The sequence below is a fragment of the Phyllostomus hastatus genome, unplaced genomic scaffold (genome assembly GCF_019186645.2).
Source record: "Phyllostomus hastatus isolate PE091 unplaced genomic scaffold, TTU_PhHast_1.1 phas_contig_150, whole genome shotgun sequence".
NCBI lineage: Eukaryota > Metazoa > Chordata > Mammalia > Chiroptera > Phyllostomidae > Phyllostomus > Phyllostomus hastatus.
In genome coordinates, this window is record NW_025333611.1 from 27,668,993 (window position 1) to 27,729,940 (window position 60,948).

The following is a 60,948-nucleotide window of genomic DNA, read 5'->3' on the forward strand; positions in this document are numbered from 1 at the left end:
CAAGAACAGTACGGGAAATGTAGAAGCTAAAGAACTTATGACACATGCACATGAACTAAAGGGCAGAAATGTGGGTGGGAGAGGGTGTGCAGGGTGGAAGGGAATGAAGGGGGGAAATGGGACAACTGTAATAACATAATCAATAAAATATATTTTAAAAATAGCTCTTTGGGTCTTTAGTAATTTTTAAGAATCTACAGATGCTTTGAGACCAAAAAGTTTCAGAACTAGTGCAGTAATGTGTAGCAGTTCTAACGGAGGCAGAAGAACGGAGGAGATGACCTATGGAAACCGCTGGATTTTCCGTCTTTTTCCACTCAGCCCCTCTCATCTTTAGCCTAGCAGTCAGAGCTTGGGAGCAAGAGCTCTGAACTGTGCTCTGGATGTCTGGTGAATCTATGAAAGGGAAAAGGCACTCATTTCCCTCCTCCTCCTTCTCTAAGTCTCCAGACAGGAATTGGGGGCAGTGGTGTGCTGGGTGAAGAGAGAGACTAGGAAAGGGCAGGTGAGAGTGAGGTCAGATGGTAAAAACCATTTGTCAGGGGCCACAGCAGGTCTTCTCCGGCAGAGGAGCAAGGGGCATCCCCTAAAACAGCAACACCCATATTCCCTTCCAGCTGCTCTGGCCCATTTCTTTAAATGGACTAAACCCTACAATGACCTTTAAGAACCAACAAGCTCTTCTATGCCACAGAACCACCTGGTTAACAAGAAAAGGCCGTCATGGAAAGAAATCAAGCTTAAAGAGACAAAAATGTAAACCAAAATGGTAACAACTTCTACTTTACCACATACCTCCCCTTCTACCTCCCAACTCCACCTACCCTTCCCCTTGCCTTCCTACCATCCATCCCCTCCCCCTGGCCTGAGCCCTGTCCTTCTTTAGGCTATTACTAAGTCATTAGGATTATAGTCACTAGCACAGGCAATTTACAGTAATGATTTGAGTCCCCTCTATGCTATTTACTGGCTGTGATTGAACAGGTAACCCTCCTTTTCTGGACCCTTAGTTTCTGCTTCTTACAGATAAGGTGATCTTCCAGCTCTGTGAGCCTATGGTTATTAATAAACAGGAAATATGTGCATATTGGAGCTAAGACTCTGAAATTGTGCCCTGGCTGGTGCAGCTCAGTGGATTGAGTGCCACCTGCAAACCAAAGGGTTGCCAGTTTGATTCCCAGTCAGGGCACATGCCTGGGTTGTGGGCCAGGTCCCCAGTTGGGGGTGTAGGAGAGGCAACCACACATTGATGTTTCTCTCCCCCTCTTTCTTCCTCCTTTCCCCTCTCTCTAAAAATAAATAAACAAAATCTTTTTTAAAGATGAAACGAATGTATTATCATTGAAAGAAGCAGAAGAGCAAGAGAGGGAACAGAACTCTAGTTTGTGATCACTACACATTATCCCCTTTGGACAGGGATATATTCATAGGAGATGAACAAATACAGAGTTCTGAAAACAACCTAGAGAAACCTCCCCAGGTTGTAGTTCATCCCTTGGGTTCACTTAGCTAGTAGGCTCCTGGAGCTAGTGTCAGAGAATTCCCAGTTCTTGCCCAGCAGTGGTAATTCCTTGGGTCTTGGAGGCCCTACAGATTTTCAGCCTCTTTGTTGTGGCCTGCTAATTATATCACAGGCTCTGTCTCCTACCTAAAAAAATTTTAAACTGTTAATGAAATTTAATTCACATACCACACAATTCAGCCAAAGTAATTCAATGGCTCTTGTTATATTCACAGAGTTATACAATTCTGAGAACATTTTCATCACTCCTAAAAAGAAATCCTCTACTCCCTAGCAATCCCCCAGGTCCCCAGACCTAGGTAAATACCAGTCTACTTTCTGTCTTTACAGATTTGCCTATTCTGGATATTTTATATAAATGGAATTATATAACATGGTCCTTTGTGACTAGCTTCTTTTGCTCAGAATGAGGTTTTCAGGGTTCATCCATGTTGTAGCATGAATCAGTGCTTCATTCCATGTTATGGCTGAATAATATTTCACTGTATGGATGTACTACATTTTGTGTATCCATCAGTTTGAGTTGTTGAGTCATTTGGATGCTTCCACCTTTCAGCTGTTGTGATAATGCCTCCATGAACACTGGTGTATGAGTATCTTTTTCAGTCCCTGCTTTCAATTCCTTTGGCCATATACCTAGGAGTGGGATTACTAGATCATATGGTAATTCTATGTTTAACTTTTTGAGGAACACAAACTGTTTTCCAGGGCTGCTGGATCATTTTCATTCCCACTAGCGGTGTATGATGGTTGTAATTTCTCCACATCCTCACCAGTACTTACCATTTCTAGCCATTCTAGTGGGTGTGAATGGTGTCTCATTATGGTTTTGCTTTGTGTTTCCCTGGTGGCTAGTGATGTTGAGCATCTCTTCATGTGTTCATTGGCAATACATATGTCTTCTTCAGATCAATGTCTGCTTAGATCCCTTGTCCATTTTTAAATTGGGATTTTTGCCTTTTTATTAAGTTGTAAATTGTATATATTCTAGATATAAGTTTCTTAACAGATAAATGGTTGCAAATATTTCCTCTCATTGTGTGGGTTGTCTCTTCACTTTCCAGATAGTGTCATTTAGAGTACAAAACTTTTCAGTTTGATGATGTCCAATTTACTTTTTTGTTTTGTTATTTGTGCTTTTGTGTCATCTAAGAGCCATTGCCAAATCCAAGGTCATGAAGACTTACACCTATGTTTTCTTCCAAGGAGAAGTGGTTTAGCCCTTACATTTATGTTTTTAATCCATTTTGAGTTACTTTTTGCATATGGTGTGAGGTAGAATCCAACTTCATTCTTTTGCATACAGATATTCAGTTTTCCCAACACCATTTGTTAAAAAGACTGTTCTTTCCCTGTTGAATTGTCTTGGCACTCTTATCAAAAATTAATTGACCATAAGTGTGAGGGTCAGTTTTTGGACTGTCAATTCTATATATCTTTCCTTCTGCCAGTGCCACACTGTCTTGATTTCTGTAGCTTTGAAATAAGAAACTTGATATCTATAAGAAATAAGAGTCCTCCAAATTGGTTCTTCATTTTCAAGATCATTTTGACTATTTTGGATTGGCCTCTACTGTTCTTACCCCAAGGGACAAGGCCTCACCCACACTGCCTCTTCCAAGGTACCCATTATGGTAGCCTACAACCCTAATCCTCCTCAACCTCATCTTGCAATGTTCTCTCCTTCACTCCTCCTCTCTAGCTACATAGGTCTTCTCTCAGTTTCTCAAACATTGTGAAATCCTTCCTACCTGTGAGCCTGTGAACTGATATTCCCTTTGCCAAAATGCTTCCACTCTGCTCCCTCCCCGCATTCCTAAGACTAACTTCTTTTTGCCATTCAGGTCTCTGCTCAAGTGTCATCTTCTTAGAGAAGCCCTCACTACCCCCAATCTAAAATAGTCACCCACTCAGTCCTCCCTCTTTATCACATTAGCCTATATTATTATATTACACTGTATTATTATTACATTATATCAGTGTCTGAAATTATCTTGTGTATTACATTTACATATTATATTTACATTTACATATTACATTTACATATTACATTACATTTACATATTACATATTACTATTACATTTACTTATTTTCTATCCCCCCCTTACTAAAATGGAGAGCAGAGATCTTGTCTCACTTGACACTGAATTCCTCCACATAGGGCACTGTCTGGCATATAATAGATATTTAATACATATTTGTTGAATGAATGAATGACTCAATCAGTCAATTGATCAATCATTCATTCAAGACCTAGACAGCCCCTATAGTAGGGATTCAGCACCAGGAAGAGAGGTAAGAAGCAGTGAACTGGCCCTCAAACTAGGATTACTTTCCTTGTATTCACCTTCTCCCATTTGCATCAGTCCGCAATTTCTCCCTCCCTTCATTCAAAGGTTTCCCTCAAACCCTCCTCCTAACATCTGTCTACATTTGAGAGGTAGAGACAGACACATTTCTGCCTCCTCCAATCTCTGCCCTGCACTGCTTTGGGAAAAGTGACCAAAGATGTCTCAGATCATATTATATACGCACAAGGGCACACTCAAGTCCATTTGCAAAGACAAAAATCTAGAGTGTTGAAAAGCATGAGACCCTGGATAAAGGGATAGAAGAACCCAGAACTAAGACAAAAACCCAGAATCCAAACAAAAAGCCTAAGAATTCATATTATAACAACCTCTGATTCTAATGCCCACAAAAGTGTTAGAACCCGTGTCCAACAGCTACAGGCTGGGAAGGATGGGCCTAGGTTACTGATAGGGCGAGATTTTCCCTGGGGTTTGGAAGTCTCTAATAACCCTCTATGCAGACCTGAGTCTTTTAATTAAAGATCTTAAAGAATGTTACAGGCAGCAATTAACCCTGGAAGTACCCTAGAATCTAGGCTTTTGGCCCTGTTTTACTGACAGAAAACTGAAGTCTGTGAGTTAGTGCCAGGAAGGGAATATCTCAGGCTCGCACGGCCTGGATGGAGCAAGCAAGGGCTAAGTTTGAAGGCAGTGGTGACCTCAAACTTTCCCTTGTGACAGGGGTTCCCCATCCAAGGACAGCAGAGCACTTAAATTCATGTATGTGTTTACCACACCTTGACTGCAGGCAGATGATAATTTGCCCGGTTCCTTGTCACACAGGTATCAACCTGAAGGTCTTCTACCCAGAGAGGCCTTCCCCAAACATCCATCTTAATAATGTCTTTTCCCAGTCCCTATCATATTACCCTGTTCTATTTTCTTTCGAGTACTGCCATCATCTGAGATTATCTTATTTTTTTGCTTATGACTTCTCTCCTTCACCATGATGTCAGCTCCATGAAGTCAAAAACCTTACCTGACAGGACATTGTTGATGTTCAATAAGTATTTGTTGACTGTGTAAACAAGCAAATATAAATGAAGGTATTTTCAACAATGTGTAGATGCTGTTGAAGTAAGTAAATGTGCAATTATCTAAATTTAAATAATACTTTTGGTATGTATTTCTCTTAGTCAGTAGATGCTTAGATTATCATGTTAGATCTTTCTTTGTAACATCAAAAAGGGCCATCAGAATTTCTTTTGTCATTGTATAGATTTAAATTTCTGAACAACCTCCTAACTAAAACAATAAAATGCTAAGTTCAATATAATTTTAACTTTAAAAACCTACATGAGCCCTGGCTGGCGTAGCTCAGTGGATTGAGCACGGGCTGCGAACCAAAGCATCGCAGGTTCGATTCCCAGTCAGGGCACATGCCTGGGTTGCAGGCCACAGCCCCCAGCAACCGCACATCGATGTTTCTCTCTCTCTCTCTCTCTCTCTCTCTCTCTCTCTCTCTCTCTCTCTCTTTCTCCCTCCCTTCCCTCTCTAAAAATAAAATAAATAAAATCTTTTAAAAAATGTTTTTAAAAAATCTACATGAACTGGCATAGAAGTAAGGAGTTAGAATGACTCCAAAGCAAACAGTAACGAGAAATACTTCCCCTTGAAACATTTTCTTTATTTCAAGGATGACACCATGTTCACCTGGTGTCACTCCCCACTTCTCAGTCTCCTCCTTTCCTAGTTGCTCTTCAACCTTCCAGCTCTTAACATTGGAGTGTTCCAAGATTTGATCCCTGCGTCTTAACTTCATCCACAACCTTGGCAACCTTATCTAGTCCATTTTAAATATAACTGAGATGCAGTAAACTTACAAATTTTTGTCTCTGGTTCATACCTGTCCCCTGATCTTCAGACCTGCAGGTCCAGCTGCCTATTTGACATCTCTGCTTAACTATCTAAAAGGCATCATACTTAAAATGCCCTGATATGAACTCAGTGAGTGGCAATTCCTTCCTTCTCATTGCTTAGACCAAAAGCACTGGAATCATCCTTGACTTCCCTTTTTCTCATGTTCCAAATGAGTAGAGGGGGTAAAGTGGAAAAGAAAAAGACAAAAATAGCTCAATCAATCCAAAATAAGGCAAGAAAAATTGAAAAGGGAAAAGAAATAGAAAAACAGGACAATAGAAAAACCAAATAAACCAAAACCGAATATATTAGTAATTGCTCTGAATGTAAATGTACTGAGTTTTCCAACTAAAAGCCAGATTGTCAGATTGGATTTTTTTTTAAATGAAATCTGGCTATGTGCTGATTATAGTAGATATACTTAAAAATAAGAACACACAGAAAGACTGAAACTCAAATAATATAAATATATAATATAGGTAAATTCTAACCAAAAGAAAACTGATTTAACTATTTTGCTAGCAGACCAAATAACTTTTAAGCAGAGATCATTACCGGTCACCACAATGTAAGACCATTACAGAATGGCACAAGGATCAGTTAACCAGGAAGACAGAATGATTTAAACTAGAAAGCACCCAATAACACAGCTTTAAAAAATAAATAAAGGCAAAGTTAAAAGATTTACAAGCAGGTGTTGGCAGATTCATTATCACATAGGTGTATTAACAGATATACCTATTTGTTATTTCATGGTTTAAACAGATCAGAAAAAGTCATGAAATATATAGAACATTTTGAACAGTACAATTAGTAGGCTAGCCTGATAGAAATAGATTGAAAACTGTTCCAGAAATTGGAGAATAAACATTTTCAAGCACACATGTAACATTTACTAAAAATGACCATATGGCAGACCATAAAGTTAGCCCCACAGATCTCTAAATGCAATTCAGTTAAAAATCACTTACAGAAAGATAATTAAAGGGAAAATATATATTTGGAAAATTTTAAAATGCACTTAACTTTTGGGTCAAAGAGGAAATCATGTAAAAATTAAAAAATACTCAGAAAGCAATGATAATGAGAACACCGTATGGGAACTGTGGGGTGCAGATAAAGGAGTCCTTTAAAGGAAATGTAGTGCTTAACTGCTGTAGGGGTAGGAGGTAACTACCAGTGAGACTCAAAACAATGATCTAAGATGTTAGAAACACAATAGAATAAACCAAAAGAAAATGAAAGGAAATAATAGAAGAAATTAACAACATAGAAAAATATTCAGTAGAGAAAATCAATAAAGCCAGAAATTAGCTATTTGAGAATATTAGTAAAATAGACTAACTTCAGGCTAGAGTAACCAAGAACAAAAAATAGAATGTACAATAATATTTAAAATAATAAGGGAACCATATCTAAATAGCTAAATGTGCTACATATATTAAGCAGATAAAAAATAACTCTATGCCAATAAATATGAAAAATGAAATGCATAGATTTGTAGAAAAATGCAATTTACCAAAACTGACTAAAGAAGAAATAAAGAGTCTGAGAATCCTATACAAACCTAAAACTGCTCTAAAAAAAACAACAAGTCTTTACTTTTTAGAATGAATCCTGTAACCATCAAGGAATTTGAATCATCTTAAACTTTCCACAAAGCAAGCAGCAGGTTCAGATGGCTTCGCCAGTGAGTCAACAGAAGAATGGGTCATTACCCTGGGGTGGCCATACCATAGAGTGCAAGCAGCAGTGGAAACGAACAAACCACGGCTGCCTGCATCCACGTGATTAGTTCACAAAACGATGTTGAGTGAAAGAAGCAGTCACCAAAAAATTCATTCACAATGATTCCATTTATATAACATTCACAAATAGACCAAATAATAAATACATAAAAATACAGGAATGGATGTGCAACTACAAAGAAAAGCAAGAAAATAATTACCATAAAATTTAGATAGCGTTTACCTGGAATTGGGGGTGGAATCTGGGAGGAACATTCAGAGGGGCTTCTGAAGGACTAGAAACACCCTAGTTCATAATGTGAGTGTTGGACACACAAGTGTTCTTTTTATCATCCCTCTTTGTTTCACAGCTAGGTATATACTCTGGAGAAATTCTTGCATTTTCCAAAGACATTTATATATTCTTTTGTATATATGATATCTCCTTCAATGTAAAGGTTATTTATTCTATGCAGATGACAAAAAAGGATGAGGTAGATATATAGATATAGATATAGATCAGTATATATATATTTTATATATATACACACACACATACACTGACATGGGGAAAATATCTAATGCATATTCAGTGATAAGCATGTTAAAGAACTCAATGGTGTAACCCTGTTTTAATAAAAATATTAATGTGTCCATCGAAATAAAAATGAACAATATACACCCAAGTGTGAACCTGGTTATCTCTAGGATGGTTTCCATTTCACAAGTATATAGTTCTGTATTTTTATTTGAAAAAAAAAGTTTCTAATAGAGGAATATTTATTTTAGAAAGAGGGACTTTGTCTCCCTTTTGCAAGCTGATAAGAGTTCCCTATGACCCATCAATTCTGTAAATGAGGATTTGTGAGGATAACAAGCTCAAAATGGGAAGGGCTTCTGGACTCAGGTCCCCTGGTCGGGTAGAGCGTGAATGGGACTTGGTCAGTCCTCCGGCTTACCAGCCTTTCCTAACCACAAAGCAGACCTGCCTGTTCTCTGCTGCTCTCCACCCCAGCTCGGGAGGGTGACTGAGGTCTTGGCCAGCTGCCTTCCAGCCTTGAACCATTGTTCCAGGTCCCAGCTGACTGAGCCTCTGGCAGTAAAGCCAAGGCAAACATCGCCCTGACTTCCTGAGTGAACACCTGTGGACTGAGAGAAGACACTGTGGGTCAGAGCAAGCGCTTGGGTACAGCGTGGGGCAAAAACCAGAGTGAAGCCTGACAGGGGATAAGGACAGCCCAGATTTTGTTCTGGGCCAGCCATTGAATCTCCCCATAGCCCCCGAATTTTCTATTGCAGTGGTGAGCTCTTTCTTGGGTTCTAAGACGCATGGAGAAGAGGGTGTTCTGTGGCCCGAAACACAGCTTATGGGGGAGGGATTTCCAGGCTTTGTATATGTTGTGCCCTCAGCTTGTCCTGTCTAGCTTCTATTCATTCTTCAGATTTCAAGCTATAGACAACTTCCTCTGTTTTTTTTTTTTTTAAGATTTTATTTATTTATTTTTAGAGAGAAGGGAAGGGTGGGGAAAACAATGGGAGCGAAACATCGATTGATTGCTTCTCGAACGCAGCGCCAGGCCCTGACCAGGGATCGAACCGAGGACCCTTTGCCTTGCTGGATGACACCCAACCACATGGTCAGGAAGAGACCACTTCCTCTTTGCAGGCTCCCCCACTCCCACCACCCCACTTTTACTGCCCTCCTAGAAGGGCTTAGAGGCCTGTGTTCACACAGCCTGCCCTACCCTACTCTAGCAAGTTGCCTGTTTGTCCTTTCCACTGGGGTTTTAACTTCCCAAGGTCAGGGACCATGATTGTCTTAACTGCTGAATCTCTAGTGCTTCGTAAGTACTCAGAAGCTGTTTTGATAAGTGGATGAATATAATGAAAAAATGGCAAAGAGGGCAAGTGGCAGAGAATCCCTCCCCTGGTCTGGAGTGTAGTTCTCAGGAGCCTAGGGTGGAGCCCCCAAAAGCAAAGGAAAGCAGCCAGGAGATTTGTCCTCCCTCTCCTCCTCCCCTCTCTCTCCCCGTCTTCTGTCCCTGTGTCCCTCCCTTCCCCACCTCCAAATTCCACATTCAGTTCGGAATGACATTGAGCTCCCTCTACTGGCCATACTTTATCGCCAGGGGAGCCAAGCCCAGGCACTCGCATTTGTTTTTTCTTCCCTTTGGAGAAGCTGTTCTACCCTCTTCTGGACTCCGGGGCTCTTGAGGACTGGAGCATGAAGAGAAAACAGGACTTGTCAATACACCAGAAGTTTCCTAGGTCTGAGCTCCCATCCCCACCCCCGCTCTCGACACCAGGGGGCCTTCCCTCACACCCTCACCTCATGCTCAGTTCCAGCTAATTCACGGAGATGTTGATTTCCGGAGCCTTTGGCTGATACATCAGCTCTGACTGTGGAACAGAGATCTCAAGATGAGTTTTGAATAGACAACACACACACACACACACACACACACACACACACACACACACTCATGCACGCGTGTGCACCAGAGACAGCAGAAAGAAAGGGACCCAGAGAGTGAAAGGATATATACCCACACTGTAACAAAGACCAGGGTTGAGAAAGCCCACTAGACCTGTGTCCCCAGGTATTTCCACCCCATGGACCCCTGCCCTAAGAAAAAAGATTTCCCTCACCCCTTCAGTGTGCCTGTGTCAATACAGAGCTAAGGGGAGCGACTGTATTGATAAAGTCCTCAGGCTTAATGGAAATGTTAGACTCTAGGGACCACTCCTGGCTGACAGTGCTTTCCCCAGTGTCCCCTTCTCCATCGAGGGCCCGTCGTGAGCCCACCTCTTCACTCTCGCTCCCACTGAAGGAGCACTCTGGCTCCAGCCCCTTCTCAGGGGTGCTCCTTTCCTTCTCTGGCATCAGTTCATCGAGCCAGAGGAGTTCCTGTGGCGAGAAGACCCACTCCAGTGCCTTCCGGACCCCCACCAGGCCCAGCAGCTGCAGGCACAGACACAGAGCTCAGGAAGACTAACGACAATCACATCTACTCAGCACTTCCGTGTGCTAGGCAGTGCGCGTCATTTCGCTGAGTGCTAACATATTCCTGTGGGATAGATATGATAATTATTGCCATTACACAGAGAGGGAAAGTGAGGCCCGAAAGTTCAGGAACTTCTTAGAGGTCACACAGCCAGGACCAGATTGGTCCTACTGCAAAGCCCATGGATCGTAACTTCCTCGGTGAGTGGGAACAGGGCTAGAAGCCACCTGTGTTACCGCCTCCCTAAGTAACAGAAGTGGCAGCATTGCCTTTCCCAGGGCCTTAGTTTTTGGGGTGGTTTTTTTTTGGTGGGGGGAGGTTATATCCCGACCTGTGTTCGACCAGCCTGAAGAGGCTAGGAAAGAAGTCAAACCAGGCATTCCATCAGCGCACCTGTAGGCATCCCTTGGCCGTCTTTCTTTGTTCTAGGATTCCCAACCAGGCAGAGCCAGGGCAAGTGAAAGAGGGAAGAGCCTTCCTCTTACGGAGGCCTTGGCCACCCTCCCAGACTCAGAGTCTCCCAGGAACCCTCGGGACACCACCCACCCCTGAGTCACCATGATGGGGAAAATGATGGCTGCAGGTGTAGACTTGACTATCCAAAGCAGACCCAGGCAGGCAAGCTGGATGGCTGTGAAGAGGTGGACCCTGCTCAGACGTACATGCCTCAAGAGCAGGAGGTCTGGCTGGTGTTTTGCTGGCATCAGTAACAGCTGCACCCTCTTTGTGAACTGGGGGGGACAAGAGGAGGAGGAAAGCAGGGTATGTGGGTAGCCTGGAGAGTGTCACTGTTCCCCATTGAAATTCTGCACCGGGGAGTCAGAGGACGGCCTTGGTCCCCCCTCACCCAGAGCATGGCAGCAGAGTCCCTGTACCCAGAAGAAACAGGAAAAGAGGGCATGGGAGGAATTGGCCAGTGCAGGCAGGGAGTACCAGCAGGAAAGGAAGGAGGAGTGGGGCTTCATGGTGATTTTAATGGGCTCACCTGGATGCTGCTAATTGCTGCCACCCCCATGTACAGGAAGATGCCATAGAGCACAGGCATTGGGATGAACTGGTAGGAAGAAGTGGAGAGGCAGCAAAGGAGTTTACCTCTGCCAGCTGCCCAGGTCCCCCACGTTAGGGACCAACCCCAGCATCCAGCATCTAAGCCTACCCAGGTCTACGCCTTCCTTTCCCTCTTTGCATGCCTGATCTCACTGAATCTTCACATCAGTCAGATGAGGTAAATTACGTAATTGGCTCCGTTTTACAGATGAGGAGAGTGGGTTTCAGAGAGTCTTAGTAAGTTGCCCATTACCTGGCTGATCTCTCCGACCTTATCTATCACTTTCCTCTCTGCCTTCTCTGTTCGTGCTATACTGACCTCTTGTCCTTCCCTCAGCGTGCCCGAACTTATTTCTGCCCCTGGCAGGGCCTTTTCCTTTGCCTCTTTCCTCCACCTAAAATGCCCTGTCTTCCTTCTCACTGCTCATCACTGAGCATCTTAGGATCCCCGGAAAGGCCTTCCCTGGTCATCTAAAGTAGACAGCTGGCATCCCCGATCACCTGACTCTCTTTTACTCCTCACAGAAGTGTTCACTCTCTGAAATTACCCTATTTTATTGTGGGGTTTAAAATTTTTAAAAAATCTGTCTCCCCTCACCAGACTGCAAGAAGTGGATTGTCTCTTTTAATTGCTACTATGAGCCCAGTCCTGGGCAGTGCCTGGCAGATGCACTATGCTCAATAAGCACCTGCCGCATGAGGAATGAGAGTCACTCAGTCAGCAAGCCGCCAATCCGGTCCATCCGGCTCTTTCCACTACTCCACTCTCACCCAGGCCCTGCGACCTTTCCCTCCCCTCGCCTCTGTGGTCCTGCCAGTGACTCTTGTGTGCCATCTCCACGCCCTCCTTGACGGGTTAGCTGCCAGCTCACTGCACCTCTCTGTTATTGCTCGTTATGTAATTTTTGTTCATGTGTGTGTGTTGCTGATGGAAGCTTGGTTCTATAGTCCTTTTCAATACCCCCTCTCCCCCACCGGCCCCTTCTCCCAGGTGCCTAGCAGAGCCTTGCACACAGCAGGTGTTCTATAAACACCTGGTGAGGGAGAAGTGACAGGCTTTTACCTCCAAGTTTTTCTGGGGTGTGATGATCACACCCAGAGTCTAAGGCTTGTTGGGGGCTGGAGCAAGGGCAGTGCTTAACCCCTGGGCGGGTGGAGCGGGGCATGCCTGCACCCTGTCCACTGGGGAGAAAACCCACTGGGAAAGAGTTTGGGTTCTCAGATCTGAGAAATGCTCCCTTGGTGATCTCTGTGAGCTACTTAACTTCTTTAATCTTCAGGCTCCTCATTGTAAAGGACATATGCATCACAGGGTTAACACGAGGGTTGAATGAGTCCAGGTATGGAGAAACTGAACATGCAGTAAGAGTTCAGCCAGTGTCGGTTCTTGCACTTATTATTACTACACAGGCCCTGCTGCCGGCCTGCCTAACAAAGGTACCTTGAGTATAGGTGCCAGGAAGATGGAGATTCCGGTGAGAATGAACACCACCAGGCCCGTCAGCCTCTGCTCCCTGTGGGGAGAGGGGAAGTTAGCCAGGGCCTGGGAGAGCCCCGGGGGCACCCAGGCTGAAGACCCAAGCCAGACACCACTGCAGACCCTGGCGGCCTTAGCTTGGTGTGAGAAACCAGTGGAGACACAGGGACAGAGCACTTCAATAGGAGGGTCCCAAGCCTCTTCATCAATTCAAGGTCATAGTTGCTCTTTGTTTTTATCTTTATCTTTTTATTTTGTTGCAAAATTAGCAATTTTTACACTGGGGTGAAGAGTTTCATTTCAGTTTACAAAGTTAATTTCACATACTTTGGGCAGATTATGTTTCCAAAAATTACAAAATTGTTTTTGTGATGGCTACTTTGTAACATCCATGAGGCGCTTCTGCACTGAGTGGGGTTAATTAGGGGGCACCTCCCACTGGCTTAGCCCTGGCTGCCTCCAGCCTTACTTCAGTGACGCTCCTCTGAGGGCCCTCCCAGCCCCAGGGCCGGAGGAAGAGAGGGGAGATCTGACACACTCAGAGCCCAGAACCCACCCATTCATCCCACTGCAGTGGTCACGGGGCAGTGAGAGAGCCCTCTGGAGTCACCAGCCTAGAGTTTCAGCTGCCCAAATGACTCTGCCTCGTCCCCTGCTACCCCACCTTGCTGCCCGCCTCTCGTGCCGGCCTCCTGAATACTGGCCTCACCTGATGCCCAGGAAGCTGGGTGGCTCCCCCGGAGCACAGGCCCTGCTCTCTCTCCGAAGACTGTCCATGTGGGCCAGGGAGATGACAGTGGCTGAGACATACCAGGGCAGCCCAAGTGCCGATGTGAGCAGCATCAGCAGAGCCACACAGAAGAAGTCCAGGTGGAAGCCAGCTCCCTTCTGCAGGTCGTGGTGGGGCAAGGAGGATGAAGCTAGCCCAGGCTAGCCCTGAGGGGTGGGAGAGGGAAAGCCTGGAACCCACCCTGGGGCTTCTGTCCCGTGGTCCAGGGGCCTAGCATGTTACCTGGCAGGCCTTACCCGCAGCCTATATTCGGCACGGTTGAGAATGACCGCTGTGATCTGCTGGTCCATGAAGATGAGAATAGACAGCAGCAGGGCGGGCAGGGCGGCTGCCACACTTAGCCACCAAGGGTTGGTTCCAAAAGATGACACCAGCCAGTCACGCCCAGGTAATGTGGGCTGGGGGAGGATGTATCATGGACAGATTGAAAGGGTCTCCCAAGAGCACCTCAGCTGCACACTTGGCATTCTTCCACATCCCCCTTACCACAAGCCCTCCCCGCCGAGACCCTGGATGGTAGGTGGGAGCAGTGCGCATGTGTGCACAGCTGGTTCAAAGCATCTCGGCACCTTGAAAAAGGGTGGAAGGAGGGAGACCTGCCTGGGACTCCCCAGTCAGTGTTTCTGGACTTTGTTTTTCTGGGTCCCTCCCTCCCTGCAAGGGGAGGAGGAGGTAGATGAGGCCTGCCCATACTTCTTAATGAACAGAGCTCTCCTCCTTAGGCACCCCCCCCAACTTCCAGGGTGGGGCGACTCAGGCTCAGACCTGCCTTGACCTGGAGCAGGGGCAGGGCGAGGTGTGTCTGCGTCTGCTCTGATTATAAGCCATCTGTGTGGGGGACAGGGCCCCAGTTGTCTTGCGCTCTGAGTCCCTGAGGCTGCCTCAGTTGGAGTCCCTGCTGTCCTGTCCTGGAGGAAGCTGGAAGCAAGTCTCCAAATGCACAGGCAAAGCCTAGGTGCCAAGTCGGTGCACTGTCTTGCTCAGGGAGGGAGCTCCAGCTTTGCTGGGTCAGAGCAGGCAACCAGGGGTCCAAGCAGAGAGTGGGGAGTCACAGAATGGGTAGGGCCATGCCAAGGCTAGGGAGAACCATGACAATAGCTAACATTCAGTGAGTTAGCTAACATTTAGTTGTGGTAAGTACTCTGTGATAAGTACTTTACATTATTATCTGTAAACTTCAGATATGGGGTAGGATATATTGTTATTTATTATGTCCATTTTATAGATGAATAAACTGAGGCTCAGAAATGTGGGTCACATGGATACGAAGTAGCAGAACTGGAACTCCAACCCAGGGCTGGCTGACGGGATCCCACCCTTTTAACTCTGTACATACAATCATAGCTCCTGAGTATTCTGCACTCACTGTGTCTGGAGCAGCATCTTATTCATCCTCACAACAACTCTGTGAGGCCATTATTGCTACTATTTCTATTTTATCAGTGAGCAAACAGAAGCTTAGAGGAGATGAAGTGTGGGGTCTATGCATCTTCCTCCTCCAGGGTCCTGTCTGCTGGCCATGCCTTCCCCTCTCCCAGCTCTCACCTTGAACTCTCTGGGCACCATGAGCTTTGGCGTGGCTAGACCCAGGAAGGCATCAAGGCCACAGCCCAGCAGGATGGCCAGGACCGAGGAGAAGTCGCTGAGTACCTTGCGTACCTAGCCACACAATGGACACTCAGTCAGGTCCAGGCTTGCCATCACCCCAATTCTGTGCCCCTTCCCATTCACACGCAGGGCTTGAGGCCAAGAGCTAGTCCCCTCCCACAGAAAGGGAGCCGACACTCACCACGGATGGGAAGAAGCGGCTTGTCTTTACATGCTTGAGGGCCATGGCAAAGAGGAAGGAGGTGAGGAAGAGGAGGAGGGAGAAGAGGGCGATGTCAGGGACTGTATGACAGCTAGGGCCACGAGGGTGGCCTCCCCGCCGGACACACTCTGGGGGAGGCAGCAAGGACGCGTTGACCAGGCCCAGGTCCTGTAGGGAGCGGTGGTCAGCGATGAGGTCCTGGGCGGCAGCATAAACATCCACTGATGCCCCCTGAGACACCAAGGGCTCAGGACAGGAGGCTCCCGAGCCCTCGCAAGGGGCTGGGCCTCGGTGACCTACGAGGGTTTCTCTGGCCCGTGGGATGGAAAGAGCCAGGAGACACTGACTTCTTTGGCCTCCACCCTGTCTTTCCCAGGCCGTCCCAGAAACAGGCTCTCACCATGCTCAAGATGCCATCTCTGTCTTCTGGCTTTGTCCTTGTCCACTGAGACTCATTTCCTGGGAAGCAGAGAAGAATTTGGGGGTGTGTCCCTCCTCTGGGAACCTTCTGCAGCCCCTCGGAAGCCTAATCTCACGGGTCCAGCTGAACAGGAAGTTCTCAGTTCTGACTCATCTGTCTGCTGACTCCAGCGCCACCATGCCTGCCCCTCGGGACACTGCCTCGTGCCCAGGCCCCTTCGGGTTCTCGCCTGTCTGTGTCCCTGGTGCCCAGCACAGGACTGGCCAGAGCAGACGCCCAGCAGGCATTTGCTCAGTGGATGAGCGTACACATCCACCAGGGGCAGAACTGGTCTTGTTTGCGCCTGGCACAGAGCCTGGAGCTCTTGAGAGGACATCTCTTCCCCAGGCCTGGTGTTTCCTTCTCTGCGGAGGGATATGTGCAAGTGTAACTAACGCTCTGGGCTTCTCTCCACCTGGTCAGTCGCCCAGACTCAGGGGAAGAGCAGTGACTTATTTGATTGGTGAGTTTGAAGAAGAAACTGGGCGTGCACGGCCCTGCCCCTTCCTCCTCTGCTCCCCGGAGTAAGCTGCCTGGGCTCCTCTGGAGCAAGACAGTCCGTGTCCAGCGCTGCGTGCCTGGGTGGGTATAAGTCTGCCTCATTTTGGTTTCGTGGTTAGAAAGCCCGTGCGCCCAGAAATACAGCCACGTTCTGCCATCAGTATTGTCAGCAATCCTCCGTTGACGCATTTTCAGCTGGTTTAGAATCAGAGTGGGGAAGAGCTCTGAGCCCCACCTGCGACGCTCCCCACTTCCCTCACCCACCTCCAGGGTCTGGGTACTGGCAGAAGCAGCCGTAGGCGGGAGAGCCAGGCCTCTGGATGGGATAGGCACGCGTCAAGCTCAGCATTTTGCCCACAGCATCGTAGATGAAGATGAGGCTGATGAGGGCACAGAAGCCTTCCTCGGTGAATCGAGTAAAGTAGCGCACCAGCACACTGGCCTCTGTGGCCACCAGCACCAGGCAAAAGGTGGCCACCCAGATGCCCACCCACAGTCGAAAGGGCAGGTAGTCCAGACTGTAATCTCTGGGGGTGAGAGACAGGCAGGGCTTGGCAGGGCTGTTCTGCTCGCACCTAACCCAGGCCAGGTGCCCCTTGAGCCGGACCAATCCACCCTTCCCTGTTGGCGCAGCCAGGACCAGGCTGTGGAGGGGAGCGAGTCCCACCTGCTGAAGTTGAAGAGCAGGCGTTCAAAGACCAGCACTGGCCCGGTGCTGCTGAGGATAGTGAGGGGCTGGCCGGCCATGAGGCAGAAGGCAGCTCCAGCCACTGCCGTGCCCAGGAAACTTTCCAGCACCCCCTGGAAGCCAATCGGGAGCTCTCAGCACAGGACCCTGGTGTCCTCAGCACTGCCAGCACAGGGACCCAAGCTTCCAGGGAGCCTCCTCAGCCCACCTGCAGCCCCAGGGAAGGATAAAGGGCGTTGCTGCAGCAATACCCAAGCGCGTACCTGTCCCCCTTTCACATCCCCACCCACCTGAGCACCATCGGTGGCTTCTCCCAGCAGCCCCCCAAAAGTAATGGCGTTTGTGATGGTGGCCAGATAAATGTAGAGCACAGCCGAGAAGCACTGGGGGTGCAGGGCATCCAAGAAGTCGCTGGGGTACCACGAGGCCTTCCGCCGCACGTCCTGGACAAGGCCCCCAAACAGCCTCCCGCCCACTAGTCGTCAATGATACAGGTTTCCACACCCTACGTCCCCATATCCACTACTGTCTCTGAGCCCGCCTCACGGTGAGCACACACCCCTCCGCTCCTGGGACTCGCCCCCGCCCCCACCAGTACCGTGACCCTTATGCCCACCCCAGCTCGCCTCACCTGCCTGTCCGCTGCAACTCCGGGCTGGGCGTGTGCTGCGGGTGGCCGTGCCTGTCCTCAGCCCGGGCCCTTCGCGGGGCAGAGGAGTCCTTGACCTCCTGCGTTTGCAAGGGGAGCCTGAGGTGAAGGGAAGGAACCCTGGTTGAGTAAGGATCTCTAACCCGTCGCCAACTGGGCGCCGACCTCATGGCGCTCTGCCCCCTGGTGGCTGCTCCGTGTCCCTGCCAGCGGACTCCAAATTCAAGGTTAAGTCCCTGTTCCTTTCCTAGGGTCTCCTCCCCTCCTCAACAGTGGAACTGGACCCAAGACTGTGGGGAGAGAAGGATCTATATGACATGATGATCCCAGATACCTTTTGTGCGGAGAGGGCAGGCATTTAGGCGGGGGAATCCGGGATGTCGGGTCCCACCGACCTGGAGGGAGCACTGTCACCTCCTCTAGGAAGGCATCCAGGGCTGCCAGAAGGTCATGAAGGTTGCTGGCCCGACGCACTGACCACTGGAATTGCTAGGGACAGGCACAGAGTGGCAGTAAATGCATGTCTGGGTTCTTACATGCATTTTCACAGTCTCAAAAAATAGACACACATGAGTCACATGGGCAAACCAGTCACTGAAGCACTCGTTCATTCATGTGTGCATTCAGTGAGGACCTGTGGGTGCCTACTGTCCACCGGCACTGTGCTAGGTAAGGAGCCTACAGTCATAGCCAAGGAAACTTCAGTCCTCATGGTCACAGACACAAAGCCACACTCTGCCCCACAGCTGTAGCCAATCACACACAGAGTCCACACACACACCACACCTGTCCAGCTCACCGGGTCACTGAGGAGGACAGCCATGGCCCGGCCCATTTCGTGATAGCTCCTTCCCAGTGTAGGGGGACCAAGGAGGAGGCAGAAAAATCTGAGGAAGGAACCGAGCCTCGGAGAGGGTCAGAGGCTGCTATCCCATAGGGCAGCCCTGACTTCTGACCTCCTGACCAGCCCCCATGCACACACTCATGGGCACGCCTACTATGCAGTCCTGACCCTCTTCAACCCCTGAGCACCATCCCCCACACACCCAAGAGGACTGGACCAGACATCCCTCAGTCCCCTCCCCAGCCAAGGCCCCAGTGGGCTCCAGGATCCTTCACTCCCACTCAGCAGCCTCACCTGCTGGGGAGGGGCACCTCCGTAAGAGAGCCCAGCACCACCGGATCCCGAAGTCGCACAAAGGCCCCCAGTGGCTGAGCCAGGAAGCCCAGTTCTCCTGCCAGCACAGCCCCCGCCTCAGCCCCTGGAGGCAGCTTGTGCCTCAGGGCATTCTGACGCTGGGTGGGGGTTCGAAGAGACACAGAGGATGAGTGGTCATTTGTGGAGGGGATGTTGGCAGGATACGGGCTGATGAGGGGTGGGCCCCTATTAATCCCTGACCCCTCTCCCAGCCCTACCCAAGGAAGGGCCGCGAACCTGTTCCTTCAGGGGGGCTTCCTCATCATGGGAAGACTCTCTTGGATGGGCAGATCCTTTAAAACAGGATTTTGCAGTGATTAGGGGCACAGGCTTCCGGAATGGATCCACCAGGGTTCCCTGACCAGCTTTGCTACTGACAAGCTGTGAAAACTGGAGCTCACCCTTCCCCACTCTGAGCCTCAGTTTTCTCACCACTAAAGTGGGCGTTATTATGGTACCACCGCACAGGATACTTGTGAAGATTAAATGAGACACGTGTGCAATGCTCCCAGCGCAGTGCTTACCAAGAACACCCCTTCACAGAGCTCTGGCCGTTATGATAGCAGTCCCTCCATTCTTCTCCCCTCACCGTTACCCCTGCTCCCTCCACCTGTGAGTCCTGGGTTACAGTCTAAGCCAAGGGTAGGCCTCTTCTGGTCCAGGAAGGTGCAGGGGAGACCTGGGACCCTGCCACCCCAGGATGCTTGGGCCTGGGCCCAGGGAGGGGCCTCTCACCCCGACAGGGCCTAGTGCCTGTGGTCCGGATGAGGTGCTGGGGCCTCTGCAGCAGCAAGGACTGCAGCTGCCCTCTCAGCTCCGGGCTCAGCGACTCCACTCTGGTCACCTGCTCTGGAGAACAGAGGTGGGATCCAACTCTTTCCTGACAGCTCCTTGTCCCTGAAATCTCCTTTCTCCTCTGCCCAGGTCACTTTCCCTCCTGGGAATCACAGGGGACAGAGCAGCCAGTGAACTTGATTCTTCACTCTGCTTTTCCACCTCCCCGCTGTGTCAGGGATGGATAATCCCGAAGGTGGGTGTGGAAAATTCCAAGACTCTGGGGAGATATCTTAGAGAAACGGTGGCATGGCTACCCAGGCCCTCCCTCCAAAGGCTCCCAGCATACCCACGAGCTCCAGGAGGCTCTGAGCTGGACAGTCCAGCAGGACAAGGCCTTCCGCCAGCAGGCTGCGAAGCTTCTGCAGGCTGGGCAGTGCCAAGGTGGGCACATGGGGGGCACTCCACCGGCCCCCACCTACCTCCAGCTTCTCTTCAAACAGCACCCACCTGCAGTAGAGGGGGGCAGACAGTGTTATTTGGGGCATCTCTCTCAGGTCCAGAAGTGGGGACACAGGGAAGTTAATGAGGGAGACGTGGGCCCAGCGGTGCAGAGTACACCCCTCCCCAGAGAGTCACCCCTGGGCTTGGGTCATGGAGAAGGGTGAGTGTCATGAAGGGCGAGGGCCTGAAACGAGGACACAGAGAGGAACTCCCGATCGTGGGTAAGAATACCCCCTCACAGGAAGAGCTGGGGTCATGGGGGATGCCCCAGCTGAGGAGGGGAAGGACCCCATAAAACTGGTCTGGGTTTCACTCACCTGCCTGTCTCTCTCCACTCCAGCACCTGGGGCCAGCCCAGAAGCTCATTCAGCTGAATGAAGAGCAGGGGGTCCTTGGGTACCCCCTGTCCTTGGCTGTCAGTGTCTGGGCTGGGGCCAGAGCCAGGGCCACTGTCCAGCTCTCCTGTGAGCACATTATCATAAGCAGTGTGGCCATCAAACTCCTCCTGGCCCTGCGGCCTCATCTTGGTGAGGCTTGCACAGACTTTAAGCACTAGTGCAGTCCTAGCTTCTGAGGCCAGGGGCCCCCGGGGTTGGCTGCATTTATAATGTACCTCCGTGCAGCACAACACAAACAGGGCAAGGCCTGCTGACTCCAGAGCCAACCGGGTCACTGTCTCCTTTCTTGCTTCCCCCTCCCCCACTGGCCTGAGGGTGTTTGTAAGCCCAGCCTGAACTCTCCCAGGCTCTCCAGAAACACCCTAGCTGGGGCCAAAGTGTTGTGTGCTTTTACTGTGGGATCAGGTCTGACCTTACTGTGTTTTGTGTAAACAGACAGTAGTAAGCGGTTGGCCAGGGTCCGAGGACTGACACTGCCAGAGTATGCTGCCCCCTACTCTGTATCAAATAAAAACACTAAACACTCAGGACTATTTTGGGTGTCACCAACACACCCTGAGGTCACTCATTTGGACAGAGACTTAAGAAATGACTGGGTCTGCAGAAGCCAGGCGTGGTAAGGGAGACAGCAGGCAGAGGCCCGGTCCATTAAGATGGGCAAGTGACGGAAAGTGGAGGCAGTTCCTGCAGAACACAACGGCTGAGTCTTGCATTCCTCTGTCAGACCACACCGGGAAGCTCCCCACGTTAACTGTGGCTCTGGGGTCTGCCCCTCTAACTGAATGCCCCGGTGAGGATGGAGGAGCCAGCTAGGGTGTGTGTATGTGTGGAGAAGTTCCTGGAGCTCAGTGGGCAAAGGAGAATGTGGTCGATCAGCAAGCCCCGCTGACGCTACCTTCAGACTATATCCAGCACCCAGCCGCATCGCTGCACCTCCAACACTAACCCCATCCAAGCTGCCAGCATTTCTCAACTGAACTATTTCCATAGCTTTCGAATTTCTTCCAATAATCTCCCTACTTGCACTCTTCCTTCCGTGCCCAAAGTCCATTCTCCGCACAGCAGTCACAGGGGTCCTCATAAAAGGCCATTGAGCCACATTACTTTTGAGCTCAAAACTCACCCAATACATTTCCATTACTCCTAGAAAAAAAATTGAAATCTGTCATGGCCTACAAGATCTATAGCCTGGCCCCAGCCCACCCTTCTGACCAGAGCTCATGCCATGCTTCCTTCGCTCTCTGCTTTCCAGCCCCACTGGCCTTTGCTCTACAAAGCCTCTTCCTACCTGAGGAGCTGTCAGTAGCTCTTCTTGCTGCAAGGAAAGCTCCCCGCCCCAGATCCTCACATGGCTGGATCCCCATCACCTGAGACTCATCAAGGAAGCCTTCCTTTTCCATCCTGAGTTTCCCTCTTAGGTCACTCTTCATCCCATTTCTCTGTTTTATTTTGTTCCCAGCAGTTTTCACTATTAGTAACTGCCATCCGTTATTTGCTTATCGTTTATTTCCTGCCCCTACACACACAGACACACACACAGTGGAATGTACCATCCACAGAGCAGGTATTTTGTCATCTTCACCGTCCTCAGTGCATGTTCAATGGGCGCATGGAAAGGGAGCAGGTGGGAGACGAGATGCGCTTCTCCTGGAAGCCACGCGAGGGCACTACTTCCCGCGGACCCAAGCAGTAGGGCCGCTCCCTCGGGCTGAGTGGTTGCGGTGAAGGACGGTGACAGGACAAGGGCTGGGTCCTCGATCCTCCGACCCTCTGCTTTGCCACGGCCCTGGCCCACAGCTGACTGGCTTGGTGGGATGGGGTGTTGGGGGAGTGCAACAGGGATGGGGAGAGAGGGCCAAGCAGGCTCATCTAAATGTGGGTCAAAACCCCCACTAGATACCTGGGAGCCATCTCCTCCCTGAGAAATGGGGCTCACGCTGACCCTCCCCAGCAATCCCCGCCTGGACTCAGAGAGATTTGCCCACAGGGCAAGAACTAGAGGAGTGAGTCACTACCATACATTATTACCAGGTGGGGACAGGGTGCTGAGGGGGGAGTTGGTTTCAGTCCCAGGGGGAATAGAAACTGGTTTAGGGCTCGAGGGAGCCTGGAATCCCGTGACAACCTCCTTCAAGAATGTGCCCCAAGCTCAGGGGCAAGTTACTCAAGGGAGTGTGAGGGGGACAGGAGCATGGGCTTGGTATGCATACCCCCTCACACAAGCAGCCTCCCTTCCCACCCCCGACTCCTGCCAGAGTTCAGATGGTCTGCCTTTGCCCTCTCGGAAGCCCCAACTACTCTGGCTCCCACGACTGCCTGCAGCAGAGGGCCACCATGCCCGCACTCTCCCCCAGCCCCACTTCCACCTCTTGGGCCCCAAGTGCCTGAGCTGGGCAGGTTGGTGAGAGATGCACAGAGAAAGCCAGAGGTCTTCCTGTGGGCACCAGCGATCTCCCCTGTAGGGAAGATGTGCTGTGTGGGTGGGTGGGCAGCCGTGGGCCTGCTGGCCCTGGAGTTCTAAGAGTGGGGTCTCAGCCTGGCTCAGTCAGACTTGGGTGTCCTTGAGCAAAGCCCTTCCTGAGTTTTCTTATCAGCCAAAGGGGAATAATAAAAGCACATACTTCATAGGCTTTACTGAATGAAATAATGCATGTAAAATAGACCTGGCACATAGTCAACACAACAGAGGGGGCTGTAATTATTATATAACTATGAAAATAGTCACCCTCAGAGTGGGGAAGAAAGAAAATACGATACCCTGAAATGCCAATTGTATTTAACTATTGCACTAGGCATATTATCTTATGCAATCCTTAGAACAAGCTTTTAAAAATCTTCCATTTTTAAAAACTTTTAGAGAAAGAGAAGGGGGGAGAGAGAGAGAGAAACATCAATTTATTGTTCCACTTATTTATGCATTCATTGGTTGACTCTTGTATGTGCCCATGACCAGGGACTGAACCTGCAACCTTGGCATATCAGAATGGTGCTCTAACCAAATGAGCTACCCAACTAGGGTTAACTTATTTTTTAAACTATTTATTTATGTGAGTCTAATTATAGAAGAAGAAATATAGAAGTTGCAAAAAAAGTACAGAGAAGTCTCCAGCTGGTGCTTTTCATCCAGCCTTCCCCAATGGAAACGTGGTACCTAAGGATAGATGGTACAATATCAAAACCAGGAAAATGGTATTAGCACGGTACTGGGAACTAAACCACAGGCCTTATTCAGAGTTCACCAGTTTCCACATGAACTCATTTGTATGTATGTGTAGATTTTTTGAGATTTTATCACAAGTATAGATTCACTTACAACAAGTTGGGCAAATTGCTCAAACTCTTGTGTGTGAGGGGTTCTCACCCCTTTCACAATCAATATTTTCTTTTTATAAATGTCGTTAATACTTGCTTACTATTCTGAAATAGAGTTCACAGAAAATATCTTCACATTTACTCTGTAAAGGAAGTCAGTACCTTAATTAATATTGAAGAGAAAATGATTTAAAATTTTTGAATACTCAAATACTTGGTCACAACTGCTCTACAAATGTCAGTGAAGTGGCACATTGCTTGCATATATGCAGACTTCCTTTGACTGTGATGGCTACAAATACCGACGGATACAGCCGTACTGTTTAGTCATTGAGCCAACACCATAATGACCAGTCCACACTAAATTCATTCCCAGAAAACTGTGCAAAAATTATTTTTTGTTTTTGTGTAAATTAGAGGTAGTTCTCAGCTCAGGTAATAGTAATCACATTTTTCACCCATCTGAATGGCTGGGGGGCATTTAAAAGTGGAATGTGGGGGCGATTCTTAATTGTGTGATTCTTGATGTGGGGGACAGCTTCTCCCCAGCAAAAGCCAAAGGACTCACTCCCCAATCAATTAACAACCAAAACCTCACCCAGAGATTCCTAAAATGTCCTCTAGGGGTCAGTATCTCTTCCTTTGTGAACCACTGTTTTAGAACAAACCTCAGTTAATAAAAAGAGCAAGTGGATAATGTTCAACTGTGGAACTGCAAGCTCTGTGACCGCATTCCCAAGAGGAACTGAACCTATACATTCTTGGTTCAGAATGTGCTGTGACCTCATTCCAGAGTAGAGCCCTGGAGAAGTTAATAACAGTCCTGATCTATTAATACAGAACTTTCCATTTGCCAAGCACTTTCTCTTTCAATTGTCACAAGAATCTTTCAGGTGATTGTTACTCTCCCCACTCCGAGAAGCAGGAGCTGAGGCACAGAGAGAAAGGTCATTGTGCCCTGTAGGTCAGGCACTGTCGATTGACACAGGATTGCTTCAGCACGATTTTCACAGTGTGACTGCAAACAGTCCATGGTGGATGGCACTGGCCAGGGCTTGAAACAGAACAATTGCTTCAACCCCTCATTTTGCATAGGAGGATCCCAAGGCTTGAAGAGGAGGTGAGTTGTGTGATGGGTGAGTGAGGACTCACTCGCGCCTCCCTGCTGACGGAGAGCCATCTGTGCTAGGGAAAGGGCCGAAGCCCTGGGACTGGAGATGTTAATTCCTCAAAGTCCCAGAAATGGGCCCCCAAATGCAGGCAGATGGCTTGGAATCCAGGCCTGAGCCAAGTATGTTATTGTAAATGTCCCTTCTCCAACATTTGCTGGGGATGCCAGTGATTCCTGACCCTCTCAAACACTCTCCCCACCTCACCCACTCCTGTTCTCCGTCCTATTCAAATGGCTCCTGACCCCAGGCAATCAGACAAGAGAGCCTGTCTACCTCGGAGTGTGGGTGAGGCATTATGTGGTGCTACCTCCAGTCAGCGGAGGAGGTGTGAGGGGACTCCACAGGGCAGGGCTGAGCTCAATTCCAGCTGCATCCCCGAAACTGCTTCATCAGCTGCTTCAGATGGGAATAGAGAACATGGTTGAGAGAAGTCTGCCTGGGGCAAGGAGCAGTGACCCCTTACCCTGAACTTCCATGTTTGGTTAACTGGGCTCATGGCCACCTGGTAATAGAAGTATCCTCAATGGAGCTCGCCTCCTTTCCACTCTCCCCGGCCAGCAGAGCCCTGGGTCTGCTTAGGACTCCCCCAATCAAAGTGGAAGGAGAAAGCCACTGCATCCCCTCCCCCAGGGAGCACATGCTTCTCTCTGAGCTCTAAGCCAGGGTTGCTTTCTTGGGTGGAGGTTTCCAAAACTCCTAGTGGCTTTGCAGATGCCCATCTTACTGATAAGCATGGTGTCTACTGAGAGAGAGGGACCACTTCAGCTCTGAGGGTGGCTGGCCCAGAGTAAAACAACCTTATTTAAATCCTCACAGGAAGGAAGGAAGGAAGGAAGGAAGGAAGGAAGGAAGGAAGGAAAAAGGAAAGAAAGAAATTAAGTAAAAAAGAGAGAAAAGCATTTGTTCTTAATAATAGCTGTCACTGAGTAAGCACCTACTATGGGCCAGGCATCATATTCTGCTTTATATACATGATCTGATTTAATCATCACAAGGGTCCTGTAATAATAGCTACTTTTATTGTCTTCATTTTGCAAATGAGCAAACTGTAGGTCAGAGAGGCTGAATAACATATCCAAAGTTAGAAAGCTGGAAAAAAAAATAACAGAAACAGAATTTGAACCCATGGCTGTCGGGCTCCTGAGAGTGGACCCACTTCACTGGCTGCCCTGTTGCCCTTGCCTAATCCTCCTTCCAGCCTGTGAGGCAGGGATCCTCATCCTCGCCCCCAGGACAGATGGAGCACTGAGTCTCAGTAAGGCTGATGATGTTTCTGTTGCTAGAAGCAGACAGAGGGCAGCAGTTGCCTCATCCATTTATTCAGGGTAATGTTGAGTTTAAGAGCACAAGTCCAGGAAAAATTGAAGCTTAGAGGCTTACTAACAGAGTGAACTTGGGCTGGTACTGACCTCTTTAAGCTTCAATCCTTTAAAATGGGGAGGGTTGCCTACTTGTGGGACAGTTGGGAGGATCACACCAGGATAATGCACATGCAGTGTTGAGGACGTGGGGAGTGTCTTTACTCAAAGCTCCTCTGCCTATGCCTTAGAGGATCAGATTCTGTTCAGATGCTTGACACATTATCCTGGCTAACTGTGCAGACCAGTGCTTCTGAACCTGGCTGGTGAAGAATTACTTGCCAGAAGTATAAATGCTTAGGCCCCACCCGAGGAGATTGTGAGTTAGAACTGGGCAGGGCCTTAGCCCTTTTTATCTTTAATACATTCCCAAATGATTCTGATGCACAGCCACATTTGGGGGAACAATCTACTAGTGTAGACATTTCAGCCACAGCGGGGAAGACACTCAGATTGGTTCCTCCCTAAGTCCCTTCCCCTGCTTTCTGGTCACCACCAGCATCCCTTTTGCGCAGCTCCTCCCCACTGGCTTGTGAGTGTTCTCCCCAAATCAAGCTCTGTGTGGCTTAGCAGTGAGTCAGTGGTACTCAGAGTATCATGGTCCTGCCTCCCCAGAGGCCTGGGCACCCAGCACAGGGCTAGGAAGCAGGATACCAGGGCTTCTAACCCCTTCTGACTCACTGGTGGCCCAGGGCCAGTACGTCTCTCAGCCTCAATTTTCTCATGGTCAATAGGTAGTCAGAGAAATTGGAGTGGCCCATTTATTTGGACTCTGCTTCCTTAGAAGTGTGTCTCTGGCATCTGAAAGCCAGACAGCAGGTAGAGGAAGACTCTGCATAACCGTGCTTTCCCGTTGGCATCCCAGTCGATGCCCACGATGGTAGGGAATAAAATCCAGGATCCTCCTTGATCTGTAACATCCATTATCTGTCTCTAGCTTTTGCTCCAATGTGACGTCATATCCCTTTTTCCTTTCTGGCCTCCTTTTTGTCCCTTGAATGCTCCACACTTGTTCCCACATCAGAGCTTTTGCACTATTTGCATGGCTTGGACCACTGTTACCATGGACGACCACAAGTACAGTTCCTTCTTCTTATTCATGCTCATATGTCGCTTGTTCAGAGAGGACTTTGCCAATCAGTCACCAAACCTAAATCGTCATCCCAAGCACTGGAGCACACTGTTTTATAGTACATCATTGCATTTTAACTTCTATCTCGGCTCTGTCATCATAGCACCTATTTTTCTTTTTCTATGGACCTTGTCCTGCCTGTGTCCCCTACTGCTGAACATAGTGAGCTCCACGAAGGCACATCCTTGGCTGTCTGGTTTATTGCTGCGTGGCTAGTGCCTGAAAAGCGCTCAGTGGATGTTCGTGGAATAAGTGAGTTAATGAGTTTGCTCCAGCATTAACTGCAATTTATCTTTTGGTTAGGAGACACTTAGTGTTCTGAGAGGGGAAGTGACTGTCCAAATACATCCCAGGCCTTTTGTCTTCTTCTCCAGGCCCTTCCCATAAGACCTGGCTGACACACAAACCTCGCTGGGGTGAGGCTGCCAGGTGTGACGAAAGCTTGGAGTTGCCCATGAATGGGACTAAGGCTGATGTGGGGGTGAGAAGGCGGAAGAGCACGCGAAAGGAACGGCGGGCTGGGACAGGACAGCAGGGTATGAACTTGGCCTTGGGTTGGGGCAAGAGGAGTGACTTGGCTATGTGTCAAGAAGTGTTCCCCTCCACCCTTCCCTGAGGAAAGCCCTGACCCCAAGGTGGCTTTTTAGGGTGGGGGGTTGCGGGGAGCAGGTGATCAGGCAGTTGCTGAGGGAGAACAAAGGTATGGCCTGGGTCCGGCTACCCTCTGAGGTCCTCAGCCCAACACTGACCACCCAAAGGAATAATTCCACAGTGGCACTTGGCCAAATAGGTGACAGGTAATCTTCTGCCTGAAACCAGCCAAATTACAGCACAGAACCTCAAACCTGTGGGAGAAAGGGAGAAAAGAGGCCTCTAAGGGAATAGAGTGGGCAAGGTGGAATGCTTTGTGGTGATGATGATGATGATGATGTCACATTTACTGAGAGTTTATAACACGCCTGGCGCTGCATTAACTGCTATATATGTGTTCCCTTGTTCATCTTCAAAAAAACTCTCTCTCTCAAAACAAAACAAAACAAAAACACTTCTCTCCAAAGTAGGTGTTCATATTATTACTGTTATTCCCATTTCAGAGATGTGGAAACTGAGGGTCAGGGAGAATAAATATCTTGTCCAAGGTCACACAGTAATTAAAAAGGCAGGATTGCAATTTAGGGCTGTAGTGATTCCAGTGCACCTTAGGACCCAGGGAGGGCTGCAGGGGGCAGATTAAGAGGGCAGAGCCTGACTGACCCCTGCAAAAGCAGGGATGGGGAGGGACAGTAGGATGGACTGTGTATAAATAGCAGGCCTGTTTTTATCCCTACACATGGGCTGAATCAGGCAAGCGGCTCTATCTGGCACAATTTGAGGGCTCTGAATGCCAACCCAGCCCTGTGTCACACAAATCCCTCCCCAGCACGTTCCTAGGAGTTGAGATACCTTCTGAGAGTCATTTCTTTGGGTCAGGACATTGACTCCAGAAGACCCCTGTAACAACAAATAGGTTGGAAGAGAAATACATCACTCTCCTGGCACCTGTCGAACAAAGCAACCCTAGGCTAGCTAGCTGCCTGTCCTGCAGAAGTGAGTCTCAGCTTTTATGTTTCAGAAGAAGGATGGTGTTCAAAGGCAAGGGAAAGCATAAGGCTTGTTCCACATTCTGTGTCTCTCCAACCCCAGATCTTGGGAATTATAATCCATAGTCCCAAAATCCTGGCGGACACTATGTCCTATGGGGGACAGAAGCGGGGAGGGAGGTTGGAAGAATCCTAGCCTCCTTTGCTTTTGTTGGATTGATACCAAGTGTCTGCAACTGCAACTCTAGTAACCCCGGGGCTCGTGAGACCTGCTGGTATTCATGTGTCTAATTTTTAAATGACAAATAAATGTACTATTTATTGGTATTGTGTATTTGGTAGGCAAAGAAGCGGGTTTCTGAAACTCAAACTGACATACATAGTAGAGAGCCCCGCTTTGGAGAAGGGATGGCCTTAGGGACCGGGCCGGGGAGACGGGAAGGAGCGACGGGTGTCCAAGGGCAGAGCTCAGCTCCGCAGTCACAAGGCTGCAGGTCGACGAGGGTTTGGGGAAAGGTAGGAACTGGTCCCCGCCACCTGCCGGTCACCAGTCTTACCCAGTCAGGCCGCGGCTGCCCAGGCCTGGTCCCAAAAATGTGAGCACCGCCCCTACTCCCGCCCCCTTCCCCGCCGCGCCCGCCGGGTCGGGGGCTAGGCTGCAGGCGCCGCGAGCCGGGCGAGTGTCCCGGCGCGGGAGGCGGGGGAGGGGGCGGCGCGAGGCGGGGCGGAGCGTCGGCGCCTAGCGGAGCCTTATTCCCGGCCGCACGCCGGGAGCGCTCAGTAGATCGAGGGAGCTGCGCGCACCACGCAGCTGGCTACCCTGACCCGGGCGCAGGGGCTTGGGCAGACAGAAGCACGCCCGGACCGACGGAGTGAGCAAACAGACACCCAGGGGCCTTTAGATCCGCGCAGGTCCCAGCAAGACTTGCACCCGGAGGCCGGCAGCAGTCCAGCAGTCCGTGCCCCGCGGAATCTCCTGCTCCTCTCCCACCCTATTTCCCGTGCCTGCGCCCGGTGGCCGCCGCCTCCAAAGTGATTGCTGCCGCGCCGCCTTCGCCGGGTCCGGGACCATGAAGCTGCTGCCGTCGGTGGTGCTGAAGCTCTTTCTGGCTGCAGGTGAGAGGGCTACCGACGCCCCCGGAGGTCGGGGGCGGGGGGTGGGGACGCTTTGCTGGGGGTACGGGGAAGGTCGCTGCTGCGCCCCCGGCGTGGGCCACTTGGTGGGGCCCGTGCTCCCTGGTAGGCGGGCGCTGGCATCGGTGCGTGGCGACCGGGGGTCTCGGCGGAGGGTCTGATGCGGCCTTGCCCCCTCACTCGCAGTGCTCTCAGCGTTGGTGACCGGAGAGAGCCTGGAGCGGCTTCGTAGAGGGATGGAGGGTGGAACCAGCAACCTGGGATCTCCCACTGAATCTACGGACCAGCTGCTGACCCCGGGAGGCGGACGGGGCCGGGAAGCCCTGGACTTGAAAGAGGCCGACCTGGACCTTTTCAGAGGTGGGTGTGGTGGCTGCCTATCTTTAGTCCCCGGTGGGCAGGTGAAGAATGAGCAGATCCGGGATTCATGTTGTTTGGGCACACCTGTGGGTTTGGAGTATTCATGGACTTCAAGGAAAAGCTGATTGGCCTGGCGAGCGTAATGAGGGATCCTGGAGTAGGGGTCGCACTCCTTTTTGCCCTTGGTTGCCATATGCCAAGTTGCTGCCTTTCTACCCAGAAAGGATACCTTGGAGCAAACGGAGGCAGGCAAGGTGTCTGGGGTCTGTACATGCTTCAGAGGTAAGTTGGGTGTTAGGAACAAGGAATGATTGAGATGCTTTCTCCAGAGTTTCTATGTAAAAATGGGCACAAGTCCTAATTCCCACATCAAATGACTGTAAAAAATAACAGACGAGGAGAAGCTAGGCACATAGTAGGTATGCAGTGTAAGTCTTCTCCATCCACTTGTCTCCAGGTTGGGGAAACAGGGAAATGAGAAACTCTTGGTCTCCCCAGGTGAAGCCAGCCTTCCTGGGAAGGCTATGAATGATGAGCGCTGGGTCCCTAAGGAGCTGTATTGAAATGCTGGGTATCTACAAATCCTACCCAAAGTCTGGAGACTTCCTGACCCCCTTGAAAGAAACTCTAAGGGAGGAAGGGCCCAGCGGGATCCTCCGACAGGCAGATGTGGCTGTGGCTGAGTATAGGAACAGACAGGACAGAGTCCAGAGTCACTGGAGTCCAGAGTCACTGGCGTTGCCTACTGCCCTAGCCCCAGCCACCTGCAGCAATTCAGGAGGGTGGAGCAGGGACTGAGCCCTGGAGGACCGGAATGACTATATTTGGTTGGAAAGACACCCACCTGTTTTGGCTCCACCCCCAGCCACTCACCTCCCTCCTTACACAGGGCTTCCCTGGGGTGCTGTCTCTGCTTTGTAAAAGGAAGCTTCTGCTGCAAAGCTGAACCTGGGCTGCCATCCTTTATCATCTCACGGTGGACCTTTGGGGTCACTGGTGAATGCCCCTGACCCTCTCCTTCTAGGCCTGGCAGAGCTGGGCTGTGACTCACCGTCCACTCACACAGCTGCTCCTCATACCTCTGCAGACCTGACTCACTGCTCCCTCTCCCGGATAGGAGACTGGCTGTCACCCTGTCACTCTTCTCCTCCCCTTTCTCATTGGCTTGGGTTATCTGCCTCAGTTTTACCACAGTTCTGGTCACTTGAGTTTCAGCATCTGCCTTGCCTTCTGAGCTCAGAAGGGGCCTGGGTCTGCACTGGAGGGGACTGGCACCTCTCTCTTCCCGTCTCTTGGCTTTCCTGGGTGAAGATTGTTTCTCAGGGTATCCTATCACTTAAAATAAATGTTACCATTTTTCAAGTGCCTACTGTGTTCTAGGCATTCAACATGTTACTACAGGTTGATTAATTCTTATAGCCACCCTCTGAAATGGAAACTCTTACTGTCTACTTTTTACCCAAAATCCCAAGACTCCGAGAGATTAAGCACCTTGTCCAAGATCATGTGGCTGAAATGGGAGCCCAGGTCTGCTGACCTCAGAGCCCATTCATTGTCTCATTCCTGGCTCAATATCCCAGGTGCTCCAGACTTATCCGGGGTAGGGGGTAGGGTATGTGAGGCAGCTTAGTGTATTGCGAAAGAGCACTGGATATGGAGTCCAGAGACCATATTTCTGATCCCAACCCTGTATGACCTTGGCCAAATCACTGCCTTTTGGGACCTCAAGTATTTCACTTGAAATGGAAAGCCACGCTGTTTTGACTTGAGGGCCTTGGGCTCCAGTCTGACATTTGGTGCTCACCTGTCTGCCAGATACAGGGCTACAGCTGGGACAGTGGGCCCCTTTTTTTCTGCTGTGGGCAGGGAAGAGAGGAACTGGTGTCGGACCCTTGGGCTGATGGGCGTCGCCCATGGTCAGTCCCAGCGGGATGTCTGTGTGAGGTGGTTTTCTGCTTTGGAAACATGGGGGCAGTCATCGTTGTTCCAGTACCTTCTGGATATTTCCTTACTTTTCATCTTTCTGCCACTTGTACACACCGTACTCCCCATCCTAGGGAGCTATAAACAGGACATTTTGGGGGTCAATGTAAATGGACCTTTGAGAGAAGTGGTGAGCTGCAAAGGGCACAGAGCAGTGTAAATATTTTGCTTGAAGCCAGAAAAGCAAGGCCCTGACCAGGGATGGTTTGCTTGCTGTCCCTGAGCCTGACTCTGCACTGGGCTCATGGCACTCTGGTGCTAACAGGTCCCCCAGAGGAGGCCACCTGGACATGGGCACTGCTCTTACTTGAAGAACACCCTCCCTATACACACCCTCCCTTCAAGAACCTTCTGCAGCAGCACTTTTTATCTCTGACACTGTCTTCCTGCAACTGGAGCACTGAGTGCAGTATCAGGAAATGATTTAAGGCCAAAATAGAACCAAGTGGGCGTGGGGCAGTAGGAGGTGGGATGGAGAGTTGGGTGGGGGTGAGGTTGGTAGAGTTGCCCAGTCAGTTGCAGTTACTCAAGAGGAGGTAGCATTCTTGGAATGAAGATTTTAAACTGAGTTTGTGAAATGCCTTCCTAGGAACCCCCACGACCCTCTACTTCCTCCACTACTTTCTGGGGGCTCCACCCCGTCTTCCTTCAGTCCCTGGGAGGCACAGAGCCAATGGGCCTTCCTAGGCCTCTGACTTCAGGTGGGATCAAAGAGTACACCCTCCTTTCAGACACTGTGCTATTCTGATTCTTTCTCTCGGGAGTCAAAGACCTAACCGAGCGCTTATCTCCTGCAGTAGCTTTCTCCTCCAAGCCACAAGCTCTGGCCACACCCAGCAAGGAGGAGCGTGGGAAAAGGAAGAAGAAAGGCAAGGGCTTGGGGAAGAAGAGAGACCCGTGTCTTCGCAGATACAAGGACTACTGCATTCACGGAGACTGCAAATATGTGAAGGAGGTCCGGGCCCCATCCTGTGTGTAAGTGTCCCTGCCCCCAGCCTGCCTGTCAGCCCACTCTTTGTCAGCCATGTGGCTGTTCCTGGTTGTCACTGTTCCTTGAATTCATAATTCCACCCAGTTTCTTCTCAACCTCTGGGCGGAAGTTGGGAGGAAGGGAAATATTTTTAGTCAGAGGAAGGGGCTTCCCCCGCATAGGATGCAATTTCCTGTGGTGTGGGTCTGTGACGTTCTCGCATCCTTGGGGACATTTCCTGCTTGCTCAGGAATACGCATATGGCTAGGAGAGCTGACACCTGAAGGCAGGCCCTTCGTTCCTGCCTCATGCCTACTCCAGATGGGACAGGCCAGTAGGAGACATGGCAGAGTGTTTTGAGCAGAGCAGGGCTCCTGTGGCCTCCTTTCTCAAGCCCCGCAGGCAGATATGAGGTCCATTTGGATACATGCTGTGCAGGTGTGCATGTACTCGAACATGCGTGCACAAGAATGAGCTAATGTGGGTTGAATCTAAGGCATGGCAGGACTGCACAGAGAGCAATCATCGTGGGAGTGGAGAGAACCCCTCCTCCTCCCTCCACCTTCCCCCCAACAAGGGCCAGGAGGTGGGGGACATGCTGGGTATTGGCCTTTGGCCAAAGGGTGGGAGAACACTCCCTTTGTGCAAGATTCGCAGGAAATGGAACCCGACCCAGTAGGCATCAGCCCCCAGGCAGGCAGCACCACCCTTCCCCGGGCAGGGGTGTGGGTGGAGGGGCCATGGGTTCCCCAGCTGATCTGTCAGGCCAAACCCAGCAAACGGCTGTCTTGGCAACCCCTCAGGGATGACGGCACTGCCACACTCTCTGGCAGGCATAATGTCGCCAGTGTGCCTGAGGCCAACACCCAAGTCAGGCTGTAAACATCCACTCTCTCCTGCTGGGCACAAGGCCCTATGGGGAGGCAGGCTCTGTGACCTGGGAGACTCTGGCCACGGCCAGGAGATTGCTGGGTGCACACCACCTCCCAACCTGTCAAGAAGACTGGCTGCCTGGCATCTCCTGTGCTGTGATGGTGCAGATCCCTTGGCTTTTCAAAGCTTCCTTGTCCCGTCTGATCTCACGCAGCCGAGCTGCCCGGTACTTGGCACATGGCAGACAGACTCATTACTCCCCACCAGGTTCATGGTCACTCATGTGTCCTCTCCTATAACATCCTTGTCAGGAGCTTGACATGGGAGGGGGCTGCTGAAGAATGACAGAGACAGTCTCCAAGTAATCCTTCCCAAAGGTCTTGGGATGAGGAAGGAAATGTTTGTCTTAAATTTATAAAATGGCATCATTGGCACAGGGCGGAGGCAGTGACTCTGAGGGTAGTCAAGAGGGACTAAGGCCAGGCATCCGCCTGGGCCAAACTGGCTCAGGGCGTTGGTGGGTGGACTTCCACTGCTCAGCTGAGAACCCTTGCAGCGCCACCGTCCTGGAGAGCTGGGCTCAAGCCACCTCCTAAGCCCACAGAACCTAGATAGGGGTGCCCGGGGCCATGGTGACCCTAGGGATGGTGATGATAACCATGAAGATGCTTCTTTTCCTCACTCTGAAGCTCCACAGTTTACATGCAACATGAGTCCAATAGGTGTATGTTGAGCATCTACTTCATGTCAGCTATTCTAGGGCGTGGGGAGATGTAGTCCTGTGTGGTATTCTCAGAAGCCCCCTGCTGGGTAGGCAGCGCTTGCCCTTTCTACTTGAAAGATGAGGAAACCGGAGCCAGGAAGTAGGAAGTGATTTGCCTGAGATCAACAGCTAAATAAGTGGATGGAAACAGGACAGGGACTCAGGTGCCTGACTTCCAGTCCAACATGCTTTTTATGTCCCCGGGCTGCTCTCGGTGTTGGCTTGCGTCCTTCTTCCCCATCTGTCCTCACAGAGTTTGAGCGGGGTTTTATAGAGGGCAGCTGTTCGCCTGGAGGTCTCTAAAGGCTTTTACTAGCTGGAGAGAAGGGCAATCTGATATGAAGACTTCGTATTTGCTTCATAGGCATATTTTGAAAAGGCTGGATTCTGAGTCTGGTGTGGCTGCCTCCTGCCTCCAGCCCTTGGTATCAGGGCAGAAGGCAGCGAGAAGATGCAGAGCTCCTGGTTTGGGGCAGCGGGACATCTGGACACCAAATCTGGGGCCCTCTGTGGCTCCTCCTTGCCTCCAGACCCAGGAACCACCACAGGGTGTGTCCAGGCTGCTGTGGTGAGCTTGAGGCTAGCCGGCTTCCTAAAACAGCCGTCCGCAGCCACCATCCACAGGAAAGCTCTTTTGTGTCACCAGCCAAAAGTTGCCCTCAAAGAGCAGTTTCCTGGGGCTCCTGACTGCCCGCTGACCCAGATAGTGGCTGCAGAGTTTCCTGTGGCTGGAGGAGACCCGGGGGCAGTGCGGCTGAGGAGGACTCAGAGCTGGCATAGGGATGGGCTTGGGGGCTCTCTTTGCCTCCCTGCCAGGTGCTGAGGAGGGATCGCAAACCCCTTCTCTTTATCTCTGTCTGACTTTGGTGCCCCATTCCTCAGGTATGGGCAGTACCCTCTGGAGTCCAGTTTATAATAATGCACATGTATGAGGGACTTCACCTCTTATTAAATGCTTTTGTCCGAGTTACTTGATCTTCACAATACTCAAGTGAGATTGGCATTCATTATTCCCATGTTTTACATGAGAAAACCAAAGCTTAGAAAGGGAAAAGTAACTTGCTCAAGATTGCCTGGCTGGAAATAGCAGGACCCGTATGGAACTCATGTGTTCTGAGACCCCTACACCAGATGGTGCCCCTCCATGTCCTGGAGTGGGCGGAGTGGGCGGAGAAACCCACTTTGGAAGACGTCTCTGGACCCTAGAGGTTCCTGCTTCTGTTGTAATGCAAGTTCGGAAATGGGTCATAGACATGGGTAGGAGGGACGTGTCCCAGTTTGATGCTGGCTCTAGGGAAGACACTCGATCTTGCCCCCACCCGGGGGTGTTTGGAATGCACTCACCCTCCCTCCTTCCCTGGGGAATCCAGGAGTCTGCTGCAGAGGGAGGGGGAGGTGGGTAATATTAGGATGTTTACATTATTATCCTTTTGACTCAGGGTGGGGGTGGAGGGATTATGTAACTGGATTGCATGGCTCTGAGGCCAGCCTTTATTTCTATCATCTGAGTAACTACCTGTGGGGTTTGAATGATAGGCTGGAAGTGAAAAACAGGCTCAACTTTGGCCCTTCCCGCCCCCCCCCCTCCCGCCCCCAGGAGAGCACAGTCTCTGAAGTCATCCAGACTGCTGGGTTGAATCCTAGCTCTACCACTCACTAGCCGTGTAACCTTGGGCAGATTGTCTAAGGAGTTAAGCCTCAGTCTCTTCATCTTTAAAGTGGGGATAGTAAGTCCTACTTCATAGAGGTGTTTTTAAGATTCAATGAAATGATCCTTGTAAAGAAATTAGCACAGAGTACTTGGCTTACTTATGATTCAAGTTAATAATAACTAACAACAACAGCAGTAACAGGGAGCAGAGTCAGACAGCCTCGGGAGCCTATCAACCCCTCAGATGCATGTGACCTGCACTGTTCATGAATTTGGAATATGCCAAAACTGGTTCCTAGTCTTGGCCCTACCGCTTTCTAGTTGTTTAACTTTTGGCAAATCCATCTCTCTGATCCTTAATCTTAGTCTTTCAATCTGTAAAATGGGGCTGTACCTGCCTACCAAGGTGTTCGGGGTCTCAGTTGAGCTTGTAGATAAGATAGTGTCTTATAAACTGTTGACATCTGTGCATGAGGGACTTTTCCAGGGCGTTCCTGTGAGCTTCCTCTGCGTCCTGGCAGGAAGGGCGTCACGGTTTTGCCCACCTGAGCCAACGAGACAGATGTCTGGAGTGTGCCCTGCAGTGTGTATAGGGAGACTGACCTACATTTATCCTGCAGTGAGGTGTTCCCCAAAGCACCCAGGAGGAGCTGAGGCCAGGAGAGGTGCTGGGCAGGAAGGTGGGGGCAGCCTGGCCCCTCCACTGATGCCTGAACTGGACGAATCTGTGTCCCAGGTGCCTCTCAGCAGGGAGAAGGGATTCCTTGTTCCGAGGCACCAGGCGCACAACCTGCTTCCCAAAAGGAGGCTGAGCGCAGAGTACAGGGCCCCAGGTTTTCAGTGCCTTTTGCAGTAGCCAGTGGCCTGATGTCCTCAGGCAGACAGTGCACCGCACCCCCTGATGAGGGAGTGGGCAGTTATGCGAATGAGTGGGCAGCTCGCTGAACTCGGAGTCAGACAGTCCACGTCTCTGCCCTGCTGCGTGTCCCCGGGGAAAAGGGCTCCACCTTGCTGTGCCCGTGGCATTCCTACCTACATCAAAGGGTTTCCGGGTGCTCAGAGAAAGGAAGGGGCAGACATGTGCTCGTTTAATTGTAAGCGCTTCCCAGTCTTCCTAAGAGCTTCCAGGAAGTGCTTTGTGTTAGAAGAGGCAGTTGTCATCTTGTTTATTTCTAGAGCGAGAAGAGCCAAGGGGTCGTTTCTGACGTTCTTCCGTGCTCTAGTAGGACAGCTGGGCACGATGTCATCTTGGTTTCTTTGCTTTATCCTGCAATGAAGGAGACCCCGCAGCCCAGTGTTCAGAGGCCAAAGGCCGAAGTTGAGCTCTCAAGTGGAGCCCTGTACCCTGGGGCAGCTGGGAGTTAAATGAAGGGGACTTGAGAAAAGGGACTTCTGGCGCAGGCACAGGACCTATTAATAGGCTGGGCAGCGGCAGAGAGGGACTGGACTTGGGAAGTATTGATGGGGAAGGCCCAGTTTATTTCTGGGTCAGAGTGTTGAGGGGCCTCACTAGAGGAGCATTACTGAATCTCCTCAGCTCAACCCACCAGCTCATGTGACTAAGTCCCCTTAACCGGCTGAAACAGACCATCTTCACACACATGCAATAAATCATCCACACGTGGAACGCATCTAGCTGAGACCTTGAAGTCCTCCCTCCCTTTTTCCCTGCCTGGAGCAGAAATCTCAGGCCAGAGAATCAGAGGGAGTGGAGAAGGGGGGTGCGGAGCGAGGGAGGAAGGCCACGGAGCCCTCAGAGGGGCCTTGAAAGAGTCCCTGCTGGGGAAGGGCAGAGGAGGGCAGGTGCTTGTTTAATTGTCAGGGACTGATAGGCTGAGGGTGCGGGGAGTGGGGTTTGGCTCCTGTAGGTGGGTCGTTTGTGAGGGAGAGCGAGACCAAACTACCGACGTCATCTCTGCTTCGTTCTGTCTTGAACCAGCTGCCACCCAGGTTACCATGGAGAGAGGTGCCATGGGCTGAGCCTCCCAGTGGAAAATCGCCTGTCTACATATGACCACACTACCATCCTGGCTGTGGTGGCCGTGGTGCTGTCGTCTGTCTGTCTGCTCGTCATTGTGGGGCTTCTCATGTTTAGGTGAGTGTTGGGGGCCCGTGCAGGCTCTTTCTGCAAATCACTTCCATTCCTCCTCTTCCTGCCGGGTCCTCTGCCTGGTGACCACATGAGCCCTCCAAGCTCCCCAAATTCTTGGCTAGCATTCCAATAGCATTCCTGAGGACAGGTCCTCATAAGGATGTTGTGAGGATTGTATGAATGAGGTAAAAATTTCTTAGCAAATTGTAGCCTGCGGTTAGAGACAGTTTGGGTCCCTTGGGGCACTCGGACCTTTGACCAGAGGTGTATTGGGCTGCCATCCCTCTGGGCTTTCCCCAGTAGTGGATGCAACCACCACGGTATCACCATTTAGAATGACCCTCTCTGGGACCCGTGCCCTGTTGTAGCAGTCACAGCTCACTCGCAAAACTGAACCCTCCTCAGGTACCATAGGAGAGGAGGTTATGATGTGGAAAATGAAGAGAAAGTGAAGTTGGGCGTGACTACTTCCCACTGAGAGAGACCTGTGCTCAAGGTAATGGTCCCTCCTCTGCCCCCTGGCACCATCACCACCTTTCCTGGGCTCTGTTTCAAGGCTTGCTGAGTCCTTCTCTGGGCCTAGGGCTTGGTTTGACCTGGGAGGGCGGCCCAGGGTCAGGGCACCCCTGCAGAACTGTTTTCAAAAAGACTGCCCTCATTCCCTCTCCTTCCACACCCTCCCAGATGATCTTTCCACTTAGAAAGCCTGGACCTGGGAGACTCATAAGACTGGATCCAACTTTAAAATCCTTCCTCCTTCCTCCTGTACTTTAGGAATCAGCTGGGGACTGCTACCTCCAAGAAGACACAAGCTGATCACAGACTCTGCAGAGGGGAAGGACTTCACAACAAGCCATGAAGACTCAGTTGTCCCCACTTGCCATCTGGATTGGGCCTCCCTTAATTGCTTTACCAGAGCCTTTAAGTGCCAAACAGAACATGTCCAATGGGGTCTGGATCAGAAGGAAGCAAAAGCGAGGGACCCTCGGGCCCTTCCGATTCCCCTCCACCGAACCCCACTTAATCTGTAAAGTTCGTTTAAACACTTGTCTTCTGGATGAAGATGCCAGTTAAATTCCATATGCTCCAGGATCTGTGACTGAAAGGAGGAAGAGGAAGGAGAGGAAGAAAGAAAGGTTCATGGACTCTTAAGAAAGTAACAAAGATTGAAAACCCACAGACTCAAGTAGTCACCAAGGGATCTGCCATTGGACCCTCCGGCGCTGGATTTGATGAGCTAACTGTGAAATACCTTAAGCTGAGAACTCTGAATTTTGGGACTTCTACCCAAATGGAAAAATAACAACTATTTTTTTTTTGTTTGTAAAAATGCCTCTTAAATTATATATTTATTTTATTCTATGTATGTTAATTTATTTAGTTTTTAACAATCTAACAATAATATTTCAAGTGCCTAGACTGTTACTTTGGGATTTCCTGGCCCCGCCCCCGCCACAGTCCCTCACCATCTGGCTCAGCATCACCGTCTTCTGCCACAAATCTGAGGTGGCTCTGTGGCCCATCTGCAGTAAGCTGTCGTCTGTCCACATTTCCGAAGATCTTCCACGGTCAGAGTGCCACCGGGGGCGGTCTGTATGGTCAGGACATAGGAGTTAACTTTGTCAGATCCACTCTATGAGTTGGACTGCAGTCTTGCCTAGGCGATTTTGTCTACCGTTTGTGTTTTCAAAGCCCAAGGTGCTGATGTCAAAGCGTAACAGAGATCGGTGTTTCCCTGTGTCCTCTCCCTGCCCAATCTCAGAAGAGGTTGGGCTTCTGTGCTTGCAGCTTTCCTGGCCCCTGGCCCGCATCACCCCAGGCCCACAGAGTGGGAACTCACTTTCCCTTGTGTCAAGACATTTCCCTTACGCCTGCCACTCTTCTGGTGCTACTCCACATAGGGGTCAGTGCAGCAGAGGCTGATCAAGAGAAGGTATTAGTGGAAAAAGTAGACTGAGGAGGAACAGGAAATGTTGGAGCTGACTGTTCTCGGTAATTGATAACCTATGAATTGCTACAGAGAAGCTGGAGTGGAGGTGAGGACAGCTCTTATGTAAACCTACCCACCTCACTGAAACTATGAATGAATGCTGTCATGGTCCCTTCTGGAAGTTTCTGGTGCCATTTCTCAACTGTTACAACTTGTATTTCCAAAACTGGTTCATATTTATACTTTGCAATTCAAATAAAGATAACCCTTACTCCATAGCCTTCCGTCTGCTTGTTTGAGCTGGGAACTGGTTTAACTAAGCCCTGATTTGATGTTAGGTCTACATCACACCTGCTTATCTCACTCTCTCAGCATCGCCAATAGCCCTGTGATGGTGGTACTCTTGTCCCATTTTTGCAAAAGGGGAACCTGAGGCTCAGAGAGGTTATGTAACTTGCCTAAGGATACACAGTTGGAGTTGGTTAGTGATAGCTGGGACAGGTAGTCTGACTCCAATTATTTGTCTAAATACTTACATCACACTACCTGTGAGACTTTTCACATAGGAGGCTTGGATGGTTGTAACCTGGAAAGACACCTACCCATCCAATCACAGATCATGGACTCAGGGTCTGGTCCTTGGCTGCGTGTAAAGGCAGGCATTGAACTTGGTGGAAACAAGACAACGTCAACTCCACTCCTGCTCCACAGCCAGCCCGTCAGCAAGTGTCATCAGTCCTAGAATATTAGCCAATGCGGCCACTTCCCGTCACTACCACTGCCATCACCTTAGTCCGACTCTTGTCTGGACTCTTGCGATGGCCTCCTGCCTCCTTCCCTTCACCTGGCTCCCATGTAGCCCATTTCCAACAAGATAGCCAGAGTGGTCGTTTAAACCATCGTTTAGATCTTCCCTGCCTTATGGCCCTTCCCTGACCACTCAGTTACACAGTAGCGTAGTCTTTCCGTCACCCTGCTCTTACTCTCCTCACATTGATTTATTTTTCTCTATAGCCCTTATTACCACTAACATGTTGTTTATTTATTATCTTTTTCTACTAGGGTGCTGGCTCCATAAGGGCAGGTGTACATTTCTCCAATCCCAGATTCTAAAACAATGCAATCGAGTGGTAGGCACTAAACATTTGTTATGTGGATGAATGGATATAAGAAATGACTAAAACCCACTCCAAGACCAGCAAGTGAGCAGGAACGTGACCCAGTGCTGCCCCGGGAGTGTGGCTGGATTTAAAGAAGGGTCCCCCTTGTTGGGGCAGGTAGATGGGAGTGACAAGATGAAAGTGGAATTTGGGGCAAGTCATGTGGCCATGGTGTCTTGGGTGGTTGGGAGATGGGGAGACCTACTGGGAGGCCATTGGATAAGTGCAACTGGACTGTCCCCTCCTCATCCTCTTCTTTCAGCTCTGACACTGAAGTTCTCCTGGAGCCCACACAGAGCTCTTGTATGTACTTCAAATATTCTTTTAAGACTTTGGGCAGCAGTAACTACCACAGCTGAACATTGTATGCATGCTATACTCCAGCAATTCCATTCCTAGGGGTATACACAAGAGAGATGAGTGCATGTGTTCACCCAAAAGATCTGTACGAGAGTGATTTCAGGATCATCCATAATAACTGAAAACTGGGAACTACCCAAATACCCATTAGTGTTTGATGATGAAACGAATGAATAAATTGTATGTAACTATGTAATAAAATACTAAAGAGCAACATGGACGAATCTCACAGCATAATGCTGAGTGAGAAAAGCCAGGCAGAAAAGGGTACATTCTGTGCCATTCCATTTATGAAAAATTTAACAGCAGGCTGGCTCTGGCTGGGTAGCTCAGTTGGTGAGAGCTTCGTCCTGATACACCAAGGTCACGTGTCAATCCCCGGTCAGGGCACGTGTAAGAATCAACCAATGAGTGCGTAAATAAGTGGACCAACAAATCAATATTTCTCCCTCTCCCTTTCTTCCTTTCTCTCTCTAAAATCAATCAATAAATAAGATAAAAGTAACAACAGATCAAACTAATCTAAGGGGAAGGAAGTAAGGAGAGGATTCCTATTGGGGTTGGTAATGACCGGAGGGAGCAGACAGGGAGACTTAGTTGTTCTGGTAACATTAGGTCCATAACCTGGGTGCTGGCGCACAATCCGGGTGCTGGCCAACTGGTGAATTCTCTTTGAGAAAACACACTGAGTATGACCTGTGCGTTTTTGTATCTGTTTTAAATACAAGTAAAGGGCCCCCCTTTTAAAAACTTTTTTAAAGTTTTAAAGTATTTAAAAAATATATTTTTTAAAAACTTGGATGGGGGACTCTCTTGCAATGTGTATTGTATAAAGTTCTGCAAAGTACCAATGCACTACTTTGGTAATCAGAGAAAATAATACAGATGTCAAAAATAACTGTAGAGCAGTGAGTTACTTTGAACTCTTCGTGGGGCTCGCTTTCCTGCTTCCGAGCTTCAAGCCTCCAGCCCTCACACGGGGCTGGGCTGTTCTGAACACAATTCGTTTCTCTCGCTAATGTTTCCTGTGGGCTCTGAGCTTCCTGCCTTTCAACTACTCTCTCCTCCCGCCCCTGCCGTTGATGGGAGTATTCCTTGGCATATTGGAGGTCCCCTGGGCATCTTCTTGGCTGCTACGCTGACTCGGGAAGCCTCTGAACCTGCAGCTACTTCTCAAAATTGGCCAGCTCACTAAGCAGGGCCCACTGGGCCACACACTTTACAGGCATCATCTCAGATACACCTCTTCACAACCCAGGAGGTAGGTGCTCTGATTTCTACCCATGTTGTAGATGCCAAAGGTGAGTGGTAAAAGCAGGATGCAAACTCAGGAAGCCTACCTCCAAAGCTTCGCTCTAACCGCCAAGCTACATTCCCAAATGAGATAATTCTCAGTGCCAGACTTACTATCTCTTCCTCCCATACCAGAAAAGTAGAAATCTTATGAAACGGATCCTAGAAAGCAACTCCTTAGATCCCAAGAGTTTCTTCTCCTGCCCCCATTAGTAGATTTACAGAAGGCCTGTGGTGCTATATCAGGATGCAGGGGGAGAAAATGGAGTGCAGGCTGACTAAAACCTGGGTCCAAATCCAGCCTGCACTGTGCATTAGTGAATATCCTCATGCGCGATGCCTGACCTTCCCGAATCCGTCTCCCTGTGTATAAAACACAGATAATAAAAATATTCACTTGGGTCCTGGCCCATGTGGCTCGAGTGGGCATCATCCCACAAACTGGAAGGCCATGGGTTCGGTTTCTGGTCAGGTCACATGCGTAGGTTGCGGGTTCTGTCCTGGTCCGGGAGAGTATGAAAAGCAGACAATTGATGTTTCTTGTCCTCTTATTCTCCCTTCCTTCCCATCTCTCTAAAATCAATGAGCATGTGCTCTGGTGAGGATTAAAATAATAATAATAAAATTAAGTTTTAAAAAATCCACCTGGATGAGTTGCAAAGATAATATGTGTGAGTCGAGTGCCTAGCTCAGGGCCGGGCACACAACAGATGCTCAGGAGGTGCTGGTTATCCTCAGCAACCTGTCCAAGGAGCCACGGTAATTAGTGGCACATCCCGGATCGAAACCCAGCCCCCTTATTCCCCATCCACAATTCTTCCCTTAGAAACAAACAATGCTTTTCAATCACTGTTTTACACTTTAATGTCAACTCTGGTTTCAAAGGACTCCCAAAGGGTCTTAATAAATGCTTGTGTATTTAAGAAGCTATGGAACAGCAGCTATGTCCAAATATATCACTTCAACTCAGGCTGGCCCGAAATTCTTCTGTCAACAATGCCTGAAATTCAAGCTTCCTGTTTGAGAATGCTAATACTCCTGGGAATAGCCCAGCATTACGAGGCTGGCATTCTTTGTTGGTGTAATTCATTTTAGCTTCAATCATTCAGCGAATATTTGTGGAGGCCTTTCTGTCACCTTCCAAATGAGATCCATGCTCTGAAGGAGAGGCTCATTTTGGTGAAGTGAAGGTAGAATAAGAAAAGAAATCATTTTGGAGGCAGAGTATGCACTTATTCATTTAAAGAAAAATTGACTGGGCGCTTATAATGTGCCATGTGCTAGTCTTGTTGGAGAACAGGGACAAAACTGGCACACTTCTTACAATACATATGTAAATAAAGAAATAGGAAAATGTCAGAAGTAAGCGACACACACGCAGAAGAATGCTGTGATAAAGAGTCAGGGGGACAGAACTAATTTACACAGGCAGCTCAAGGAAGATCTCTCTGAGGAGGTGGCATCTGAACTGGGATAAGACAGGATCAGGCACATGAATGCCGGAGACAAAAATAAGCTTAGTATGCAGGAGGGACAGAAAGGGACCCCTTCAACCATTGGAGGTTGAAGAGGGAGACAACGCCGGATCACATGAGGCCTTGGAGGTCACAATCTGGAAGCCAGTGAGGTGTTTTGAGCAAGGGGAAGATATAACTTGATTAATGTCTTAAAATAAAAATATGACTGCTGCCCTGGCCGGTGTGGCTCAGTGGATTGAGTACCAGCCTAAGAACCAAAGGGTTGCCGGTTTGACTCCTGATCAGGGCACATGACTGGGGTTGTGGGCCACATCCCCGCAGTGGGGGGTGCATGAGAGGCAACCACACATTGATGTTTCTCTGCCTCTCTTTCTCTCTCACTCCCCATCTCGCTAAAAGTAAATAAATAAAATCTTTTAAAAATATATGACTGCTATACAGAGAAGGGGCTCTAGAGGATAAAAGTGGAAGAAGCAGCCCTGGTTGGTGTAGGTGAGTGGAATGAGCATGGGCCTGCCAACTAAGGGATTGCCGGTTCGATTCCCAGTTGGGGCACATGCCTGGGTTGCAGGCCAGGTCCCTGGGAGGGGGCGCGTGAGAGACAACCACACATTGGCATTTCTCTTTCTCTCTTTCACCTTCCCTTCCCTCTCTCTAAAGGTAAATAAATAAAATCTTTTTTAAAAAGTTGAAGAAGCAAAGCCAGTCATCCAGGCAAGACATGATGATGGCCAGGATTAGGGTGGTAGCAGAGGAGGTGGTGAGAAATGGTCAGACTCAGGATATGTCTTAGAGGAATCACCCACATGACAAGCTGTTGGACTGAATGCAAGTATTATGGGAAAGAGAAAAATCAAGGATGATTTCTTGGGTTTTAGCCTGAGAAACTGGGTAAATGATGGTTCTGTTCATCTAGTTAGGAAAGAATAAGAGGTTCAGAAAGGCCATGGAAATCAATAATCCTTTTATGGACATATTAAACTTACACAGGGTGAAGGAGGGCAGTAGAGAGAGGGGAAGGGGAGGAAGGGGAGTGCAGGGAGGAAGAAAAAAATAGAGTAAAAAAACCCTCTAAATAAGAAGGACCTAAAGAGAGAAAAAGATATAAGGACACAAAGAGAAATAAGGACACCTGACATTACCGTGAATGGTGTTTCACAGCTGTAACAGCACTTCTCTTACAGAATCTTATTTAATCCTCATGGTGCCCCAGGGAGAGAGGGAGGGAGTGTTATTACCCCAGTTTAACGGGGGAGGGCCCTGAAACACAGAGGAGTGAAGTACCTTGCACAAGGCTATTACTAAGTACTGCAGTTTGGCTTGATGCTGGACCTTTTCCCAAGGGCCCAGACTCCCCATTGACTGTGAGCTCCTATGTTGGCCACCATTCTCCGAAGAGGAGAAGGCTCTGTGTTTTCCTTCTTGCTGTGGTGCCCAAGCCAGGCCAGGCCTCCAGGGAATAGGGCAGCAGGCAGTATCTGTCCCTCCACGGGGAGCAATGCCCGAAAGAGAAAAACGTCTAAGCTCATCCAAGAGCAAGAGGAGGAAGTTAGAATCGCTCTGTTCTGTGATGGATTTCCTCAGTGTCAGACCACCACCAAATCAATATAATTTGGAGGTTACTGTGGTTTGGATTTTCTCTTTGAACTTTTAAAATTGCACATTTTTTCTTGATTGCCTCCTTGATTGATGGAGAAGAGAACAGGAGCCTCTTAGCTCACTGCCACCCACACAGCTGTGAGGGAAGCCAGCTGCCCCCTTGCTCTTCAGAGGACATCCCTCCCTCCCTCCCAGCATCTTAGCCATTACTAAGCAACAGAGCATCTAAGGAAAAGGGCTCCTTTCAGAGCTGGAGTGCTGTAGTTAGTGGATCATAGCCTGTGTGGGAGGCATCTCCAAAGACATATGATGTGGGTGTAGCAACCAGACAGACGGAAGGAATTAAGTCACCCTTTTCCCCAACCCTTATTTCCTTGCTTAATGTAGAAGTCATTGGGTTGGTTTCCCTAGAATGAGGGACTAGTTTTATTTCGGCTGCCCCCCAGCTTTTGACAGCTGGCAGGTTTTCAGTGGGAATGTGAAACAAGGAAGAAACTACCAGCTTGTTCTTCCTTCATGCCACCCGTGTTTACATAAGGCTGGCTATGTAAACCATGACGCACCCACGGCTCTCTAGGAAGGCCTACCTTCTGTTTATGGTTTGGTGGTACTGAGCGAGTTGGGGCCCTGTGCTTGGTAAAGAGGGCCTGACCGGGTCCATTTGGGAGTAAGTGTTTTCTTCTGCCCAGTGGGTGCAACTCCAGATCCTGGGACTCCAGGCCTGAGAAATCTGACCCAAGTTTAACCCTGAAAGTACAGACATCCTCTTCCAGGTGTGTGTTGGGACTCCTTCTGGAGAAAGTCTGTCACCCACCCCCAGTCTCGGTTGGGTTAGTCACTCCTCCTCTGTGCTTCCACAGCATCAAGCCTGGGACAATGCAGGAAAAACTGGTCTTCTTCCTGTAGCAGCTTCGGTGTTCCTCTGTCGTGGCTTTCATCACACTCCATATTGTCTTTGTTCGCTCATCTGTTTCTCCCACTGTGAACTCTTGAAGTTCATGGAGTGTGTCCTTTTGCAGCTCTGTACACCTGTGCTGCCATGTGGTTCCTAGATCATCAAAGGCTCTCACTCAATGTTTGAAGTATATGTGAATGAATGGACAATTGAACAAATGAATGAATGCATGATTAAATGAATGGGTGAAAATAGAGTGGAAGTTAAGAGTTTTAGCTTTGGATCAGACAACGTGGGTTCAAACCTTGCCCATGCTATTTTCTGTTGTATAATAAACATGGGTAAGTTATTTAACCTCTCAAAGCCTCAGTTTTCTTATTAGGAGTTTTGTGAGGCTAATAGTGCAAGTAAGGCCTTTATAACAATGCCTGGCATGAAGTAAGAACTCAATACATGATCACTATTAATAAGCTCTGACTTCTAGTTTCTCCTCAAGGGTCTTGTTGGCACCTCTTCTTCTAGATTCTTGGCACAGCCGGGTCCTTGCCAGACTCAGGGCTTGGCTCACAGGATTGTCCCATGGGTACAAGTTGGGGTCAGGTTGTGTAAGTGGGTGCAGCACCAGGCTTTGTTGAGAAAGGAAAATTGTGACAGGGGCCTACAGCTGCACAAACAGGTCAGCTGTCACCCCATTGTCTCAGGCCATCTTTGATGGCGGGTGTCCTCAGGGAAACAAGAACAGTGCTGCATTTAAGGTGTTCAGATGACAGCCACATCAAATATGTGACCTTTTCCTAGGAAGCCCGTTTCCATGGTGAGCAGGGCCTCATGCTCTTTCTCAAGCCACGCTGTGCACCTCACTGCCTGCTATAGAATGCGATGACAGTGGCCCCAGGAGCTGGGTGAAGACATCTGTCCACCATTTGCCCCTCCACAATCTCCAGCGTGGGCTAGACACTGAGATAGCCCCCTGGGATATCTGATGCCCACACCAGCCCTTCAACCTGGAAGGATTTGCACTGAGACCTTGATACAATGCCCCTACCCCCACGCCACTCATAGACACTGAGTGGCTCACAGCCAACTGGCTGCCAGGCTAGGCAGAAAGAAGGGGACCCTTTCTATGATTCCCCCATCTCAGGCAGAGGCCCTGACCTCCTCTACCTCATCTTGGCAGCCTGGACTGGGAAAGAGAGCCTGCCTCTCTGGCCTTGGCAGAGTGTGTGTTTGGGCCCTGCCTCTGCAGTTGCCAGAACAGGAGCTGAATGCCCAGTGTGTCTGCCAAGGCTTGCTGACTTCTTTCTTCTTTCTCAGAGCTATGCAAACGGAGGCTGCTGAGGAATGCCAGGGCTAACCCCCCCAACACCCGCCTCCCTCTTCCCCTGGCCTGTGTTCCCCCAACCCTCCAGGCTGGAGTCACATCAGAAAAATGCAGGGGAAGAAAGAAATCCCCCAATGTGTCATGACATTATATTTCCGCCTGGTGCTCAGAAACAAGAAAAACAGGAGGGGGAGGTGGAGGTAGTGTGGTCATAGCCAGAGCCGTGTGACTGTCTCATCTTGCTGCCTCTCTGGGGCAGATCACCTGTTGCCTTCGGGCTGTTTCTTCATTAATAAGTGGGGGGTGGGGCGAATCACCCTGACTCAGAGGGCAGAGAAACTCTAAGAATTAACTGTTTGCTATCGTGAAAGAGCACAGATATTCCCAAGAGGCTGCTGAGAGATGCCATATTGCAACTCCAAGTTGCAACTAGTTCACTGCTCACATGTATTTATTTAACAGATCTATAGTGATTCCTACTTTAGTCTAGAACACAGGTGGCAAACACAAGGCCCTCAGGCCAAATCTGGCCCTCCACCTTGTTTTATCTGGCTCAGCACCTTGTTTCTACCAAGAGCAATGCTGAGCTCTCACTTAACTGTTAAGGAGTAGTTACATTTATACAGCCCTAAAATTACATTCGGCCCTTTGAAGGCAACCTCGAGGCTGATGTGGCCCCTGGTGAAAATGAGTTTGACACCCCTGCTCTAGAGGCTAAGAGCACGGGGTGAACAGGGCCCAGGCTCTGCCCTCTAGGAGCTTGAACTGTAACTAGAAAGACAGACAATTAAACAAGTCACAACAATCAAGAGTCAAGAGAGTTATCTGGGGCAGTAGGAGGTACCAGGGACTGAACCTGCTCCAGGGGTCAGAAAGGCCACTTCTGTGAGGAAGTTAAATTCAAGCTAAGGCCGAAAGGAAGAGCGGATGTGGTCTAAGGGAAGCGGGTAGGGCTTGGAGTTCCTGGGCAGAAAGAGCAGTCAGAGCAGAGAGTGGGGATGGTGCGAACGAGGGAGTGGAATGAGTTTGGTGTGACAGGAGTGGGCAGAGCGGGGTTGCAGAAGCAGTGAAGAGCCTGCAGAGAGTGTGGGGCCCTTATATTGTGCTAAGGAGTCTGGGCTGGATCTTCATGGCGAGAGCGGGGAGCCTGTGAGGGTTTTAAAGTGAGTGTGGGTAGGGGGCGCATAATGGGATCTACTTTAGGTGGATAACTCAGGCTGTCATGTGGGGGTTGGGCCAGCAGGGTAGCTATGGTAGAGCACGGAGACCAGCTAGTCAGTAGCCGTTATGGAATCTAAGTAGTCTGATGGTAGTAGCAGTGGAGAAAAGGAGAAGTATATGAATTCACGAGGAATGCAGGAGGTATGTGGGCCATAAGGTAAAGGGAAAGGCTTCAAAGGCAACACTGAATTTTAGGCTTTCATGCCTAGGGGGAAGCAGTGCCGTCCACTGAGATGGGCCACACTGGGGAGAGAGAGAGGCTGGTGGAGGGTGACGAGAGCAAGCCCGGCTTTGGTCACATTAAGTTTGCAGTGGTGACCACCATGTCAGAAGGGATGTCCAGTGCACAGCTGTAGAGCCGAGTCTGAAGCCCAGAGGTGGGCTCAGGGTTGGAGAGGTGTCACTGTCCTGGAAAGAGTGAGGAGCTGTGCAGTTGTGATTACACTGGCTGCTCTAACAGGTGAACTCCCGGCCTCGGTGACCTAGTACAGTAGTTGAATTCCTGCTCAGGTTAGGTCCAAAATGGGTGCTCCTAGCAAATGGGAGGCTCTTCCCCAAGGAGTAGTTCGGGGATCCATGTCCTTCCACCCCGTGCCCCTGCCATCTTCAATACATGGCTGCTGCGGTCATTGTGATGGGGGAAGTACACGAAGGATCGTGCATGGGAGAGTCCATCATTAGCATCCACATCCCACTGACAGAAGTTTATCAAATGGTCACACCACCTGCAAGAGAAATGGGAAAATGTAGTGTAGGTGGGTACCCATGACAAAGAGGAAATGAGTTTAGCAACTGGCTAGCCAGCCACTGGCATAGGAAGGCACAGAAGGAGATAAGATCACTTGGCAAATCTGGGGCTTGCACTCATTCACATGTCCCTGTTTTTACATGCCAATATAGGCACGGGACGGACAGGAGCGAAGACAAGCCACTTCTTCCCCTCCCCAGACCCACATTCTTGGATACCAACAGAAGAGAGTAGGCTCCAACCCATTTTGGTCCCTCTTATAAGTTGGGCAGACCTTCTGGGTACAGTGATCTCATACTCGTTAGTTGTATGGGCTCTGACACTGGCCCTCACTGAGGCTGGTTGCCATGCTCCCTCACTTCACTTTCCTTCACCTCAACAGCATTTATTGAGTATCTGCTATGTGTTGGGTTCAAGGTCCAATTCTATAAATGCAGCAATGAACAAGGAAGAGGTCCCTATATTAATTTGCCTATTTGCTTGTTGTCTGTCTCTCTCACGAGATTGTAAGTGTCATAAGTAGGGTTCATGGCTTATCTTGCCTACAACTGTATCTCCAGCCTTCAGAAAAATGCCTGGTACATAGTAGGAATTCTGGCAATAATTGCCAAGTAAATAGTCTGTTGAAGGAAGCCCTTTGGGAACTCACATCTGTAATGAGTTTTATGAAAGAGGAAGAACAGGGTGTTCTGGGGGTGGCCTAGAGCAGTGATGAAATCTGGTTCAGGAGGGCAAGAGAGGTGTTCCTGGGAAGACATTCTTAATTTAGAACTATAGGATGACTGAGTGACAGACAGATGAAAGAACACATGCATCAAAAGGGTGCAGGAGGAACAAAGGAAGTTCACAGTGGCTGGAGCCTAGAGGGTAGGGAGGAGCATTGCAAGATGAGACAGAAGAAACAGGCGGGTACCAGACTGCGTGTGACTTTGAGGGACTTTCTAGGATTCTGTGTTTTGTTCTGAGGATGCAACACTCAGCAACTTCTTTGATGTGTAAGCATTATACTTCAAGTCATTGTGTCGTGTAAAGAGGGCAATTTTCCCTTTTTAGTGATTTTCACATCGTTGTCTCAATAATGTTTGAACTGGGGTTGGAATTGAGGTTTCTGCCTGACCCTATTTTCCAAGCAGAGACCTCTTCTTTTTAGCAAAACAGGCACCAGGATTCTTCTTTTTGCTGCAGGGAGTGGGGGAAATGAACGACTACCTGGATGTGTGCTTGTTGATTTTAAATGAGACCTCATTCAATGATCGTCCCAACCCTGGAGGTTTGGCACAACTGTCCTCATTTTATAGATAAGGAAACTCTTCTGAGTCCTAGAAGAAATGAGAACTCTCTAAATTAGAGATTTTGAAGAAAACATTAGTCTTTAATGGAAAAATAACAGCTCTGAACTGCTCCAAAAGGCTGCACACTGGCAGAGTTTGAGACAGAATGGCAAAGGAGCCAACATTCTGGTGAGTCAGATTAGATAAGCAGCCAGTCAGAAAGTACTCACTGACTTCCGGGATGCTTAGACAGCTTTCCGGAAGGGCGAAACGTGGTCTTTGCCCTCATGGAGCTCACAGTCTCCTGGGAGAGACACACAGACAAGGGAACTACAATTTCTGCACCATGGGAGAAGTTGCTCTCACAGAGGTATAAACTGGGAGTTAGGAGAGCACAGGAGCATCAGTAAAGTTTACTGCGTGCTCAGTGCTGAGCTGGGGCAGGGAAGATGTACAAGAGCTGGAGTTTGATATTGACTCGATCTCTGTGTTCTTTTAACATCTGTTCATTCATCCCACCAACACTTAAAAAGTGCTGATTACGTGACAAGTGCCAGGAATAATGTAATGAGCAAATAGATACAGTACCCACCCTCAGTCTAGTGGATGAGATAGCCACTTATTAAATAATGACATGGGCCCTAGTTGATGTGGCTCAGTGGATTGAGTGCAGGCCTGTGAACCAAAGGGTCGCCCATTCGATTCCCAGTCAGGCGGGGCACGTGCCTGGGTTGTGGGGCCAGGTCCCCAGTTGGGAGCATGTAAGAGGCAACCAGCTGATGTTTCTCTCACACATCAATGTTTCTCTCCCTCTCCTTCTCCCTCCCTCCCCTCTCTCTAGAAAAATGAATAAAGAAAGAAAACTATATAGAATATCTATAGATTGTAAGTCATAAAAGCATTTGCCTGTGGAAAGAAGAACTGAGAATCAGGAGGTGAGGAGCAGGGGCTACTTTTCTTTTTCTGGTGTATGGTATACTGTTTTCATTTAGTATGTGGTTGCTGTATGAATTACGTTTTTTAAAGTGAAGTTGAAAAATAATCACACAATACATATACTATTAAAAACTGTGATAAATGCCATGAAGAAAAAGTGTAAGGTGTTTTGGGAGAGGATATCAGGGAGAACTACTTTAAATTGAGGAGTCAGTTAAAGGCCTCTTCAAGAAAAGACAGGCCATTGAGCCCTGCCCCTGACTGGTGTGGCTCAGTCGGCAGGGCATTGTCCTGCAAAGTGAAAGGTCACTGGTTGGACTCCCCGTCAGGGCACATGCCTGGTTGCTGGTTTAGTCCCCATTCAGAGTGTGTAGAAGAGGCAACTGATTGATGTTTCTCTCCCTCTCTTTCTCCCTCTCTTCCCCTCTTTCTAAAAATAAATAAATAAAATCTTTCAGAAAGAAAGGAAAGAAGGGAGGGAGGGAGGGAGGGAGGGAGGAAAAAGAAAAGAAAAGAAAAAAGAAAAGAAAAAGCCACTGAAGCTGACCCCCACAGGTGTAGTGGCAGGTGATTGGGCAGAATGCAGGTAAGAATGCTCCAAAAGAGGGCCAGTATGTATAAAGCCTGGAGGAAAGAAAAGGCTTGGTGTGTTCTAGGAATAGAAGAGAAACGAGTGTGATGGAGCCACTAAAATAAAGGAAAAGATTTCTTTGTAACCCCAGTTTTCGGTAAGTCTGTGAAATGAATCCAGCACCTATGCCAGACTGTAAGGGTCATGAGGACTGCTGGAACCTTACTTAGCAACTGGGAGACACTTAAATATTTGTTTCATGAATAAATGAACAAAGTCAATGTATGAGTAGTTTTTTTTTGTTCAGAAGCCATGATATAAAAAAGCCAAGATGTGATGGATTTGCCCTGATGTTCTATTTCTCTAAGGATTGGCGATTCATAGAATCTCACGGTCACTGAAGGGCAGAGTCAGGGAAACAGAGTATGGGCTAAGAGCTGGTGTGCTTGAGGCGTAAGCTGTGGTCACAATGCAATTTAACAGAACTTTACCTTCTCCTGAATTTCACTGTTTTTTCCATGACTTCTGGGGTTTCAGCTCCCTCTCCTTTCCAGGAATTCTAATTTTCTCTTTGTCACAAGTACCTGGAACATTTACAACAGAATGGCTTTCAAGTGCCAAGTCCTGAGACAATTTTTTATTCTCCCTTACAGAAAAGCATTTTCATTAATATGTTCTTCTAGAGCTGTTCCTTCTAAGGCTGATGAGCTCCTAAAAGATGCAGATTCTTCAGGCCCCAGTACCAATCCACTGAACCACCTCTCCAGAAGGAGGGCCGGCTGTCAGTGCTTTTAAAGCTTTCCTGTAATTCTGATGACAACCCACATTTGAAAGGTCACTTTAGAGTGGTGGTTCTTCACTTTTTGAGGGTTATCAGCTCCTTTGAGATGCTGAGGAGATTATGCTCATCCTGATACAGAAAAGAAAAAAAAAAGCCTCATGGGTACAACATTTAGCATACACGGCCAAGGGTATCACAGACATCCCAGTGTATTTATGGAATACTCAAAATTCTCAGTGCATAGTCTGTCTGCTCCAGGGACCAGAACCCTAGAGCTTTTTCTATCTCCTCTTCTCTCAGTGCTCTGGGATTGAGACCCTTTTCAAGATCTAAATGTTTAAGTGCCATTGAAGTGATGTAGGCATTCTGGGAGTCTGGGACTCAAGGGTCCACAACCCACTGTGGGTTCTTAGCTTTGTGCAGGAAAGAATTCGAACATGAGCCAGCATAGAATGAAAGTGAGTTTATTAGTGGAGCTGGGAGACAGAGAGTGGGCTACTCCACAGGCAGAGCAGTGCCCCCTTTAGCAGAATTTGTTTCCTTCATTAAGGGGGAGGCTTAGTCAGGGTCCAGGCAGGGAAAGGGGTGGAGATTTATCAGAGGAGCTCTGTCTTCCATTTTGGGTCCTTACATGGGCTTTATGTTTCCAATCACAGCCTTGCGGGGTGTGCTGTTTATCATGCTAATGTACTGCAATGAGCATATAATGAGGCTTGAGTGAAATTACTTACCACATTGGATTGAGAAGTCTTTGTGTTTTTAAGCCATAAATCTGCTGGGAGGTGATCTTACTCACTGTTGACATTTCCTGTAGCTGTTATCGATTGCAGCTGTTTCTCCACATACTTTATCTCAGAAGGTAAGTGACTACAAAAAGGAACCCCATGATCCTGAGACAAAGGGAGCCTCTTGATCCCAAATTCTTTTTTTTTAAAGATTGTATTTATTTATTTTTAGAGAAAGGGGAAGGGAAGGAGAAAGAGAGGGAGAGAAACATCAGTTTGTGGTTGCCTCTCAAGCACCCCCTATTTGGGACCTGGCCTGCAACCCAGGCATGTGCTCTGACTGGGAATCGAGCCAGCGACCCTTTTGTTCACAGGCCAACACTCAATCCACTGAGCCACACCAGCCAGGGCAACTCTAAATTCTTATGTGTGAGACTCAGTAGTTGCCTTACTGGAACCCACCAAGAAAGGCCATGGGGTGAAATAGAAGGAACTCTGGAAAAGAATCCAAGAGTCCTGGGCTCTGTATAGTCTTAGCTTGGACACCAACTTGCTGTGTTCTTGGCTAAACACCTCTCCTTGTGAGCCTCATTTTCCTCAACTATAAAGTGAGGGGGTAAACCAGAAGAACTCAAAGATCCCTTCCAGCTCTTCGAGTCTAGGATTCTTTTCTCAAAATTTTTTTCAGGACCCTGCACTTCAGACAGCAAAACACAGTAGAGGTATGTGACAAATGGATGGGCTGACAGAGTTCCCTTGGAGTGTTTTCCCCTGATTCTATATGGCCTTTTGCCCTTGGATTCTGATGTTCGGGGATGAGTATTTCTATTAATGACCTCTTATGCCATCAACTAATCACTGTGGTTAGAAGGAAAGACCTGAGAGGTCACAGAGGCTACTCACCCACAGCCAGCCATGATTTGCCATCTTTCCAAACGCAGGCTAAGGCATTTGTCCTTAGCTGAGGGGACAAAAGGAGAGGTGGTAACTTCCACAAGCCTATCAACAGTGGCTCCTACCATTTGTCTTTAATAAAACAGAGAGTAGTGCTCAGTGTTTCTGAGCCAGAAAAGCAAACAACATTAAGTCTTAGATTTGGTCCCCTTGGATGGGACCCTCCATGTCCAATGATCCTAGGACTCCATTGCAAAGCAAGACTGTTCCCTTGAGGTCTCTGACCAGCACTATTTGGGGTTCACCACTATCGTGAAGTTCTTGTAACCACTGAAATGAAATCGGCTCACTCATTAGGGGAGAGGATTGAAAAAGTTAAAATTTTCTCAGCTAAGGTATAGTGGACTTTTTTTTTCTTCTCGATGTCCATTACCTCTTCCTTTGATAGTCACACTTTACTCGTTTGTAAAGAAGACACTTTTCCAAACTTGAGCTCAGTCCTCGTGTTTTTCAAGCAGAGCTGATACTTCTAGGCTTCCAGGAATGGCTAGATGACCTGCACCTGGCCAGTCACAGCACACCATGTCTCTGGCTATTGTGACTGTTTCAACAATAGGCACATGACCCAAGCCAGGCCAGGAAAATCCAATTCTTGCATTCTTTCTGGAACCATAAAGGAAAGAGCCATTGTCTCTTTCAACTGTGGAGGCTGAACTGGCCAAACAGGCCTGGACTTGCTTGTGGTTGAACATGAGGGAAACGAGGTGGTCTCTGTGGGGCTTCCTATTGTAACTAAATTCCTTGCCTACTAGGTGCTACAATCACACACATTCTTCTAATTTATAACAGGAAAAATATTTAGCTTCTCACAATTTAAAACAAATTTAAAAACTTAAAAACTTAATTTAAAAAATTCATAAACTTTGGGTGCTGCTAAGCGTTGGTCCACTGGGAAAAGCTTTAGTCACCTTGTTCTAGGTACAGCTCTGAGAGTGAAAACACATTCCTTTGCTGCCTATTTTTAAAGTGTGTGGTGAGTTTTGTCCAGATTTTAACTCAACCCCATTGTATTGCTCTTCCTGTTGTAAAGGACTGTGAACTTTTTCCGCTTGGGGTGAGCTGGTGGATTTTCTGCTAGGCTTTTGATTTCCCCAATTTTACTCCTTTCCTTGAGCAGAATCTCCTGTTCTTGACTTTCACCTCTGGTAGGCCCCCACCACTCTTACTTTCTCTGGTGAGCAACGGCTTAAATAACCCAGCCTTTGTTATGTTCTGTTACCCAGCTTCATCTCTTACAAAGGCTTAAATCATCAGATTGGTTTATATTCACTTTCTTTGGACTTTTCATAAACAGACTGAATCAGATGTGGCAAGATGCCTGGGAAAAGCCACCACCAATTCCTGCCTACGGCTCACTTCCTCTCCTTGCACAGTTTCCAAATGACTGTTTCATTTGGTAGGCACCGCTAAGCCCCACTTTCCTTCCTAGGAAGGTCCCAATCCTAAACCTTCCTTTGTCAGCTAGAAGAGTTACCTCAGAGTTTCTTGGCAAATGTGCCACTTGGATTGTCTCAGTCCCTATCCTTGTCCCTCAGGTCCCCAAAGAACTATCATACAAATGCCTTACTCCATCCTATTTTTCTCCTAGGGCAGACGGCTGCACAGAATTTATTCTCAAAGGAAATGGGTGCAGATGTCCCCATTATCAGGAGGCTGCCCACTTGGGAGAAAGTCTTAAAAGCCTTCAATTCTGTGTAATTCAATTTCATACTCTCAGAAGCTACCCACAGGCCAGAGAGTTTCCTGTGTTACGGACCTTTTCCTTGCCTTGGGTGGGATGACCGAGAGCTTGAAGCGAAGGGTCTGGAGACATCCAAGAAAGGATGACAGAGCAAGGGGATGTGTGGGACAGAAATGAAATAAACCTGAAGGCAGTAGGTTTGCAATAGCTATCATTTCAAAATGCGCGTAGCAGATACAACCAATGTAAATACTCAGGATGATAACTCCTTCAATCCGCACAGTGACCCTGTGAGGCAGTGACTACACCGCACCATCCCCTCATTTCATGTGGGGAAACTGAGCTACAGAGAGGTGAAGTCTCTTGCTTTAGGTTTTATACCTGATTCATGCAGGGGCTAAGACCTGAATTCAGGCAGTCTGCTTCCAGACACTACACTGCCTCTCCGTGCGGCTCTAAACTTTGGTTGGGTGGCCATGTCTCCCAGTCTGCCCACGGCGCAGGGGTTTCCCAGAACACAGGACTTTCAGGGCAAAACCTGTTATCATTTTGGGTGAACTATGAAGGTTGCTCAACCTTATATAGAAATGTTACCAAAGAAGATGTTTCTCTAGTAATTTAAGTGATGCAAAAGCAGCTGAGAAAAGGCAGAGTTCAGAGAGACCTTTGCTCCAGGCAGAACAGGAACGCTGAGGAGCAGATCAGCTCTGGGCTCTCCTCTTCTTCCACTACTTTGGCTCTAGCCCCCGGTGTCTGGGTGGCCGCTCTGATTCCGATTTCCCGTCTGCCCTTGGGAAATCACTCTACGTAAAACAGCCTTGGTCGTCTTCTGGAGTGGCACGTGACCAGTCACTGCCCTGCTCACAACACGGCGCAGGGCACTTGGTGAACACGGGAAGAACCCAGGCTCCAGAGTTTGACTTGGAAGCCCTCCTCCATTGGCACCCCTCTATCTCTGTCCCTTTCTCTTCGTGATTACCACGCTCTGTGCTTCGGGCATTCCACACAATTTGTATTTCCCCAAAGAGACCAGGCTCTCACTTTGGTGTTTTTGTCTCTCTTCTAGGGATATCCTTTCTCCCTTCCTTGCCGTAAACTCCCGTTTTTCCTACAGGACTCCTGGTTCAGGAGCCCCTCCTCCGTGTTCTTCCAGCTCCTGTGGTCACTTCCTCTACAGTGGATTTTCATATTCTTTGATAACTCTCTGTTTATTTATGTCCTCCACTGTACTGTGAACTGCTTGTTTGTTTATCTGTAGGTTTGCAGTACTTGACACATAATAATAGCTAATGTTGATTAGGTGCAACTATATCAGGCACTCTGGATGCATTATAGCATTTAATCCTCATAATAACCTATGAGGTGAGTACTATGATTATGCCTATTTCACAGTTGAAGAGACAGAAGCTCCGAGAGTTTAAGTAATTTTCCTTGGAGTCTGACAACCTTGACAGAAACAGCATTTGACTATGATGTCACCTTCCAAAGCTTATCCTCTTACCCATTCTGCTAAACTTCCTCTCAAACTTTGTAAGAAGCCCTCAGAGTCTATCTTACAAAGTTGTGAAAATCAAATGATGACTAGAAATGGCTTTGTAAGCTGAAAGCTCTGATGTCAGAAACTGCTCACTTCCCCAATAACTGTTTCTTTTTAATTCCCTTTCATAATAATTGAATTCCTGCTATTTCACTAGACACACAGTTGCCTGTAATAACTACATTTCTCAGCCTCTCTTGCAGCCAGGATTCTTTCTGGGCCAATGTGATATGAACAGAACCACATCTACAACTTCTAAGACATGCCTTCAAAAAGAAGGATGAGCCTGCCCTTACTTTTCCCCTTTCTTCTAGCTAGGCGGTGGACAGGGTGGTGATGAGTCAGCTTGAATCATATGGGTAAGATAGAAGCAGGCTGGGAACTCTGGCATCATGGAACTCATAGACTTACCCTACCCTGCTTATGTCTGGATGATTGGGAAAGAGAGAAAAAGCTTCTCTCTTGTTTCACTCATTGCTATTTTGGATCTCTTTTATAGCAGCTGAACCTATACTCTCAGCTACCATAAGTCTATTCACAGCGGAATTAATTATTGTTATTATTCCTACGGAGTGGCTTTGAGACTGCAGCCTTGCTATATCATAAAATTTAACTTTCTCTCCTCAGTAAAAGACAACACCATTCAACTAGTTTGACCAGGTCAAAAACCTAGGAGTCTTTGTTTTCCTTTAAAAACAACTTTATTGAACCCCAGACTTTATTGAACCCTGGCTGGTATGGTTCAGTGGATTGAGTGCTGGCCTGTGAACCAAAAGGTCACTGGTTCAATTCCCAGTCAGGGCACATGCCTGGGTTGCAGGCCAGGTCCCCGGTTGGGGGCATGCAAGAGACAACCTTTAGATATTTCCCTCCCTCTCTCTCCTTCTCTTCCCCTCTCTAAAAAATAAATAAAATGACCAAAAAACCACACTTTATTTATATATAAGTAACATGCAATAAATTGAATACATTAAAGTATAAGGTTTGTTAAGTTCCCACCCAAGAAACCCTTGCCACAATCAAGATCATTGCCCTGACTGGTGTAACTCAGTGGATTGAGTACCAGCCTGTGAACCAAAGGGTCATTGGTTTGATTCCCAGTCAGGACACATGCCTGGGTTGCAGGCCAGGTCCCCAGTGTGGGGCATGGAAGAGGCAATCACACACAGATGTTTATCTCCCTCTCCTTCTCCTTCTCTTCCCCCTCTCTAAACATAAGTAAATTTTTTAAAAAAGATCATAAACATACCTGTCATAATAAATTCTCTTTAATGCTCCTTTGTAATCCCTTCCCTCTGCCTTCTTCCCAGTGCCCCTCATCCCTCAAACTACCTGTCACTTTAAA

At 48.8% G+C, this 60,948-nt stretch overlaps 2 protein-coding genes across 17 annotated transcripts; one reads left to right on the forward strand and one right to left on the reverse strand.

Annotated features, from left to right (window-relative positions):
- Window positions 1-8,974: 8,974 nt before the first annotated feature.
- Window positions 8,975-20,921, reverse strand: SLC4A9 (solute carrier family 4 member 9). Of its 14 annotated transcripts, none has more exons than XM_045819728.1 (22): window positions 20,682-20,921; window positions 20,210-20,370; window positions 19,822-19,935; window positions 19,324-19,379; window positions 19,027-19,184; window positions 18,688-18,736; window positions 18,223-18,377; window positions 17,871-17,987; window positions 17,530-17,704; window positions 17,219-17,352; window positions 16,816-17,078; window positions 15,991-16,049; window positions 15,570-15,788; window positions 15,326-15,439; window positions 14,017-14,178; window positions 13,700-13,878; window positions 12,955-13,027; window positions 11,452-11,520; window positions 11,024-11,197; window positions 10,268-10,423; window positions 9,791-9,861; window positions 8,975-9,678 (listed from the first exon to the last, which is right to left on the reverse strand). In XM_045819728.1, exons 1-21 carry the CDS (start codon window positions 20,885-20,887, stop codon window positions 9,808-9,810), a joined length of 2,847 nt encoding a protein of 948 aa, XP_045675684.1. In that variant the 5' UTR covers window positions 20,888-20,921; the 3' UTR covers window positions 8,975-9,678; window positions 9,791-9,807. The 14 variants fall into 14 exon arrangements, 13 of the variants coding, with proteins under 13 accessions (XP_045675684.1, XP_045675682.1, XP_045675683.1 ...); XM_045819726.1 differs by having other exon boundaries at window positions 17,530-17,714; window positions 17,871-17,968; window positions 18,688-18,775; XM_045819727.1 differs by having other exon boundaries at window positions 15,570-15,758; window positions 18,688-18,775.
- Window positions 20,922-25,024: 4,103 nt separating this feature from the next.
- Window positions 25,025-41,350, forward strand: HBEGF (heparin binding EGF like growth factor). 3 transcript variants are annotated; one of them, XM_045819828.1, is made up of 8 exons: window positions 25,025-25,194; window positions 28,111-28,272; window positions 30,219-30,432; window positions 30,637-30,810; window positions 33,591-33,768; window positions 38,990-39,145; window positions 39,548-39,638; window positions 39,917-41,350. In XM_045819828.1, the coding sequence occupies exons 3-7, from the start codon at window positions 30,387-30,389 to the stop codon at window positions 39,618-39,620; spliced, it is 627 nt and encodes a 208-aa protein (XP_045675784.1). In that variant the 5' UTR covers window positions 25,025-25,194; window positions 28,111-28,272; window positions 30,219-30,386; the 3' UTR covers window positions 39,621-39,638; window positions 39,917-41,350. The 3 variants fall into 3 exon arrangements, with proteins under 3 accessions (XP_045675784.1, XP_045675775.1, XP_045675792.1); XM_045819819.1 differs by lacking the exons at window positions 25,025-25,194; window positions 28,111-28,272 and having other exon boundaries at window positions 30,041-30,432; XM_045819836.1 differs by lacking the exons at window positions 25,025-25,194; window positions 28,111-28,272 and having other exon boundaries at window positions 30,041-30,432; window positions 33,594-33,768.
- Window positions 41,351-60,948: the final 19,598 nt, after the last annotated feature.

Bases quoted from the DNA above. Each gene is read 5' to 3' on its own strand.
- HBEGF (XM_045819828.1), top strand. From the start codon at position 30,387: ATGAAGCTGCTGCCGTCGGTGGTGCTGAAGCTCTTTCTGGCTGCAG. The intron at 30,433-30,636 runs GTGAGAGGGCTA...CCTCACTCGCAG, and splicing joins GAAGCTCTTTCTGGCTGCAG to TGCTCTCAGCGTTGGTGACC. The intron at 33,769-38,989 runs GTAAGTGTCCCT...GTCTTGAACCAG, and splicing joins GTCCGGGCCCCATCCTGTGT to CTGCCACCCAGGTTACCATG.
- SLC4A9 (XM_045819719.1), bottom strand. From the start codon at position 20,887: ATGAGGCCGCAGGGCCAGGAGGAGTTTGATGGCCACACTGCTTATGAT. The intron at 17,705-17,870 runs GTGAGGCGAGCT...AGTGGGCGGGAG, and splicing joins GAGTTGCAGCGGACAGGCAG to GCTGTTTGGGGGCCTTGTCC. The intron at 17,353-17,529 runs GTGGGTGGGGAT...ATTGGCTTCCAG, and splicing joins AAGCCACCGATGGTGCTCAG to GGGGTGCTGGAAAGTTTCCT.